This window comes from Dendrobates tinctorius, unplaced genomic scaffold, assembly GCF_039654945.1.
Source record: "Dendrobates tinctorius isolate UK_male_01 unplaced genomic scaffold, ASM3965494v1 ptg000189l, whole genome shotgun sequence".
In the NCBI taxonomy this organism is placed as follows: Eukaryota; Metazoa; Chordata; class Amphibia; order Anura; family Dendrobatidae; genus Dendrobates; species Dendrobates tinctorius.
Window position 1 is genome coordinate 11,352,544 of NW_027361856.1, and position 72,089 is coordinate 11,424,632.

General features: G+C 49.3%; 1 protein-coding gene across 1 annotated transcript; it reads left to right on the forward strand.

The window, feature by feature from the left end:
* The first annotated feature begins 42,881 nt into the window (after window positions 1–42,881).
* On the forward strand, window positions 42,882–53,376 carry PMVK (phosphomevalonate kinase). Its single transcript, XM_073552390.1, has 5 exons — window positions 42,882–43,039; window positions 51,857–51,920; window positions 52,488–52,640; window positions 52,781–52,910; window positions 53,012–53,376. The coding sequence occupies exons 1-5, from the start codon at window positions 42,945–42,947 to the stop codon at window positions 53,155–53,157; spliced, it is 588 nt and encodes a 195-aa protein (XP_073408491.1). The 5' UTR covers window positions 42,882–42,944; the 3' UTR covers window positions 53,158–53,376.
* The last annotated feature ends 18,713 nt before the right edge of the window (window positions 53,377–72,089 follow it).

Consider the following 72,089-nt stretch of genomic DNA (forward strand, 5'->3'; position numbering starts at 1 on the left):
CTTCTGTCCTAGTCCTGAGTTGCAGATCCGTAACAGAGGCCAGACGTACCACCCGTAGTTGGGAGCAAATGCAAGAGCACCAAGTTCTCACCCGCACCGAAGACCTGCAGCAGGAAATGGCACCCCCGACACCTGGGCCTACTGCATTGGAGCCAGACCACCCACCGGAGATGCGTCCGCACTCACCACAGGCCACGCTGGAAGCGTCACAGGATGAAGAACCCGCTCCTCACCCCGAGGAACCAAAAGACCCAGGAGCTGTTTCTGCCGGACAGCAGGAGGAGGAACCCCCATGCAACACAGGAGTTAATCCTGACATCGACATGGCGGAGCCCACCCGGCAGGAGGAGGCCACGGAGCCGGAAGAGACCCCAGCCTCCCGCATGCAGCAGTACCTGGAGGAGCTGAGGGCTGGACTGAGCAGAGCCGCGAACCACAGGAGGTGAGTGCAACTCAGCCTCAGCCGGTAGTGGACCACATAGCCCCAACACTGTCTCACTGCGGGGACACGAAGCCCAAGGTCCGCGTCACCGAGCACTCGCGCTCCCACCAGGCGTCCACCAAAACCAATGAGCGCTCTCGCTCCAGCCAGGCATCCCCTGAAACCACCGGGCCCCCACCGCCTTCGTACCTGTCCATTTGGATAATGGACATAATTGCCAGAAAGAAGGCCAAGGAGCTGGAGATAAGGGCACTCCTTCACCAAAAGGGAGAAGCTATGATGCTTGTCCGATGTACCTACGGCCAGCTGGTCTATACAAACGTGGAGCGGGGCTACGACTTCATCGAGGAGGAAGGCACTCACAGTAAAGTTTACATAAATGCTGCCTCTGTTAAGCACAGAAGGGCCCTGCAGGTGGGAGACTGGGTGTCCTTTTACAAAGAATACTGCCCCCGTGGCTACTATGCCGTAGCGCTAATTTTGTGCCCGGAGGAAGATGAGCCCTCTGGAAGTGGAGTGGATCCTTGTGCAGAAGCAGCTGGAGGCACTTCTGCCCCTGATGCGGTTCCTTGTCTCGGCGACTCTGCAACTGCAGAGTCCTCCTCGGTCCCTGGTAAGACTCGGGCTGTAAGCGACAGTACCACGTCAGATGTGTACCGATGAACTCCCTTGGCCGTTTCCCTTTTAAGTGCCTGTTGCACCAATTGGGACTGTTCCGCGTCCCCTCAGGGTAAGGGAACCCTGCAACGCTCCCACGTTGAGCTGTATATGGTCTAGGGATCTGTTGAAGAAACTTTTTTTTGTTTTTCCCGGTGCCAGTTGCACCCCTGGAATAGAACTGCCAGTAAGCAAATGACTTGTGCGAGTCCTTGACAACATGGACTTACGAAGTGCTCCCCTCATAGGAAGGGGGAGAGCACTCATTTGCTACTACGGTTTTATATACATACAGTATATGTGGACATTGTATGTTTTTTTTTATTGCAAGTTGCTACCCCATATTAAAAAGTAGAAATGGCACTTTGTTGCTTTTCTTGTGAGACGAATTTTTGTGAAGTGAAATAGGAGTTTTATGTATGTGTATTTAAGAACAAAAAAAGGGAGACGTAAATTTAATGTGATATATAAATATACCAACCGGAGTCCAAAACATTAAGACTCAAATAAATTTATTGCATAATTACAAATGAGTATACAGAACCAGACATAGTAACATACCATAATTACAACAAAATACATATAAAAAAATACATATAACAAGGACAAAATGACCACTATAAATAAATAATCATACAAAAATGATAAGGATAATAATAATAAAGTGCATAATATATGGGCTGAAAAATCAGCTACTCATAAAGTGCATAAAAAATGCATAAAAAATATTTAATATATAAATCCAAATCATATATACCCGTAATGTGTGGCTCAATGTGTCCAGGCTCCCTCCAACGTACGTTTCGCCCACCGTGGCTTTTTCAAGGACACTGGTTCTGTATACTCATTTGTAATTATGCAATAAATTTATTTGAGTCTTAATGTTTTGGACTCCGGTTGGTGTATTCATTTTTTGAGTAGTTTATTTTTTTGAGTAGGTTATTGTATTGATAATGAATATCCATTTATGATTTATTATTTTGTGAATTTTCTTTCACTTAGTTGTTGGCTTATGTGATATATAAATATGTTTTAGGGACTGCGGAACGCACTAAATAATAAATAATAAGTGCGTTCGCCGCCCGGGGAGCACCGTGCAGAAGATGTTACACTGCTGCTATGTAATGGCAGACGCACTATATGGTGGTATAACGCCGCGGGTTGAACGTCACCCGGAGTGTGCTGGACGATCTCTGTTCCTTCATAGAGTCGCCGAGGTATTAAACACAAAGGCTGAGCCTGTTGACGTCACAGGACTCAGAGGAATGCACGCACAGTACATGGTCACAGGACTTGGCCCAAGACACAGAGTCCACGTCCGTCTAGACCTACAGTACCATGCGTACAGCTTCGCAACTGTGTACGCCAAGAGGAGCTGCAGACTGCAGCGCGGCGACAGACACTGCCGCTATACGACAATGCCCGGTAGCCGGCGCACTGTCGGACGCTAGCACTGTGGAGGATATGTATTGTGGCCCCTAGCTTGCCACTGACTGGCGCTGACTCTAACACTAGTTCCCTATACACACTCGTAATATCAAAGGGAGGGGAATCTTAATGAGTCATTTGCAAGTCCATGCATCCATCATCATTCACAAAGGTAGCAACTAGAGTCTATACTAGGGCATGGCCGAGCGGCCATGCGAACCTTTTATAGCCGGGACCTTCCGGAAGCTTCCAGATCCCTGAGATGGACCAATCAGATCTGAAGAAGGACCTGTGCATGTGACTCCCGATCTCCAATGGGAGATCATCTCGTGAGCATGCTCAGTGGAGCGACGGAAGGACTAAGCCTCTGGAGCGGTTTGCTGCTGAGCAGCCTGCATTGCTATTGCTGACCCAAAGGTGGCAGCAACAGCCAGACCCACAGAGCAGGTCTGGGCAGAGCGTCGGGAACGATGGGGATGCTGAGCAAGCTCCTCTGTGGTCGATGGAGAATGGGAGACCGCAGAATGTGAGGCTCTGGATTCCTGTTGTGCCGCTGCAGGAACCCGACGCCCAACATTACCCCCCCTCCTAGGGCCCCCTCCCCCCCGAGCCTTCCAATCCACCAAATAAAGTTTTTTGCCACGTACCACCCTGCGCCCCACAATGGCATTGACCTCAGACTCATCCGAAGACAAGTCTGATGTCCCGGCAGATGACTCGGAAAACCGAGACATGTGAACAGGTTTGAGAAGGGACACGGGGAAGGCGTCAGAGATGGCCAAGTGTGGTGGAAGAGCCAGACGATAGACCACCGAGCTGATCCGCTCGAGGATTTTGAAGGGACCAATGTATCGCGGTGCGAACTTGGTGGACTCGACCCGCAGCCTGATATTTCGGGCAGAGAGACAAACTAAGTTGCCAGGGGCAAAAGTTGGAGCGGGGCGCCAATGTGTGTTGGCGGGAACCTTCATTCTCTTCTTAGAGGCTAGAATGGCATGCGGGGTGCGATCCAAACTGTCGCGAACCTCCATTGCCCGGTCTGCCACCGGCAAGGGATACAGTAACCCAGCCGGCCTCTGCTTATAGGACCTGTTCCGAGCACAAGAGGTGCATGCCTGAATGTATTCTTTAGTGTCCCGAGCCTTGTGCGGCCACCAATAAGACCTTGACAGGAGTTCTGTGGTCCGCTTGTAGCCAAAGTGACCACCCACCCTGGACGCGTGTGCCCACGTGAGAACCTTGGGCCGCAGGAGAGGAGGGACAAAGGTCTTGACCGACGGCACTGACTCGAGGGCGACTGGATCCATGGTCCTCAGATTCCCAGTGGGGGACGCGGAAAGATCCGCGGGCACCTCTGCAGAGGCTACTTGGATGCTGCCCCCCATGCACCTTCCCACACAGCCCTTGATCCATCCCAGTATTCTCCCCGAGGACCACACTATATGAGGGGAATGGCAACGGAACCAGGGAACCCCGAAGAGCACCTGGTCGATGCCCTCTGGCATAATGAGCAAGGACAGCGTCTCATGGTGAGATGGTGAAATTGAGAGCCTAAGGGGTGCTGTCTGGTGGGTAATCTGGGATGATAAGGTCAAACCGTTGACCAGCCTGATGGGCACGGGGTGAGGAAGTGGCACCAATGGGATAGTCTGCTGTTGGGAGAAGGCCAAGGACATAAAGTTCCCTTCTGCCCCGGAGTCCACCGTGACCTCTACCTGTCATAATCCAGGTTGGATGATGACAGATTTTGCACAAGTAACCTTTTTTTTCCTTTAAGCTATTTTCTTAAAGTTAGTTTTGACCCCGGTGTCCATTAGTGTCATTACACTGTGGTTGTTTTAGTTCTAGTTTTGCCCCCGGTGGCCGTTAGGGTCATTGCACTCTGGTTACTTTAGTTTAGTTGCCCCCGGTGGCCGCTAGTGTTATTGCATGTGATTATGAAGCAGGTGTGATTCCCTGGCTCCTACTTATAAAGGAGTTGCAGGTGGTCTCATTCACATTTGGCGATATTGCTCATTTCCAACCAAGTCTGGTGAAGGAAGGAACGACAGAGAGGAGTTCCTTGCAGCTCAGGGGAGCTCTGGTGTAATTGCTTCAGGCGGAAGCTGAATTCAGGTGTCGAGCTTCAGGGGTGAAGCTGAACTTTGATGTCGTACTCTGTTGCTGGGAGCAATAGTAACAGAGCTAAGCTAAGTGGTGTTTTTCCCTGTTTGTGACTTTCCTTGTGTGTGTATTAGTGCAGTGGTGGGATTAGTTTCTGCACCATCCAGTTCACTAGAAAGGGATAGGTGCAGGGCGAGCTAGGGATTTGAGGTATCCAGCTCGTCGCCAGGTGCGGAACCTGCCTAGGAATCGTCAGGAGTGTAGGGACACTGACTCGGGAGTGCAGGAGGTCTCCACGTCCCCGTTCCCTATTGCAGGGCCCTCTGTTATGAGCTCATTTTCTGGTCCTCCAGTTGAGAGTTCTCCTTCCGTTCTCCCTCTGGTGGTGACAGGAGGTAGTGAGGTTGGTTTAAGTGGTAGTGATCTGACACCTGATGAGAAGGATAACAATTGGATCTCTGGAGTATCAGACTGGATATAAGACAGCCGACGCCCTATCCTGCTGCTGGTGATTCAGTCTGCTTCTCAGGTCTTGGACTTCAGCTCTCTTCCAGTCTTCTTAAGTTAAGTTTGTTTTTTGCTAATGTTCACACTTGTGCTTGTTGGTCAATTCAGTTTCTTGTGTGGTCAGCTTGCCCCTGCTGGGGCTATGCTGAACTTCCACTCCTATTTATCTGTATTTGCCAATTTGCCTTTTTGTCCCTTATTAGATTGGCCTCTTTTGCTCTGTTTCAGAATATTTCAGAGTGCTGATATAGTGGGAGAAGTCTAGTGACTTCAGGGTTAATTTTGCTATCAGACGTGTTTGACATTATTTTTGATAGGTTTTTTGGCAGATTGCAGACAGTGGCTTTCCTTTCCTGACCTTTCTAGTTAGTTGGGCCCCATCGTTTGCTCAGCCTATTTTCCTTCCTGTGTATGTGTTTTCATCTTGCTTCACCGTCAATACATGTGTGGGGGCTGTCTTTTCCTTTGGGGTCTGCTCTGGGGCAGTTAGTTTTCCCTTTTCTTTCTTTAGGTTTATGTAGTCCTCCGGCGGTGACGAGGCGTCTAGGAACAACGTAGGAACGCTCCACTGCTACTATTAGTTGTGTGGTTAAGATCAGGGATCTGCAATCTGCATAGTGACCAACCTCTCTGGTTTTCTGGGACTTAGCTTTTTGTTGTTCCTCCTCGGTGACCCATTCATAACAGCCCTCCATTGTAACGGTGTGACGTCCGTCCGCGAATCTGGGCTGCAATAAGGACAGCATCCCGAGAAACCCCGAGACCCTTAACCCCTATACAGGGATCTGGAATTGTAGCAAGGCCCAGGGGGTGGCTGCCTAGAGGAGAAGTGGGCCAGAGCAGGACGGTCGCCAAGGGAAAAAGGCAGGGAATAAAAAACGTAGACAGAAATCAGGAGAGCAGCGGAGGTACCGAATCGGCAGGCAGTGGCAGAGTAAACAGTCCAGGCCAAGGTCACAAAAAACGGGAGAGTGGCAACGGTACAAAAACGGCAGGCAGTAGCAGAGTCGAATATCCAGGCCAAGGTCACAAACCAGGAGAGTAGCAGAGGTACAAAATCGGCAGGCAGTAGAAGGGTCAGAAATCCAGGCTGAGGTCAGAGTCAAACATTAGCAAATCACACCGTAGCACACAGGGGAACCAAGAATATATCCGGCAGCTTGCAAGACCAGTCCCAAGGTATTTGAGGGATCAGGTCATCCCTCACAGGTTCCCGGACTGATGATGTCATCAGGACCGCCCCCAGGACCAGGCCAGATGGTGATGCACCAATCCCTTCATGACTGACAGAGGAGCGGAGCCTGCGTCCACCAGTAGGAACAGCAGGCCCCGAGTCAGACGGCGACGTGACAGTCCGGGGCCTCCTGGTGGCCGAGGTCGGGACAGCAGGCCCCGAGTCTGACGGCGATGTGACGGTCCGGCGCCTCCTAGTGGCCGAGACCGGGACAGCAGGCCCCGAGTCTGACGGCGACGTGACAGTACCCCCCCTCTAAGAGGGGCCTCCAGACCCTCAAAACCCGGTTTGTCAGGGTGAAGTAGATGAAATCTCCTAATTAATGCTTTGGCATGGATGTTCCCCGCGGGGACCCAGGACCTCTCCTCCGGGCCGTAGCCCTTCCAGTGTACAAGATACTGTACGGACCCTCTCACAAGGCGGAAGTCAAGGACACCCTGGATTTCATACTCTAAGGTACCCCTGACCGAAACAGGAGGAGGGGACTGGACAGGATGAATTGGGTGGCGATACAGCTTGAGGAGAGATTTATGGAACATGTTGGGCAATTTGAATGACTGAGGGAGTTTTAAACGGAAGGCTACCGGGTTAATCACCTCTATAATTTCATATGGACCAATAAATCTGGGACCCAGTTTGGCAGACGGCACTTTAAGCTTGATGTTTTTGGTGGAGAGCCAGACCTTGTCTCCAACTCCCAGGTGCGGCCCCTTAGATCGCCGTCTGTTCGCAGCTGAAGCCTGTCTAACCTGGGCCCCTTTCAAGTTCGAGTTTACCTCAGACCAAATCGATGTAAATTTTTCTCTACCCCAGGGAGCTCCGACATCCTGGCCGAGAATGAACCAAAGCGCGGATGCAGTCCATGGTTGCAGAAAAAGGGGGTAGTCTTTTTTTTTTTTTTTTAGAACTGGATATTTATTGATTTTCCGAAAAAGGGGGTAGTCTTAATGGAGTCCTGGTACCGATTATTTAGGGCAAACTCAGCTAATGGCAGATGTTCCACCCAATCGGACTGATGTCCTGACACAACAGCGAAGGTATTGCTCCAGAGCCTGGTTGATACGCTCAGTTTGACCATTGGTTTCGGGGTGGTAGGCCGAGGAGAAGGACAACTCAATACCAATGCGTTTGCAGAATGCCCTCCAGAACTTTGAAATGAACTGGGTACCCCTTTCGGACACAATATTGACTGGAGCACCGTGCAGACATACAACATGCACAATGAACAGTTTACTCAAAGTTTCGGAGTTAGGTAACCCCAACAGGGGGACAAAATGACACTGTTTGCTGAACCTGTCCACCACCACCCAGATACACGTTTCCCATCTGAGGATGGCAGGTCCATAATGAAGTCCATGGAGATGTGGGTCCATGGACTCTCAGAGGTGGGCAAGGACTGGAGCCAGCCGGCAGGGCGATTATGGGGGGACTTGGCGCTGGCACAGATTTCACACGCTAAAACATTGTCTTTACAGTCCATAACCACCGTCGGCCACCAAAAATTCCTAGCTACCAGTCTGGTGGTATTATTAAGACCAGGATGGCTTGCCAGAACAGAGTCATGCGATTCTTTAAGAATTTGTAGGTGGAACGAATAATTTTTTGGGGGGCGTAGTGTCAGGAGCTTGTTCTGGGGACCTACGGATCTCCTCCAGAAGGTCCAAAGACACTGCCGACACAATGATCCCATTGGCCAATATCGGGACTGGTTCACAGTCCTTGACTGGTGAGGGGCAAAAACTGTGAGAGAGGGCATCGGCCCTCACATTTTTAGTACCAGGGCGGAAGGTAATTATGAAATCAAACCTAGAGAAGAACAAGGCCCACCTTGCTTGTCTAGGATTTAGTCTTTTAGCTGACTCCAGGTAGGTCAGGTTCTTGTGATCAGTATTTACAGTGATCTTATGTTTGGCGCCCTCGAGGAAGTGGCGCCATTCCTCGAAGGCCCATTTAATTGCCAATAGTCCCCGATTACCTATATCATAGTTTTTCTCAGTGGAAGAGATTTTGCGGGAAAAAAAAAGCACATGGACGAAGCTGAGTGAGGGATGCAGTGCCTTGCGATAGCACTGCTCCCACTCCGACTTCAGAGGCATCTACTTCTACAATAAATGGGCGGTCCAGATCAGGCTGAACCAAAACCGGGTTGGCCACAAAGCACTCCTTTAGCGTAGAAAATGCCTGAATTGCCTCAGAATTCCAATTGGCCACGTCTGCCCCTTTCCGGGTCAAATCCGTGAGTGGTTTGGCAATTTCTGTGGGGTGAAATGGCTGAGGAACCCTAATAGGAGCAAGCAACAGTGCTAAGACAAATGAGGAGAGTCACGGGAACCATGAGGAAGGTGATACCATGCACCTGACCAGTGCCACAGAGGAAGGTAACTGCCCCATAGATAGCACTGCTTCTGAAGTAATGGGGTGGATGGGGAGGTAGTACCTGATGGATCTGTGGAAATCCAAGGGGAGACAGCCTACTTAGCTGCTGTTACCCACAGTCAGAGTGCCCAGAATGTAGGTAACGCCCTGCCTTCTGGACTCTCTTCAGTCAGAGGAATGACTGACCCAGAGACGGACCCCGAACAGGTCCCACAGGGTTCCCATGAGGAAGGGACCCTGATGTCACTTCTGGCTGCCTCCAGCCAGGAGTTCCAGGCTGTTCTTCATTCAGATGTGAGCCTGGAGACCTTGAGACACCTCGCCAAGACGCACATCTCGATGACTGATAAGGAAAGGATGTTCTGGGAACGAGGGAGGTTTTACCGGGAGACAGTACCCGGTAAATCCCAAAAGGAGTGGTCGAGAGAAAGGCAGTTGGTCGTCCTGTACCAATTTAGGGGTGAGTTGTTGTGGATTGCCCATGAGATCCCACTCGCAGGACACTTGGGGATCAGCAAAACTAAGGCCCGGCTGTCTCAACACTTCTATTGGCCCAAGTTGGGGACAGATGTAACCAATTACTGCCACTCCTGTAGCACCTGTCAAAGACTGGGGAAGTCAGGAACTTTTGCCAAGGCTCCCCTGATCTTTGTCAATGATAAAAGAGCCTTGCCAGAGGATTGCTGTGGAGATTGTCGGACCACTGGCCGTACCCAGCAGCTCTGGAAAGCAGTACATCCTTACTGTGGTAGACTATGCTACCTGGTACCTAGAGGCAGTGACTCTGTCCTCAACTAGGGCGGATAAGGTGGCGGATGCCCTGATGGCCATTTTTTCACGGGTAGGATTTCCCAGGGAGATGCTTATCGACCAGGGAACTGAATTTATGTCTCGTCTAATGGAGGCTATAAGAAAATGCAGGTGAAGCCTCTGGTATCGATTGCATACCACCCCCAAACCAATGGTTTGTGTGAGCGCTTCAACTTTACCCTCAAACAGATGCTAGGAATGCTGGTTAAGACCCAGGGATGCGACTGGGAGCGGTACCTCCCACACCTGCTATTCGCTTACCGAGAGGTTCCGCAGGTCTCGACGGGGTTTTCCCCCTTCGAGCACCTGTAGAGGAGGCAAGTCCAGGGACATCTCGGGTTGGTAATGGAATCCTGGGAAGAAGAGCCGAACCCTTCAGAAGTGTCCATCGCGGAGTATGTCATGCGCTTCCGTGACAAGATGCAGACCTGGTATGACCAGAACGCCCGGGAGCGGACCTACCAGGTGGGTCAGAAGGTGTGGCTGCTGATCCCCGTACCAAAGAATAAGCTTCAGGCGGCCTGGGAAGGCCCGTACACCAACAGCTCAACCCAGTCACCAATGTGACCTTGCTCGGGGTAGGCACAAGGCCTTCCACGTTAATATGATGAAGGCTCATCAAGAACGTGGAGCCTGCGTCCTACCAGTCTGTAACCTGCTCGAGGACAGGGAGGAAGACCCCCTCTTGGACATGCTGGCCTGTTGTGAGTTCATTTTCTGGTCCACCAGTTGTGAGCTCTCCTGCCAGGCTCCCTCTGGTGGTGACAGGAGGTAGTGAGGCTGATTTAATCAGTAGAGATCTGCCACCTGATAATGAGGATGACGATTGGACCTCAGGAATCTCAGACTGGATTTAAGACAGCCGACTCCCTATTCTGGTGCTGGTGATTCCTTCTGGCTTGTCAGGTCTTGGTTTTCAGCTCTGTTCCAGTCATCTAAAGCTAAGTTTTTCTGTTAATGTTCACACTTGATTTTGTTGGTCTATTCAGTTTTTTGTGTGGTCAGCCAGCCCCGACTGGGGCTGTGCTGAATTTCCACTCTTTTTTACCTGTATTTGCCAATTTGCTTTTTGTCCCTTATTAGATTGGCCTCTTTTTGCTCTGTCTCAGAATATTTCAGAGTGCTGATATAGTGGGAGAAGTCTGGTGACTTCAGGGTTAATTTTGCTATCAGAAGTGTTGGACATTATCTTTGTAGGGTTTTTTGCAGATTGCAGACAGTGTGTTTCCTTTCCTATCCTTTCTAGTTAGTTTGGGCCCCATCGTTTGCTCAGCCTATTTTCCTGCCTGTGTTTGTGCTTTCATCTTGTTTCACCATCAATACATGTGTGGGGGCTGTCTTTCCTTTGGGGTCTGCTCTGGGGCAGTTAGTTTTCCCCTTTTCTTGCTTCAGGCTTATGTAGTTCTCCGGCTGTGACGAAGAGTCTAGGATCATCGTAGGTGCGCTCCACGGCTGCTGCTAGTTGTGTGGTTAGGATCAGGGATCTGCAATCTGCATAGTTACCAACCTCTCTGGTTTTCTGTGACATAGCTTGTTTTGTTTTTTTCTCCTCGGTGACCCATCATAACAGAATCATCAGCCATACCGCAGATTCTAGGGTACTCAAAAGCAGGAGAAAGTTGTTAAAAAAAAAAAAAAGTGTCAGAGTTTTTATTTTATATATTTTTTCCTCTTTTTCTCTGGGGCCGTAGGAGGATTTTTTTTTTCCTAATGGAGATTAAGCAATTGTCTGATTGTGTGGAGTAACTTGCTGCTGAAGTACAGGGAATTTCCACCTACCTCATTCAGTCACATGCTGCTGAACCTAAGATCCCTACTCCTGATGTGTTTTCTGGGGATCGGTCTAAATTTCTGAATTTTAAGAATAATTGTAAATTATTTCTTGCCTTGAAACCTAACTCATCGGGGAGCTCTGTGCAGCAGGTTAAAATTGTCAACTCCTTGCTGCGCGGCGATCCCCAGGATTGGGCTTTTTCTCTGACACCTGAAAATCCTATTCTGACTAATGTGGATGCATTTTTTCAAGGCTTGGGGTTGTTGTATGATGAACCTAATGCTGTTGATCAAGCTGAGAGAACCCTGTTGGCATTAAACGAGGGTCAGGGTTCTGCAGAGTTATACTGTCAAAAATTCCGAAAGTGGGTGGTCCTTACTACATGGAATGATAGTGCATTGGCAGCACTCTTTCGGAAGGGTTTATCAGAGACCGTAAAAGATGTTATGGTGGAATTTCCTGTTCCCTCTGGTCTGGATGATTCTATGTCATTAGCCATTCAAGTTGATCGGCGTTTACGTGAACGGTGAACGTAAAACTACACGGAAGGCGCTGCCACCTTTTGAACAAACATCTGAACTTATGCAATGTGATGGGGTTTTGTCTAGGGCGCAACATCAGGAGTTTAGAAGGCGTAATAAGCTGTGTGTTTTCTGTGGAGACGTCTCTCATACGATTTCTGTCTGCCCTAAACGAGAGAGACGTTTTGCACACACATTTGCTGTTGGCAGTGTACAACCTAAGTTTTTTTGGCAATTACACTGATCTGCTCCTTATCCACATTTTCCATGAAGGCTTTTGTGGATTCAGGAGCAGCCTTGTATCTGATGGATTTGGACTTTGCTAAACGTTGTGGTTTTTCCATGACGCCTCTGCGGACGCCTATTCCTTTGAGGGGTATTGATGCTACTCCTTTGGCGGAGAATAAACCTCAGTTTTGGACCCAGGTGACAATGCGAGTTGCCCCAGACCACCAAGAAAATTGTAAATTTTTGGTGCTGCATAATTTGCATGATACTATTGTTCTGGGTTTTCCTTGGTTGCAAACTCATAATCCAGTTTTGGATTGGAAATCTGGGTCTGTGGTGAGTTGGGGTTGTCAGTGTGTTCTTAGGGACGCTCCTGTTTTCGCCACCTCTCCTCAGTCTTATGATATTCCTGATTATCTAGCCGATTTTTCTGATGTATTTAGTGAGAGCAAGTCTGCTTCTTTGCCTCCTCATAGGAGTTATGACTGTGCAATTGAGTTGATGCCTGGGTGTAAATTTCCCAAGGGTCGGCTTTTCAAATTATCAGTACCCGAACATGATGCTATGCGATCCTATATTAAGGAGTCGTTGGAGAAGGGTCATATTAGACCATCCTCGTCACCTTTAGGTGCTGGGTTTTTTTTGTGGCCAAGAAAGATGGTTCATTAACACCGTGTATTGATTATCGTTCCCTTAACAAGATGACGGTTAAATATCAGTACCCGTTACCTCTGATGTCTGATTTATTCTCCAGAGTTAAGAGTGCCTGCTGGTTTACTAAGCTTGACCTCAGGGGGGCGTATAATCTTATTCGCATCAAGCACGGGGATGAATGGAAGATGGCGTTTAATACTCCGGAGGGACATTTTGAGTACCTGGTGATGCCTTTTGGGCTCACTAATGCCCCTTCTGTCTTCCAGTCCTTTATGAATGATATTTTCCGTGACTTTGTGGATAAGTTTTTGATCATCTATTTGGATGATATTTTGATCTTTTCTAGTGATTGGGATTCTCATGTGGAATACGTCCGGACTGTGTTACGGATTTTGAGGGAGAATTCCCTGTTTGTTAAGGGATCGAAATGCCTCTTTGGTGTACAGATGATTTCATTTTTGGGATTTACCTTGTCTCCATCGACTATTGAAATGGACCCGGCCAAGGTACAGGCCATTTATGATTGGGTTCAGCCTACTTCTTTGAAGGCCCTCCAGAAGTTTTTGGGTTTTGCTAATTTCTATGGTAAATTTATAGGTAATTTTTCTGGTATTGTCAAACCACTGACTGATCTGACCAAGAAGGGCGCTGATGTGCTGAATTGGTCTCCTGAGGCTGTCTCAGCATTTCAGGAGCTTAAGCAGAGATTTACTTCAGCTCCAGTTTTACGGCAACCTGATGTCTCACTTCCATTTCAGGTGGAGGTAGATGCTTCTGAGATTGGTGCAGGAGCTGTTTTGTCCCAAAAAGACCATGTGACTTCTAAGATGAATCCCTGTGCCTTCTTTTCTCAAAAGTTCTCCCCATCTGAACGCAACTATGACGTGGGTAATCGGGAATTGTTAGCCATGAAATGGGCATTTGAGGAGTGGAGACATTGGTTGGAGGGAGCTAGACATCAAGTTGTGGTCCTCACCGATCACAAGAATTTGATTTATCTGGAGTCGGCCAAACGCTTGAATCCTAGACAGGCTAGATGGGCCTTGTTTTTCATGCGTTTTAATTTTGTGGTCTCTTTTCTTCCGGACACTAAGAATGCTAAGGCAGACGCCCTTTCTAGGAGTTTCTTTGCCGATTCTCTTAGTGTGACCGAGCCTACTACCATCCTAGGTGAGGGGGTAGTTCTTTCTGCCATTTCGCCCAATTTGAGACGCACCCTGGAGGAATTTCAGGAGGATAAACCTGAGCGTTGCCCTATGGGAAAATTGTGTGTTCCTGACCAGTGGAGAAAGAGAGTGATGTCTGAAATTCATTGCTCCACATTGGCTGGTCATCCAGGTATTTTTGGTACCAGAGATTTGGTGAGTCGTTCTTTTTGGTAGCCTGCCTTATCTCGTGACGTCAGGAATTTTGTACAGTCCTGTGGGACTTGTTCTCGGTCTAAACCCTGTTCTCGTTCTAGTGGGTTGCTGATGCCCCTGCCGGTGCCCAAGAGGCCATGGACCCATATCTCAATGGATTTTATTTCTGATCTTCCTGTCTCTCAGAGGATGACTGTTATCTGGGTGATTTGAAATAGATTTTCGAAGATGGTCCATTTTGTACCACTCCCAAAGTTGCCATCTTCCGCTGAGTTGGTACCCTTGTTTTTGCAACAGGTGGTTCGGTTACATGGGATTCCTGAGAACATTGTGTCCAACAGAGGAGTCCTGTTTGTTTCCAGATTCTGGAAAGCCTTTTGTTCCAATCTGGGAATTCAGTTATCCTTCTCCTCCGCGTTTCATCCCCAGACCAATGGACAGACTGAGAGAACAAACCAGACCTTGGAGTTTTATTTAAGATGTTTTATATCTGCTGATCAGGATGATTGGGTCTCATTTTTGCCCTTGGCTGAATTCGCACTGAACAATAGAGCTAGTTCTACCACTTTGATGTCACCCTTTTTCTGTAATTTTGGGTTTCATCCTCGATTCGCTTCAGGGCAAGTGAAATCTTCGTCCTGCCCAGGTGTGGACACTGTGGTTGAGAGAATGCAGCAGATATGGGACCAAGTGGTGGATAAGTTGTCACTCTCTCAGGAAAAGGCCCAGCGATTTTCCAACCGGCATAGGACCATTGGTCCCCGGTTTAAAGTGGATGATATGGTTTGGTTGTCGTCTAAGAATATTCCTATGAAGGTTGCATCTCCAAAATTTAAGCCAAGATTTATTGGACCTTATAAGATTTTGGAGATTCTTAATCCTGTTTCTTTTCAATTGGCTCTTCCAGTTACGTTCAAGATCCATAACGTATTTCACAAATCTCTGTTGAAGAGGTTTGTTGAGCCAGTGGTGCCTATGGCAGCACTTCCTGACCCTGTGTTGGTTGAAGGCAATGTGGAATATGAGGTAGAGAAAATATTGGATTCTCGTTTGGTTAGACGGAGACTCCAGTATTTGGTCAAATGGAAGGGTTATGGCCAGGAGGATAATTCTTGGGTCTCTGCCTCTGATATTCATGCCAATAGATTGGTTCGTGCTTTTCACCGGGCCCATCCTGATCGGCCTGGTGGCGTGGATGAGGGTTCGGTGACCCCTCCTCAAGGGGGGGTACTGTTGTGAGTTCATTTTCTGGTCCACCAGTTGTGAGTTCTTCTGCCAGGCTCCCTCTGGTGGTGACAGGAGGTAGTGAGGCTGATTTAATCAGTAAAGATCTGCCACCTGATAATGAGGATGACGATTGGACCTCAGGAATCTCAGTCTGGATTTAAGACAGCCGACTCCCTATTCTGGTGCTGGTGATTCCTTCTGGCTTGTCAGGTCTTGATTTTCAGCTCTGTTCCAGTCATCTGAAGCTAAGTTTTTCTGCTAATGTTCACACTTGATTTTGTTGGTCTATTCAGTTTTTTGTGTGGTCAGCCAGCCCCGGCTGGGGCTGTGCTGAATTTCCACTCTTATTTACCTGTATTTGCCAATTTGCTTTTGTCCCTTATTAGATTGGCCTCTTTTTGCTCTGTCACAGAGTGCTGATATAGTGGGAGAAGTCTAGTGACTTCAGGGTTAATTTTGCTATCAGAAGTGATGGACATTGTTTTTGTAGGGTTTTTTGCAGATTGCAGACAGTGTCTTTCCTTTCCTATCCTTTCTAGTTAGTTTGGGCCCCATCATTTGCTCAGCCTATTTTCCTGCCTGTGTTTGTGCTTTCATCTTGTTTCACCATCAATACATGTGTGGGGGCTGTCTTTCCTTTGGGGTCTGCTCTGGGGCAGTTAGTTTTCCCCTTTTCTTGCTTCAGGCTTATGTAGTTCTCCGGCTGTGACGAAGCGTCTAGGATCAGCGTAGGAACGCTCCACGGCTGCTGTTAGTTGTGTGGTTAGGATCAGGGATCTGCAATCTGCATAGTTACCAACCTCTCTGGTTTTCTGTGACTTAGCTTGATTTGTTTTTTTCTCCTCTGTGACCCATTCTTAACACTGGCCCAAGCTAAGGCCGGCGGGTCCATAGAGGATGTGGAGGTAAGTGCCTTGCCATCCGCACACCAGCGGTTGCAGTTGCGAGCCACACTGGAATCCTTCCGGACTGTGTTTACTAACAGACCTGGAAGGACTGACGTAGTGGTCCATGAAGTGGACACCGGGAATCATGCCACACTACGGTGCACATCCTATTGGATCTCGGACGAGATGCAGCATGTCATGCGCCAGGAGATTGATGAGATGTTACGGCTGGGGGTGATTGAGCGGTCCAAGAGCGCTTGGGCCTCACCTGTAGTCTTGGTGTCAAAGAAGGATCGGACCACCCGGTTCTGTGTGGACAACAAGGGGCTCAACGCCATAACAGCCTCCAATGCGCACCTGATGCCGTGCATCGAGGAGCTGCTTGAGCGGTTAGCTGGAGCGCGCTATCTATCCATTATGGATCTGAGTCGGGGGTATTGGCAGATTCCCCTGAGCCCCGAGGTGCAGGAGAAGTCCACCTTTATCACCTTGGGACTGTAAGAGTCCACAGTCATGCCAGTTGGCATGAAGAAGGCCCCTGCCACATTCCAGTGGATGGTCAGCCACCTGCTCCAGGGACTGGAGAGGTGAGCGGTGGCGTACCTGGATGACATTGCCATCTTCAGTTCCACCTGGGAGGATCACCTTCAACATCTCCAGGAGGTGCTCGGGCGGATCCACCAAGCAGGCCTGACCATCAAGCCGAGAAAGTGCCAGATGGGCATGAGCGAGGTCCACTACCTGGGGCACCAGGTAGGCGGGAGTTCTATGAGGCCAGAGCCTGGGAAAGTGGATGCTATCACGTCCTGGCCCACCACCAGGATCAAGAAGCTGGTGATGTCCTTCCTGGACACTGCAGGGTACTATACAGTCATGGCCAAAAGTTTTGAGAATGACACAAATATTAATTTTTACAAAGTCTACTGCTTCATTTTATCTAATGGCAATTTGCATATACTCCAGAATGTTATAAAGAGTGATCAGCTTAACAGCAATTATTTGCAAAGTCAATATTTGCCTAGAAAATTAACTTTATTCCCCAAAACACATTTCAACATCATTGCAGCCCTGCCTTAAAAGGACCAGCTAACATCGTTTCAGTGATTGCTCCATTAACACAGGTGTGGGTGTTGATGAGGACAGGGCTGGAGATCAATCTGTCATGATTAAGTAAGAATGACACCACTGGACACTTTAAAAGGAAGCTGGTGCTTGGCATCATTGTTTCTCTTCTATTAACCATGGTTATCTCTAAAGAAACACGTGCAGTCATCATTGCACTGCACAAAAATGGCCTAACAGGGAAGAGTATCGCAGCTAGAAAGATTGCACCTCAGTCAACAATCTATCGCATCATCAAGAACTTCAAGGAGAGAGGTTCCCTTGTTGCCAAAAGGCTCCAGGGCGCCCAAGAAAGACCAGCAAGCGCCAGTACCGTCTCTTAAAAGGGTTTCAGCTGCAGGATCGGGCTACCAGCAGTGCAGAGCTTGCTCAGGAATGGCAGCAGGCAGGTGTGAGTGCATCTGCACACACTGTGAGGCGGAGACTCTTGGAGCAAGGCCTGGTCTCAAGGAGGGCAGCAAAGAAGCCACTTCTCTCCAGAAAAAACATCATGGACAGACTGATATTCTGCAAGAGGTACAGGGAGTGGACTGCTGAGGACTGGGGTAAAGTCATTTTCTCTGATGAATCCCCTTTTCGATTGTTTGGGACATCTGGAAAACGGCTTATTTGGAGAAGACCAGGTGAGCGCTACCACCAGTCTTGTCTCATGCCAACTGTCAAGCATCCTGAAACCATTCATGTGTGGGGTGGCTTCTCAGCCAAGGGAATGGGCTCTCTCTCAGTCTTGCCTAAAAACACAGCCAAGAATAAAGAATGGTACCAGAAGGTCCTCCAAGAGCAACTTCTCCCAACCGTCCAAGAGCAGTTTGGCGATCAACAATGCCTTTTTCAACATGATGGAGCACCTTTCCATAAAGCAAAGGTGATAACTAAATGGCTCAGGGAACAAAACATAGAGATTTTGGGACCATGGCCTGGAAACTCCCCAGATCTTAATCCCATTGAGAACTTGTGGTCAATCATCAAGAGACGGGTGGACAAACAAAAACCTTCAAATTCAGACAAAATAAAAGCATTGATTTTGCAAGAATGGACTGCTATCAGTCAGGATTTGATCCAGAAGTTGATTGAGAGCATGCCAGGGAGAATTGCTGAGGTCCTGAAGAAGAAGGGTCAACACTGCAAATATTGACTTGCTGCATTAACTCATTCTAACTGTCAATATAACCTTTTGTTACTCATAATATGATTGCAATTATATTTCTGTATGTGATAAAAACATCTGACAAACACACATAAAAACCAGAGGGCAGCAGATCATGTGAAAATATAATATTTGTGTCATTCTCAAAACTTTTGGCCATGACTGTAGGTGCTTTGTACAAAACTACTGTTTAGTAGCCTTGCAAAGTCCTTGATGGACTTCACCAAGAAAAAGCTACACCATACAGTCGATCGGACAAACGACTGTGAGGTAGTCTTTAGGGCTGTGAAAACAGCCCTGAGCAGCTCTCCTGTGCTTAGGGCAGTCAACAGCAGTCGGCCATTCTTAGTACAGACCGACACCAGTGAGCTTGGCCTCGGTGCCGTGCTCAACCAGGTCGACTAGGGGAACCAATAGCACCCCGTGTTGTACCTGAGCCAGAAGCTCCTGCCAAAGAAAGTGACCTATTTCACCATAGGCAAGGAGTGCCTTGCCATGGTTTGGGCCCTGCAACATTTGCAGCCCTACCTGTACAGGCCACCTTTACCGTGGTTACTGACCACAACCCCCTGAGGTGGCTGCACGCCGTGTCTGGTCTCTAAAATTATATCAAGTGTTTTCCAAGATCAAAAATGAAAATCTGTAGGTATAAACTCAATAAACTAATTTGAACACAAACCTCTATCTGAGAATAATTAGAACACGATAGGAAAAGAGCATATTTAACCATATAGCAATTTATTAATAAAATTAAAACAGAAACAGAGTAAAACTACCAAAAGCAGGATAATTAAGGGTTAAATCTACACAAGCAAGTCCAAGTGGATTGCAGCAATCAAGGTCACAGACAACAGTACAAATTTTAATGCACAGCAAAAACACGTGTCAAATCAATATCAAGGTTAGATAGAATATAAGGTGCAAAGTCAGTGACTGGAGAAACAAAAAGAATAAAGCACCTATATGTCAAATCCTCTATAATAAAGGGTAAACATTTTAGAAATTTATAATGGAAATTGACCATATGTAGCAAATCAATGCAAACCTAAGTATAGATATAAGTAATATAAACATCCACCTAAAAGAATAAAAGGAGGATTGCATAGAAGCTAAGGTGTTGGTTGAAAGGTGCCTGCTGTGCTGGAGAACAAAAGTGCCAGCTGTGCGCACATAATAAAGGATTATAATAATTAGAGGAGGAGGAGCACCGAGAGATGGCTGCTCTGGCATGAGGCTCCTGAGTTTTTTAGTTTTTTTCCCCGTTTAATTGTTAATTCTCCCTTTGGTTCACTCACCATTGCGTAGCTACAGGATTCGGCAGAGCTGGGAGTAGTCTGGAGACTGCGATCAGCTGGGACCGGTGTCTTTCTGTCCTCGTGGAGCTCCGTGCCTGGATCCAGCTGGGAGAGAGTGAAGCTGCTGGCTGCCTGCCAACTTTCCTACAACTTGTACCCATTTCCAGAAAGCAGATGATCCCAGGATAGGAAACCTGGTGGAGTGTGCGGTGCTGGAGTTGTTCTGGAGATCTTGTGGTCCATGTGGAGCTGTAGGGCTACAGGATTCGGCAGAGCTGGGAGTAGTGTGGAGACTGCGACCAGCTGGGACCGGTGTCTTTCTGTCCTCGTGGAGCTCCATGCCTGGTTTCAGCTGGGAGAGAGTGAAGCTGCTGGCTGCCTGCCAACTTTCCTACAACTTGTACCCATTTCCAGCAAGCAGATGATCCCGGGATAGGAAAACTGGTGGAGTGTGCGGTACTGGAGATGTTCTGGAGATCTTGTGGTGCAGGTGGAGCTGAAGGGGTGAGCTGGGCAGGTTTGGACTGACTGTTGGCGTGTCCCCTGATGTCCCTGTCTTGTTGCACCCATGCCCTCCCCCCCAGCAGTGCTGGGAGCACCCTTTATGGAAAGTTGTACATTTAACTCTGCTAAGATGTGACTGTTCAGTCTTTATAGCTACAAGCTGAGTGTAATCATGGCCACTACACTCTGTAAACCTACTCTTATGATTTCAAGGGACGATTTATTATTCTGGAATCATCCGCAATTTCTCATGGACTCCCCTTCTTGGAGCATGATTGCTAATTCAACAATTGAGTACATAAAATCCATTACTTCTGTGAAACCTGTGGAGGTGTACTGCAAGAGAGGCAGGAGAGGAGGCGTCCTGGCACGCCTTCGGAGGAGAGGGTTCAGAACAGCTCTTCCTTCACTCCACTTGGCTAATGTCCGTTCCTTATCTAACAAAATGGAGGATCTGAGCTTACTTTGTAACATGAGATCTGATATGGCCAATTCAGCTGCTCTTTGTTTTACTGAGACCTGGTTGAATGAGACTATCCCTGATTGCAGTGTGGATCTACCTGGTTTTGTTATCTACAGAGCTGACCATGATTGTGTAGCTTCAAGTAAACAAAGGGGGGGAGGGGTATGTCTCTACATCAACACTAGTTGGTGCTGTGATGTTAACATACTGGGAAAAGGTTGCTCTCAAGATCTAGAGTACCTTGCACTCAATTGTAGACCATTTTACTCTCCAAGAGAGTTTTCATCTATGGTTCTGGTTGCAGTATATATTCCCCCTCAAGCATCTGTTAAAGCTGCTATTGGTGAATTAGCTTGCAAAATATCAGAATGGGAGAAAGGATCTCCAGAAGCATTTGTGATCGTAATGGGGGACTTTAACAAAGGAAAACTCAACCTGGATCTCCCCAAATTTACTCAACATATAAACTGCTTCACGAGAGAGAACAATACGCTTGATCACTGCTATACAGTCATAAAAGGGGCCTACAGGGCAGTGAGGAGAGCAGCAGTGGGCTTTTCAGATCATTGTCTAATTCATTTAATTCCAGCCTACAGGCAAAGGTTGAAAACATCCAAACCTACAGTTTATACAAAGAAGACATGGTCTGAGGAGGCAAAATTGCAACTACAAGCATGCTTTGAATGCACGGACTGGGAGGTATTCCAGGAAACATGCTCGGGTCTGGATGAATGGGTTGATGCAGTGTCCTCATATATCCGTTTTTGTGAAGACACGTTTATTCCATCCAAATCTGTCCACTTTCGGGGAAACAACAAGCCGTGGTTTACAAATAAAGTCAGGTTGATCCGTAAGAGAAAAGAGGAGGCTTATAAAGCAGGCGATATTACTGAATTCAAGAAACTTAGGAACTCGCTATCTAAAAAGATCAAATTAGCCAAACACGAGTATGCAAAGATTCTGGAGGAAAGGTTCTCATCAAAAGATACTAGATCTGCATGGAGAGGATTAAGAGAGGTCACCAATTATAAAAGCCACCCCACTATAGTGAACCCCAGCAGAAGTCTGGCAGCAGAGTTAAATGAATTCTACTGCATATTTGAGGCAAGCTCTACACACAGTGGCTATTCATCGCTAAGCTCCTCAGTCTGTTCATATAAAGATCATTCATTGTGCAACACCCAAGTAGTGATCTCCGAGGCAGAGGTGATACGCATCCTGAAGGGACTTAAGGTCAAAAAGGCACCTGGCCCTGATGGTGTATCTCCAATGTGTTAGAAAGTATGTGCTACCCAGCTTGCCCCTATACTGACAAATATATACAATGTGTCACTGAAAGAGTGCGTTGTACCTCAGTGTTGGAAAAGTTCCACAATTATCCCTGTCCCCAAGAAAGTGGGATCCTCCGAGTTGAACGACTATAGACCAGTAGCACTTACATCTGTAGCAATGAAAGTCTTCGAAAGAATTATGATGTCCCACCTGATAAAATTCACGCAGAAGCTATGGGACCAGCTTCAGTTTGCCTATAAGGAGAATCATTCGGCAAACGACACTGTCAATCTGGCACTGCAGTACATTTTGGATCATACAGATGAACTGCACTCATATGTCCGGATTCTTTTCATGGACTTTAGCTCAGCGTTCAATACCATTGATCCGAATTTACTTCATAAGAAAATGGTAGCTCTTGGAGTCCCTCTCAACTTATGCTTGTGGATTTATAACTTCCTGACAGCCAGGATACAGAGTGTAAAAGTTGGACCATTCACTTCAGACACCTTGGTCACAAACATCGGGGCACCTCAGGGGTGTGTTTTGTCCCCGTTACTGTTTTCTCTCTATACGAATGATTGCATCTCTTCAGCAGACTCAGTAAAAATCTTGAAATTTGCCGATGATATGACACTGATTGGTCTCATCAGGGGAAATGCTGAAGACTTGTATCGGAGTGAGGGGAAAAGAATATGTGACTGGTGTAAAGCCAATAATCTTGTACTCAACACTAAAAAAACTGCTGAGATGGTTGTGGATTTTAGGAAAGATCAACATAAGATATTTCCAATCTACATCCATGACGCAGTGGTTCTTAGGGTCACAGAGACCAAATTCCTTGGTGTTATCATCTCTCATGATCTTAAATGGGGGAAAAATGTGGATGCTGTTATAAGAAAAGCACAACAGAGGATGTTCTTCCTGCGTCAGCTGAAAAGATATGGTTTGTCTAAGAATCTGCTGATCTTATTCTTTAATGCTGTCATCAGATCTGTGATTTGTTCCTCTCTGATAGTCTGGTATGGGGGAGCCACTGTGCATGACAAACTCCGCTTACAAAGGACTTTCAGAACAGCAGAGAGAATTATAGGTTCCCCCCGCCTAAAATCCAGGATCTTTATGATAAGAGTATTCGATCCCACTCATTGAAAATTTCATCCGATCCCTCTCACCCGGGACACTCCTCATTCCAACTACTCCCTTCAGGACGTCGCTTCAGAGTCCCCAAATGCAGCACCAACCGCCATATGAACAGCTTCTATCCACTCTCTGTTCAACAATTAAATCGTCATGTGTAGACTATATACTGTATCTGTCTTGTTAGATGTTACTTGTTGTATCTGTTGTTATATATTATGTTGCCTCTTTGCCACAAAGAATTCCTTGTATATATGTAATATGTACTTGGCGATAATAAATTTGATTGTTTGATTGATTGATAAAGTGCCAAATACAGCCAATACTTAACATAACAAAGAGTGTATGAACCCTGACCTGCTGCCCCTACGCACGTTTCGCCAGGTCTTCATCAGGAGATGGTGGTCTCTCTGCCTGTGTGAAATACTAAGTCTGCTTCCCCCCTCCTTCCCCCTCAGCTGCTGATCACTTTTACAGCTTCTGACCAGCTAAATGTGGTTTTTCCTCCAGCCACATGGTCTTTTGTTAGGGCTTGCGGAACGCACCAAATAATAAAGAGATGGTAAGAGGTGCGTTTGCAGCCCGGCGTCCAACGTGCAGAGATGACAACTGTTGCTCGGTAATGGCGGACAATAACTGGCGGTATAACTAGTACACATGGGTTAACTTCACCCGGTTAATAGGAAGCGGACTCTGTTGCTTCACAGGACCGCAATACTGCTGAGTGAGCGCTAGTGTTGTGGTTACAGGACCCTGCCCCAAGGACACGGGGTAAGAGTCCCTCTAGACCCACTAGCGTTTGGCGCCGCTACTGCGGTGCCTGGACATACACAAATTAAAGATAAAGCACACTAGGTGCATACAGCGCCGCACTGGCGGACGCCACTAACCAGCCTAACCTTATGGCTGAAAAGCGCAATATTTGCCCACGGCGCCGCTCTGGCAGTTGCTAACACTCTATGCTGTACGATAGTGCCCTGGATAGATTGGTACCATCAGACGCTAGTATGTGCTGATGACTGGGAGCACGGTGGCGAATGCAATGCCACTGGTGGGTGCAGACTCTAACCGCTATTCCCTAAACCCAAGCACAACCAGAGGGAGGGGATCATAATGAGTCAGTGGCAGTATCAAGCATTTGTCATCATACACACCATAAGCCACAAGAGTCTATACAAGCGCATGGCCGAGCAGCCATGCAAACCTTTTATAGCAGCATCCTTCCGGGACCTTCCTGATGGTCCAGTCCGAGCTGGAGAAAGACCTGAGCATGTGACTTCCGATTTCCAATGAGAGATCGTCCCTCGGGCATGCTCAGTGAACCGAAAGGAGGACTTAGTCCCTGGAGTAGCTCACTGCTGACCAGCATGCGTTGCTATAGCTGGACCAGAGGTGGCAGCAGCAGCAACCAAACCCACAGTGCTAGTCTGAGCAGAGTGCCGGGACCGACGAGTCTGCTGAGCAGCCTCCTCTGTGGCCGGAGAGGAATGGGAGACCGCCGAAGGCAAGGCTCGGGATTCCTGCTGTGCAGCGACAAGAACCCAACGCCTAACACTTTGTCTGTTCAAACTCAAATTTAAAGTGCACCTGTCACCTGTTTTGGCCACAAAAATGCGGCCACTGCCTTTCAGGGCTTATTTACAGCATTCTACAATGCTGTAGATATCTTTCAGGTCGGACCGGAGGCTTAAGAAAAATAAGTTTTATTAGACTCACCTGGGGGGGCGGTCCGATCCAATGGGTGTCGCAGATCCGGGTCCGGCGCCTCCCATCTTCTTGCAATGCCATCCTCCTGCTTGCTTCCTCCCTCCCGGCATCGCACTTCTGCGCAGGCGTACTCCTCTGCCCTGTTGAGGGCAGAGCAAAGTATCGCAGTGCACAAGCGCTGAGCCTCTCTGACCAATCCCCTCAACAGGACAGAGAAGTACGCCTGCGCAGAATTGCGATGCTGGGAGCGAGGAAGCAAGCAAGAGGGCGGCGTCACAAGAAGATGGGAGGTGCCGGACCTGCGACACCCATCAGACCGTTACCCCCCCCCCGGTGAGTATTATAAAGCTTATTTTTCTTATCTTTCAGGTCAGACCAGAGGTCAGCAAGAGAAAGGCATAAATCTTAGATGCTCCATGAAGAAGTTGTCATTTGCCCGGAGAACCAGCTAACATGGGGTTGCGCTGATGTACCATTATCCTTGGGACCATCTCCTCCCCTTTATCAACACATCATATCTGTGACAGAAAGTTTCTTATCTTAATCCCTTTTATTTGTAACTGTATGTAATGTATTTTCTCCTTTTGTAATATCTTTTGTATTTTTGTAAACACTGCCTATCTTTTCTGGAGTAAACTTATAAATTTACTAGTTCGTTCTTTTGTCTCTATGATCGAACCGACATGTCCTCCACACTAAATTACGCTACCGGGTGGGTTCCTGACCCGATATAGTTTTATACCAAACAGGTACTGGTGGCAGTAAAGTGTCCCTGGTGGTATTGGGAAACCCTGGCAGAGACGGATCTGAGGTTTATGTGTGTATTTCCTGCCTGAGACTGTGTCATGGGAAGCCTAGGTATCTTTAGGCTGAAACCCCGGGGCCCCTGCGGTGTCCCTCAGAGTAGGGGAAACCCTGTCTGTCCCTCAACCCAGGGTTTACACTGAAGGTGTGCCTGCCTGGGCCTCCACCCTGTCCTTGTCTCCTGTCCAGCCCTAAGCTGAACCCACCACCCTCCACCCAGTGAGGAGACCAAACACCAGACCCCACAAATAAGTATGGACAGGGATAAAGGAAACGCACCACACCGCGTACACACAGGAGAATACAATAATGTGCAAGGGCAACCAAAAAATACAACACAGGGAGGCAAAATGGCAACAACGGAATATACTGCACCAGAAACCGTATGCTCCTTAGACCACTATTCCAGACCGGTATCGCTAGCACAAGGCAAGAGCTATAGTCGGCGACGCCCATAGTCACGCAGGACAATTTAAAAACAGAGGGCGTGGCTAAGCCCTCAGCCAGAATGACAACCTGGTTAACCCACACCAAGCCGGATCAGAAGACCAACCAGCGCCGCTGAGAACCAAGTGGTAGGATGGGGTATTACCACTGTCTGCCGGACACCCTGGTGCGAACAGTGTCCGACATGACAGACTGGTGATATAATACCACCCTCACTGCAGAGTGCCCGATAGCCAGTCCAGTACGCAACCAGGCAGCCTTTCCAGCGACTACTTAACCTAGGTGCAGTTCCTTGACTGACCTGAGGGAACCGAACCGGAACTGGAAAGTGGTAACACAAGTTGTGGGGATTTATCACCAGACCATATATACAATATATAAATTTCTGACAACTGGGGGGGCAAACTTCCCCACCTCCAAATTCCTGACATATTGGGGTCAGCAGTGGGCTAGACAAATAAATCCCTGACATGGGCGCATGGCCCGATGCGTTCCTTCTGTTACATTTCCTCCAGTCCTGAATCCTGGGCGCATGGCTCGATGCGTTTCATCGGTTACATTTTGGCTAGCTCCTGATCCCGGGTGCACGACCCGATGCATTCCGTCGGTTACATTTCCGCCTGTTCTAGATCCCAGGTGCACGGCCCAATACGTTCCATCGGTTACATTTCTGCTAGATCCGGATCCCGGGTGCATGGCCTGATGCGTTCCATTGGTTACATTTCCACCAGTTCTGGATCCCGGGCACACTGTCCGATACCTTCCATTTGTTACATTTCTGCCAGTTCTGGATGTCAGGCGCACAACCTAATACCGTCCCCTGGTTACATTTCCGTGCTCCTGAGAGATGCGCCCCATATTTCTGTGGCTCCTACAGGCACGTCCCCGCTCCTGCGACTCATACAGGCACGTCCCCGCTCCTGTGGTTCGTACAGGCACGTCCCCGCTCCTACGGCTCGTACAGGAATGTCACCGCTTGTACAGGCACGTCCCCGCTCCTACGGCTCATACAGGAATGTCACTGCTCCTACAGGCACATCCCCGCACATGCGGCTCATACAGGCACATCACCACTCCTGCGGCTCGTACAGGCACATCACCGCTCCTGCGGCTTGTACAGGCGCGTCACCGATCCTGCGGCTCATACAAGCACGTCACCGCTCCTACAGGCACGTCCCTGCTCCTGTGGCTCGTACAGGCACGTCACCGGTCCTTCGGCTCGTACAGACACGTCACCGCTCCTGCACCTCATACAGGCATGTCACCGCTCATGCGGCACGTCCAGGCACGTCACCGCTCCTTCGGCTTATACAGGCACGTCGCTGCTCCTGCACATGACATATTGGGGTCAGCAGTGGGATAGACAAATCCCTGACATGGGCGCATGGCTCGATGCGTTCCATCAGTTACATTTCCGCTAGTTCCTGATCCCGGGTGCACGACCCGATGCATTCCGTCTGTTACATTTTCGCCTGTTCTAGATCCCGAGTTCACGGCCCTATATGTTCTATCGGTTACATTTCTGCTAGATCCGGATCCTGGGTGCATGGCCTGATGCGTTCCATCAGTTACATTTCCGCTAGTTCCTGATCCCGGGTGCACGACCCGATGCATTCCGTCGGTTACTTTTCCACCAGTTCTGGATCCAGGGCACATGGTCCGATACCTTCCATTTGTTACATTTCGCTAGTTCCGGATGTCAGGCGCAAAACCCAATACCGTCCACTGGTTACATTTCCGCGGTCCTGAGATGCGCTCCATGTTTCTGTGGCTCGTACAGGCACGTCCCCGCTCCTGCGGCTCGTACAGGCACATCCCCGCTCTTGCGGCTCATACAGGCACGTCACCACTCCTGCAGCTCATACAAGCACGTCCTCGCTCCTGCGGCTCGTACAGGCACATCACCACTCCTGCAGGCATGTCCCGGCTCCTATGCCTCGTTCAGGCATGTCACCGCCCATTTGGCTTGTCCAGGCACGTCATCGCTCCTGCGGCTCATAGAGGCACGTCGCCGCTCCTGCACCTCGTACAGACAAGTCACCACTCCTGTGGCTCATACAAGCACGTCGCTGCTCCTGCACCTCGTACAGGCAAGTCACCGCTCCTGTGGCTTATACAGGCATGTCGCCGCTCCTGCACCTCTTACAGACAAGTCACCACTCCTACGGCTCGTACAGGCACCCCACCGTTCCTGCGGCTCATACAACCACATCACCGCTCCTACAGGCACGTCCCCGCTCTTGTGGCTTGTACAGGCACATTCCCGCACCTGCGGCTCGTACAGGCATGTCACTGATCCTGCGGCTCATACAAGCACGTCACCACTCCTACAGGCACGTCCCCGCTCCTGCGGCTCATAAAGGCACATCCCCACTCCTGCGGCTCCTACAGGCACGTCACCGCTCCTGCGGCTTGTACAGGCACGCCCCTGCTCTTGTGGCTCAACCCCGCTCCTGTGGCTCATACAGGCATGTCCCGGCTCCTGCTGCTCGCACAGGCATGTCACCACTCCTGTGGCTCATACAGGCTCGTCGCCGCTCCTGCACCTCGTACAGGCAAGTCACCGCTCCTGCACCTCGTACAGGCAAGTCACCGCTCCTGCAACTCGTACAGGCAAGTCACCGCTCCTGCACCTCGTACAGGTAAGTCACGGCTCCTGCACCTCGTACAGGCAAGTCACCGCTCCTGCATCTCGTACAGGCAAGTCACTGCTCCTGCACCTCGTACAGGCAAGTCACCGCTCCTGCACCTCGTACAGGCACGCCACCGTTCCTGCGGCTCATACAAGCACGTCACCGCTCCTGCGGTTCGTACAGGCATGCCACAGTTCCTGCGACTCATACAAGCACGTCCTCGCTCCTGCGGCTCGAACAGGCACGTCACCGATCCTGCGGCTCATACAAGTACGTCACCACTACTACAGGCATGTCACGGCTCCTGCACCTCATACAGGCATGTCAACACTCATGCAGCTCATACAGGCATGTCCCCGCTCTTGCGGCTCGATCCCGCTACTGCAGCTCATACAGGCACGTCCCGGCTCCTGCACCTAGTTCAGGCATGTCACCGCTCATTTGGCTCATACAGGCACGTCGCTGCTCATGCACCTCGTACAGACAAGTCACCACTCCTGCGGCTCATACAGGTACGTCGCTGCTCCTGCACCTTGTACAGGAAATTCACCGCTCCTGTGGCTCATACAGGCATGTCGCCGCTCCTGCACCTCATACAGACAAGTCACAACTCCTGCGGCTCCTACAGGCACACCACCGTTTTTGCGGCTCATACAACCACATCACCGCTCCTACAGGCACGTCCCCGCTCTTGAGGCTTGTACAGGCAAGACCCCGCACCTGCGGCTCGTACAGGCATGTCACTAATCCTGCGGCTTATACAGGCACGTCACCACTCCTGCGGCTCATACAAGCACGTCACCGGTCCTACAGGCACGTCATGCCTCTGGCGGCTCGTACAGGCACGTCACCGATCCTGTGGCTCATACAAGCACGTCCTCGCTCATGCGGCTAGTACAGGCACGTCTCCGCTCCTGCGGCTCGTACAGGCATGTCACCACTCATGCAACTCGGCCAGGCATGTCACCGCTCCTGCGGCTCATACAGGCATGTCGCCGCTCCTGCACCTCCTAGAGGCAAGTCACTGCTCCTGCGGCTCATACAGGCACTTCGCCGCTCCTGCACCTCGTACAGGCAAGTCACCACTCCTGCGACTCATACAGGCACACCACCGTTCCTGCGGCTCATACAAGCATGTCACCGCTCCTATAGGCACGTCCCCGCACCTCGTACAAGTACATCACCGCTCCTGCAGCTCATACAGGCACGTCACCGATCCTGCGGCTCATACAAGCACATCCCCGGTTGTGAGTTCATTTTCCCCTCCGTCACTGAGGCACTCCGTCACAACTCCCTATTCTAGTGAAGGAAGGTAGTGAGCCTGATTATCAGGCACCTGGGACTAATGAAGACGATTGGCTGAGTGGAGTCACTGACTGGATTTAAGGCAGCCTACGCCCTTTCTGCCCTGCGGGTGATTTCTCTGTGGACTCTTGGACACCAGTCTGATTCCTGCTCTCCTAAAGCTAAGTTTTCTGTTTTGCCTTTTGCATCTAAGATTTGTTTTTGTTTTTCTTGCTTTTTGGATTCTGCCACTCCCTGCTGGAGTGTGCAGTGTTCCTTGAGCTCTGTCTTCTGAAAGTACCTGAGTGCTGATTTAGTTTTTGAAGCTTAGTTGCTTCAGGGCCATTTTTATATCAGCTTGTTGGCTTTTGTCTCTGATAGGGTTTTGGCAGATTGCAGATAGCAGCCTTCCTATTCGTTCCTATCTAGGTAGTTTTTGGGCCCCGTCTTTGCTCAGCCTGTCTTTCTGTCTGTGTAAGTGTTTTCATCTTGCTTCACCGTCATTATATGTGGGAGGCTGCCTATTGCTTTGGGGTCTGCTCTGGGGCAGTTAGATTTCCCCTTTCCTTCTTTAGGCCTATGTATCTCTCCGGCTGTGATCGAGGGGTCTAGGTCATCGTAGGAACCCCCCACGGCTACTGCTAGTTGTGTTGATAGGTTCAGGTGTCTGCAATCTGATAGTTGCCAACTTCTCTGGTTTTCAGGACTTAGCTAGCATTTCTGTATTTGCCTCCTACGGTTACTCAATCATAACAGAATCACCCGCCAAACCGCAGATCCTGGGGTACTCAATAGCAGGAAAGAATTGTGTTTAAAAAAAAAATAAAAAAAAAAGTGTGTGTATATTCTTTCCTCTATATCTCTGAGGCCGTAGGGGGAATTTTTTTTTTCTCTCAATGGAGATAAAGCAAGTGTCTGATCGTGTGGAGCAGCTCGCTGCTGAAGTGCGAGGAATTTCCGCCTATCTTGCTCGTTCACATGCTGTTGAACCAAAGATCCCCACACCTGATGTATTTTTTGGGGATCGATCTAAATTTTTGAGTTTCAAAAATAATTGTAAATTATTTTTTGCTTTGAAGCCTAACTCGTCAGGGAGCCCCGCGCAGCAGGTTAAAATTGTCATCTCTTTGCTGCGCGGCGATCCCCAGGATTGGGCGTTTTCTTTTAAACCAGATGACCCTATTCTGACTAATGTGAACGCATTTTTTCAAGCTTTGGGGTTGCTGTACGACGAACCTAATGCTATTGATCAGGCTGAAAAGACCCTGTTAGCATTGAACCAGGGTCGAGAATCTGCAGAGTTGTACTGTCAAAAGTTCCGAAAGTGGGCGGTCCTTACTACCTGGAATGATAGTGCCTTGGCTGCTCTCTTTCGGAAGGGTTTGTCAGAAGCCGTAAAAGATACTATGGTGGGATTTCCTGTTCCCTCTGGTCTGGACGATTCTATGTCTTTAGCCATTCAGGTTGATCGGCGTTTACGTGAACGCAGGATTACACGAGAGGTGTTGCCACCGGTTGAACAGACGTCTGAACCTATGCAATGTGATAGAGTTTTGTCTAAGGCGCAACGTCAGGAATTCAGAAGGCGTAATAAGCTGTGTTTTTTCTGTGGAGATGCCTCACATGTTATTTCTGTTTGTCCTAAACGTGAGAAACGCTTTGCACACACGTTTTCTGTCGGTGGGGTTCAGCCTAAGTTTCTTTTGGCGATTACTCTAATCTGTTCCCTGTCCACATTTTCCGCCAAGGCTTTTGTGGATTCGGGAGCAGCGCTAAACCTAACGGACTTGGATTTTGCTAAACGTTGTGGATTTCCGTTGACACCTCTGCAGACGCCTATCCCTTTGAGGGGGATTGATGCTACCCCTCTGGCTAAAAATAAACCTCAGTTTTGGACCCAGTTGGTCATGCGGGTCGCCCCAGACCACCAAGAAAATTGCAGATTTTTGGTGTTGCATGGTCTGCATGATGCCGTTGTTCTGGGGTTTCCCTGGTTGCAGATTCATAATCCAGTTTTGGATTGGAAGTCTGTGTCTGTGGTGAGTTGGGGTTGCCGGTGTACCTTTAGTGAGGCTCCGGTTTTTTCCACCTCTCCTCAGTCGCATGAGGTTCCTGACTATTTGGCGGACTACTATGATGTATTTAGTGAGAATGAGTCTGCGTCCTTGCCTCCTCATAGGAGTTATGACTGTGCAATTGAACTAAACCCGGGGTGTAAATTTCTTAAGGGTCGGCTCTTCAATTTATCTGTACCCGAGCACGAGGCTATGCGGTCCTATATTAAGGAGGCGTTGGAGAAGGGTCATATTAGACCATCCTCTTCACCCTTAGGTGCCGGTTTTTTTTTGTGGTCAAGAAGGATGGTTCTTTAAGGCCTTGTATTGATTATCGTGCCCTCAATAAAATTACTATTAAATATCAGTATCCGTTACCCCTGATTTCGGATCTATTCTCTAGAGTCAGAGGTGCTTGCTGGTTTACCAAGCTTGACCTCAGGGGGGCGTATAATCTTATCCGCATTAAGCAGGGGGATGAATGGAAGACGGCGTTTAATACTCCGGAGGGACATTTTGAGTACCTGGTGATGCCTTTTGGGCTCACTAATGCCCCTTCTGTCTTCCAGTGCTTCATGAACGATATTTTCCGAGACTTTGTCGATAAATTTTTGATTATCTATCTGGATGATATTTTGATCTTCTCCAAGGATTGGGATTCTCATGTGGAACATATTCGGACTGTGTTCCGGATCTTGAGAGAGAATTCTCTGTATGTCAAAGGATCAAAATGCCTTTTTGGAGTACAGAGAATTTCTTTTTTGGGATTTATTTTGTCTCCGTCAACTATTGAAATGGACCCGGCCAAGGTACAGGCCATTTATGATTGGGTTCAGCCCACTTCTTTGAAGGCCCTCCAGAAGTTTTTGGGTTTTGCTAATTTTTATCGGAAATTTATAGCAAAATTTTCTAGTATTGCCAAACCATTGACTGACCTGACCAGGAAGGGTGCGGATGTGTTGAATTGGTCTCCGGAGGCGGTTGCTTCCTTTCAGGAGCTGAAGCGTAGATTTACCTCCGCCCCGGTTCTGCGGCAACCTGATGTCTCACTCCCGTTCCAGGTAGAGGTGGATGCTTCTGAGATTGGTGCAGGAGCGGTGTTGTCTCAAAAGGATCCGGTAACATCTAAAATGAATCCCTGTGCTTTCTTTTCCTGTAAGTTCTCTTCATCTGAACGTAACTATGATGTGGGGAATCGGGAACTGTTGGCCATGAAATGGGCATTTGAGGAGTGGAGACATTGGTTGGAGGGAGCCAAACATCAAGTTGTGGTCCTCACTGACCTCAAAAATTTGATTTACCTAGAGTCGGCTAAACGCTTGAACCCTAGACAGGCTAGGTGGGCCTTGTTTTTTACACGTTTTGATTTTGTGGTCTCTTTCCTTCCTGGAACTAAGAATGTCAAGGCAGACGCCCTCTCTAGGAGTTTCTTTGCTGATTCTCCTGTGGTGACCAAGCCTGCCACCATCTTAGGCGAAGGGGTAGTTCTTTCTGCCATCTCGCCCGATTTGAGACTTGCTCTGCAAGAGTTCCAGGAGGACAAACCTGAGCGTTGCCCCAGTGGAAAGTTGTATGTTCCTGACCAGTGGAAGAAGAGAGTGATGTCTGAAGTTCATTGCTCTGCATTGGCTGGTCATCCAGGTATTTTTGGTACTAGAGATCTGGTGAGTCGCTCTTTTTGGTGGCCCACCTTGTCTCATGATGTCAGGAATTTTGTGCAGTCCTGTGGGACTTGCTCCCGGTCTAAATCTTGTTCTCGCTCTAGTGGGTTGTTGATGCCTTTGCCGGTCCCCAGGAGGCCATGGACCCATATTTCAATGGATTTCATCTCTGATATGTCGGTCTCTCAAAGAATGACTGTTATTTGGGTGATTTGTGATAGGTTCTCTAAGATGGTTCATCTTGTACCACTCCCTAAGTTGCCATCTTCCTCTGAGTTGGTGCCTCTGTTTTTGCAACAGGTGGTTCGCTTGCACGGGATTCCTGAGAACATTGTATCTGACAGAGGAGTTCAATTTGTGTCTAAATTTTGGAGGACGTTCTGTTCCAAGTTGGGAATTCAGTTGTCCTTCTCTTCTGCTTTTCACCCTCAGACCAATGGGCAGACAGAGAGAACAAACCAGACCTTGGAGTCGTATTTGAGATGTTTTATTTCCGCTGATCAGGATGATTGGGTTTCATTTTTGCCCTTGGCCGAATTTGCTTTAAATAATAGAGCTAGTTCTGCCACTTTGATGTCACCTTTTTTTTGTAACTTTGGTTTTCACCCTCGATTTTCTTCAGGGCAGGTGGAGCCTTCTGCCTGCCCAGGTGTTGACACTGTGGTGGAGAGAATGCACCAGATCTGGGACCAAGTGGTGGATAAGTTATCTCTCTCCCAGGAAAAGGCCCAGCGGTTTTCCAATCGACATAGGACCATTGGTCCCCAGTTTAAGATTGGTGATATGGTGTGGTTATCATCAAAAAATATTGCTATGAAGGTGGCTTCTCCTAAGTTTAAGCCTAGATTTATTGGACCTTACAAGATTTTGGAGATTATTAATCCGGTCTCTTTTCGTTTGGCTCTTCCTGTCACATTTAAGATCCATAATGTGTTCCATAAGTCCTTGTTGAAGAGGTTTGTTGAGCCAGTTGTACCTGAGGTGGCACCTCCGGACCCTGTATTGGTTGAAGGTAACTTGGAATATGAGGTAGAGAAAATTCTGGATTCCCGTCTGGCTAGACGGAGACTCCAGTATTTGGTTAAGTGGAAGGGTTATGGTCAGGAGGATAATTCCTGGGTCTCTGCCTCTGATATTCATGCCAAAAGATTGGTGCGTGCCTTTCATCGGGCTCACCCTGATCGCCCTGGTAGCGTTGTTGAGGGTTCGGTGACCCCTCCTCAAGGGGGGGGTACTGTTGTGAGTTCATTTTCCCCTCCGTCACTGAGGCCTGGTGAACTCCCTATTCTAGTGAAGGAAGGTAGTGAGCCTGATTATCAGGCACCTGGGACTAATGAAGACGATTGGCTGAGTGGAGTCACTGACTGGATTTAAGGCAGCCTACGCCCTTTCTGCCCTGCGGGTGATTTCTCTGTGGACTCTTGGACACCAGTCTGATTCCTGCTCTCCTAAAGCTAAGTTTTCTGTTTTGCCTTTTTGCATCTAAGATTTGTTTTTGTTTTTCTTGCTTTTTGGATTCTGCCACTCCCTGCTGGAGTGTGCAGTGTTCCTTGAGCTCTGTCTTCTGAAAGTACCTGAGTGCTGATTTAGTTTTTGAAGCTTAGTTGCTTCAGGGCCATTTTTATATCAGCTTGTTGGCTTTTGTCTCTGATAGGGTTTTGGCAGATTGCAGACAGCAGCCTTCCTATCCGTTCCTATCTAGGTAGTTTTTGGGCCCCGTCTTTGCTCAGCCTGTCTTTCTGTCTGTGTAAGTGTTTTCATCTTGCTTCACCGTCATTATATGTGGGAGGCTGCCTATTGCTTTGGGGTCTGCTCTGGGGCAGTTAGATTTCCCCTTTCCTTCTTTAGGCCTATGTATCTCTCCGGCTGTGATCGAGGGGTCTAGGTCATCGTAGGAACCCCCCACGGCTACTGCTAGTTGTGTTGATAGGTTCAGGGGTCTGCAATCTGATAGTTGCCAACTTCTCTGGTTTTCAGGACTTAGCTAGCATTTCTGTTTTTGCCTCCTACGGTTACCCAATCATAACAATCCCCGCTCCTGTGGCTTGTACAGGCACGTCTCCGCTTTTGTGACTCGACCCCGCTCTTGTGGCTCATACAGGCACGTCCTGACTCCTGCTCCTCGCACAGTGCCACACCGGCGCCGCCTGTCAGGTCGGTACCAGCGCTGCCTGTCAGGTCGAGGCCGGCATCACCTGACTTGCCGGGTCTCGCTCTGCCTGCTCCTGCTCCCTGGGTCTCCCCCCGGCCCCCCGCTCCAGCCTGCGCGTGGCACCCCCGGTCTTCCGTCCTGCAGCTCTGCACAGGGCTTCCTCCTCTTCCTCTGCTTTAATCAGCAAAAAAAAATGAATTTTTGGAGACCTTGAGTCTTCTTTAGTGGCTTTGCTATTTAGTTTAGTGTAGGGACCCGTAAGCGTGGGGAACTTTGGCGCAGTTTACGGGCTCAAGTATTTTGGCCAAAATATCAGCTAATACCTCACTAATTGTGTACTTTTTGCACTATATTATTTTCAGGGTGTAGCCGAGCCCAAACAAGTTTGGTCTCGTATGAGGGGTGTTCACATTGGGATGCATTGAGGGTGTGCTGGCCATCCCGCCTAGTCGAAAAGTAGGGGCGTGACTAATAGGCTGTGAGCCAGACACTGTGTAGTTCCTTTGTGTGAACAGCTCCCTATGCGGGCCTTTATTGTGCAATTTTATACTAGGCAGTCACCCCCTCCAGGAATGGGTATGTGGAGAGTGGCTGTTAATCTGGTATTTTGCACCTGTGTTGCTAACATCTTGCTTTATGGGCTGGCTGCACCCTGCAGTGCATTTGTTCTTAGACCTGGGCAGGTAAGTGTTGCTGCCTTTTTTTCTCCAGTGGTATCCAGCCTACACGACTTCCTGAATACTTTCCGCTGGGTGTCTGGCCTCCACCACGGAGTCCCTTTTCAATCTCCGACAGGGAACTCTTACTGTGGGACAGTACGCTATCCGCTTCCGGACCTTGGCTTCAGAGCTCGGGTAGAAAAATGAGGCGTTGGTAGGAGCCTTTTGGAGGGGGCTTTCGCGGAAAATCAAGGACGAGCTTGCTGGTCGAGACACCCCCACCTCTTTAGAGGACCTTATATCCCTGGCTACTCTTATTGCGGTTCCAGGAACGCTCCCGCGAGACAGTCCGGGAGAGAGGCCCATCTAGGTTCAACCCTGACCCCAGTCCTCGTTCGTTCAAGCCTGCCAGTAGTTCTGCCCCGGAGCCCATGCAGGTGGATCGCGTTAAGCTATCAGAGCTGTGACGCAGGGAAAGGTTAGAGCAAGGTTTATGCTTCTATTGTGGGGGAACCAACCACTTCCTGAGTTCCTGTCCTGAGAGGCCGGGAAACTCCGCCTAGGCCAGGTAAGAGAGGCCTTCCTAGGTGACTCTGTTCCCTCTCTACCCATTACTATCTCAGCTTTAATTCTCCTAGGTCGGGAGCGTAGATCTGTGGAGGCGTATGTGGACTCGGGTGCGGCGGGCAAATTCGGATGGAATAGGTGGACAAGTTTCGAATTCCTGTCATCACCCTTGAAGAGCCGCATGTGATCACCTCGGTGGATGGAAAGCCGTTACCTGTTCCCGTCACCATGGTCACTCTCGAGCTGGAAATGCAGATCGGAGCTCTCCACCGGGAGAGAATTGCATTTTATGTTTTGCCTAATTTGTCTCACACTCTGCTCCTTGGCCTGCCTTGGCTCAGGTCGCATGGAGCAGTCCTTGCTTGGTGCTCCAGGGAAGTCCTTCGCTGGGGTCACTCTTGCCAAGAACGTTGTCTGCTGCCTGTTACCCGTACCAGTCTGCACCAAGTGCCCGCGGACCTTCCGGGGCTTCCCGTGACCTCCCATTCGTTTGCGGATGTCTTCAACAAGAAGGAAGCCAAGACCCTTCCTCCGCATCGGGCCTACGATTGCCCAATCGAGCTAGTTCCTGGAGCTACTCCTCCCAGGGGTAGAATATACCCATTGTCGCCTGCAGAAACCTCAGCCATGACGGAGTACATGTAGGAAAACTTGGCCTGGGGCTTTATCCGGAAGTCGTCTTCTCCAGCAGGGGCCGGGTTTTTCTTTGTTCGTAAGAAGGATGGATCCCTTCGACCTTGCATTGACTACCGAGGCTTAAATAACATCACGGTCAAGAATAGGTATCCTCTACCACTTATCCCTGAACTGTTTGACCGCCTGCGTAGTGCCCGGATCATTACCAAACTGGATCTACGGGGGACCTACAATTTGGTCCGAATATGTGCCGGAGATGAGTGGAAGACCGCCTTCAACACGCGGGATTGGCCATTATGAATATTTGGTCATGCCCTTTGGACTTTGTAACGCCCCAGCGGTCTTCCAAGAATTTGTTAACGTGTTCCGGGATCTTCTATACTCGTGCCTCGTGGTGTATTTAGATGACATCCTCATCTTTTCACCAGACCTGTCCTCTCACAGGAGTGTTCGCCTGGTCTTGCAATGCTTTCGGGAGAATCAACTTTATGCCAAGTTGGAGAAATGCCTGTTCGAGCAGACCTCCCTACCCTTCTTGGGGTATATCATCACGGACTCAGGGTTGCGAATGGACCCAGAGATATTGTCTTCGGTGCTCAAATGACCACGACCTGTCGGAGTGAAGGCCATTCAACGGTTCTTGGGCTTCACAAATTACTATAGGCAATTCGTCCCGCACTTCTCTGCTTTAACCAAGTCTATTGTTGCCCTTACCCGGAAGGGAGCAAGACCGAACATCTGGCCCTCGGAAGCTGAAGACGCATTTCTCGCCCTGAAGCGGGCCTTTGCCACGGCTCCGGTTTTGCTTCGGCCAGAGGTCGGCAAGCCCTTCGTCTTGGAGGTAGACGCATCTTCTACTGGGGCGATTCTTTCCCAAAAGACGTCCACTGGGCGCTTGACTCCGTGCGGGTTCTTCTCCAAGTAATTTTCACCCGCAGAGTGTAACTACACGATTGGGGATCGAGAGTTGCTGGCCATAAAGATGGCGCTGGAGGAGTGGGGTTATCTCCTGGAAGGTGCAGTCCATCCCTTCACCATATTCACTGACCACAAAAACCTGGCCTACCTCCAGTCGGCTCAAATACTTAACTACCGACAAGCCAGGTGGTCATTGTTTTTCTCTCGCTTCGACTTTGAGCTCCACTTCCGACCCGGTGACAAAAATACCAAAGCAGATGCCCTCTCCCGGTCCCTGCAGTCACCCGAAGTGGAGGAGGCTCCGTCACGTTATCGATCCTGCCCGAGTTATCACGGTAGCTCCTGTGAATCTTCATTCCGTGCCGCCTGGCAAGACCCTCGTCCCGCAAGACAAAAGAACAGAAGTACTATGCTGGGGCCACTCCTCCAAGATCGCTGGACATGTTGGCATCAAGAGGACCCTTTCGCTGGTTTCCAGTTATTACTGGTGGCCTTCTCTACGCCAAGATGTGTCAGACTTCGTGGCCTCCTGCTTAATTTGCGCCAGGAACAAGGTACCTAGAAGCTTGTCCTCCGGCCTCCTTCAGCCGTTGCCTGTTCCCGAAGCTCCTTGACAACACATCAACATGGAATTTGTTACCGACCTACCCCGCTCTTCTGGATGCACGATTGTTCTGGTGGTAGTCGATCGGTTTTCCAAAATGGCCCATTTTGTCCCGTTTCCCGGCTTACCCACGGCCTCCGAATTGGCTAAAATCTTCATTCATCAGATTTTCAGATTACACGGACTTCCTCAGCGAATCGTGTCCGACCGCGGGGTAGTTTACCTCCCGCTTCTGGAGAGCACTCTGAACTCTTGGGCATATCCCTGGATTTCTCTTCCGCTTATCATCCACAGACTAACAGGCAAGTCGAACGCATCAACCAAGTCTTGACCTCCTACTTGCGGAACTTCTCTAACGCCCATCATGACAATTGGGTCGATCTTCTTCCATGGGCAGAGTTCGCCCATAACAATCACTCCAATGAATCCACCACCAAGTCTCCGTTTATTGTGGTCTCCAGTCAGAATCCAGGTGTGCCTCTTCCAGTATCTTCATCCTCCGGCATACCTGCCGCCAATGCCCTCTCCCAAGAGTTTTCCCAGGTCTGGAGGAAGACCAAAGAGGCTCTTATACAAGCCGCGGTCCGGATGAAAAAACATGCCGACAGGAGGCGGAGGGATCTCCCACCATAACATCCAGGAGACAAAGTCTGGCTGTCGACCAAGCACATCCGCTTGAAAATCCCTTCGTATAAATTGGGCCCCCGGTACATCGGTCACTTCGAGATTCTTGGACGCATCAACAATACGGCCTATAGATTGAGGCTGCCTGCTTCACTCCGGGTCCATAACGTCTTCCATGTCTCACTCCTGAAACTGGTCATCCTCAATCAGTTCTGTCCAGCGCCTCCTGTTGTTCCTCAGCCAGTAGGGGCCGATGACGTCTTTGAAGTGAGAGATATTTTGGCCATGAAAAAGTTTAGGGAAATACCTTTTTCCTCATCGATTGGAAAGGGTTCGGTCCTGAGGAGAGATCTTGGGAACCGCGAGAGAATGTGGATGCTCCGCGCATCATGGACCGATTCTTGGCCAATCTTAGGAGACGTAAAGGGGGGTACTGTCACGCCGGCGCCGCCTGTCAGGTCGGTACCAGTGCCGCCTGTCAGGTCGGGGCTGGCATCACCTGTCTTGCAGGGTCCCGCTCTGTCTGCTACCTGGGTCTCCCCCTGGCTCCCCGCTCACGCCGGCGTGCGGCACCCCTGGTCTTCCGTCCTGCAGCTCTGCACAGGGCTTCCTACTCTTCCTCTGCTCCTGTCCCGGGCATGCGCCTTAGGCCACGGGCGCGCTCTCTTCCCCTCTCTTAACCCCTTCTGCACCTTCCCTGTGGAGCACTTTCCAATCAAGCTCCAGCACAGGGTATATCAGGCGGCTCCTCCCTCATGGAGGCGCCTGATTATCGTGTGCCTTCTGTACGGTACTCTGGCCCCGTCTGGTCACTCCTGTCTCCAGTTGTTCCTGACTCCGGTCGCTCCTGACCCCTGTCGCTCCAGACCCTCTGCCTTGTCTGTCTCACCCGCACCTGAGCCGACCCTCTTGGTATCAGTTGTCGCGGTATTCGACTCCTTTGGGCCTGCTCCTAACGGTCCCTGTATAGGGGTCGGCACCACCTAGCCAGCTCGCCCCAGGGATCCCCCGGTACAGTGACCCAGCGGGTACATTCTTGCTACTCATAACACACAGGCATGTCACCACTCATGCGGCTTGTCCAGGCACGTCGCCGCTCCTGCACCTCATACGGGCAAGTCATCGCTCCTGCGGCTCATACAGGCACGTCATCGCTCCTGCACCTTGTACAGGCAAGTCACCACTTCTGCGGCTCGTACAGGCACGCCACCGTTCCTGTGGCTCCTACAAGCATGTCACTGCTCCTGCGGCTCGTACAGGCATGCCACTGTTCCTGCGGCTCATACAGGCACGCTACCAATCCTGCGGCTCATACAAGCACGTCGCGGCTCATACAAGCACGTCACCGCTCCTACAGGCATGTCACCAATCCTGCGGCTCGTACAGGCACGTCACCGCTCCTACAGGCACGTCACTGATCCTGTGGCTCATACAAACACGTCACCGCTCCTGTGGCTCATACAAGCGCGTCCCCGCTCCTGCGGCTTGTACAGGCACATCCCCGCTCTTGTGACTCGACCCTGCTCTTGCGGCTCGTACAGGCAAGTCCCGGCTCCTGCACCTCGCACAGGCTTATCACCACTCATGTGGCTCGTCCAGGCACGTCACCGCTCCTGCGGCTCATACAGGCACGTCTCCGCTCCTGCACCTCGTACAGGCAAGTCACCACTCCTGCGGCTCGTACAGGCACGCCACCGTTCCTGCGGCTCATACAAGCACGTCACCGCTCCTGCAGTTCGTACAGGCACGTCACCAATCCTGCGGCTCATACAAGCACGTCATCGCTCCTACAGGCACGTCATTAATCCTGCGGCTCGTACAAGCACGTCACCACTCCTACAGGCACGTCATCAATCCTGCGGCTCGTACAGGCACGTCACCGCTCCTACAGGCACGGCATCAATCCTGCGGCTCGTACAGGCACGTCACCGCTCCTACAGGCACGTCACCAATTCTGCGGCTCGTACAGGCACGTCACCGCTCCTACAGGCACGTCACCAATTCTGCGGCTTGTACAGGCAAGTGATCGCTCCTACAGGCACATCAACAATCCTGCGGCTCGTACAGGCACGTCACCGCTCCTACAGGCACGTCACCAATTCTGCGGCTTGTACAGGCACGTGATCGCTCCTACAGGCACATCAACAATCCTGCGGCTCGTACAGGCACGTCACCGCTCCTACAGACACGTCACCAATTCTGCGGCTCCTACAGGCACGTGATCGCTCCTACAGGTACGTCACCAATTCTGCGGCTCCTACAGGCACGTCACGGCTCCTACAGGTACGTCACCAATTCTGCGGCTCCTACAGGCACTTCAACAATCCTACAGGCACGTCACCGATTCTGCGGCTCATACAGGCACGTCACCACTCCAACAGGCACGTCACCGATTCTGTGGCTCATACAGGCACGTCACCAATTCTGCGGCTCCCACAGGCACGTCACCAATTCTGCGGCTCCCACAGGCACGTCACCAATTCTGCGGCTCCCACAGGCACGTCACCAATTCTGCGGCTCCCACAGGCACGTCACCAATCCTGCGGCTCCCACAGGCACGTTCCCGCTCCTGCGCTTAACGCCCACTGCTCGTTCAATATACCGATCCTTAACGTGTGAACGTTGCCTTACATGGGACAGCCAGAACTGTGTGGTGCAGTGATTGAAGAACCTATTGTTAGAAAGCAGGAAAGATCCACTGGCACCACACATCTGTGGGAGGCTAATATGCCCCCAACACCTACTGTCACATGACTAGGACCCACAGGAGGTAACGTAACCGCCGAGAAACAAATGAGCCAGTCACCAGTGAGGGACGGAGCAGAAGTCAGGACAGGAGGGGGAGTCATACCTTGGTCAGTTCTGCGCTGTGATAGGCTGCTCCGTCCTTCCGATGTTCTTGATTGGGTGGTGTGACAGTGAGCTGAATCACTGGAGACTGGGCGGAGACGAGTCAGTGTGTGGGCGTAGATAAACAGTTTACGGGGCGTGTGTGGGCGGAGCTTGGCGTTATGGAGACGCATCAGTGGGGGCGGGGCCTAGATGTCGGCAGTGATGGCGGGTCCCCGGCTGCTGCTTCTTTTTAACGGAAAGAGGAAATCTGGGAAGGATTATATCACAGAGCGGCTCCGAGAGAGGTGACGCCGGGCGTAAAGAGACCGGGCAGAGAGAGGGAGAACTGGGAGAGGGGGAGACCGGGCATAGGGAGACGGGGCCCTGGGAGAGGGAGAGACCGGGCATAGGAAGACGGGACGCTGGGAGAGGGGGAGACCGGGCATAGGAAGACGGGACGCTGGGAGAGGGGGAGACCGGGCACTGGGAGAGGGGGAGACCGGGCACTGGGAGAGGGAGAGACCGGGCACTGGGAGAGGGAGAGACCGGGCACTGGGAGAGGGAGAGACCGGGCACTGGGAGAGGGAGAGACCGGGCACTGGGAGAGGGAGAGACCGGGCATAGGGAGACAGGATGCTGGGAGAGGGGGAGACCGGGCATAGGAAGACGGGACGCTGGGAGAGGGGGAGACCGGGCATAGGAAGACGGGACGCTGGGAGAGGGGGAGACCGGGCACTGGGAGAGGGGGAGACCGGGCACTGGGAGAGGGAGAGACCGGGCACTGGGAGAGGGAGAGACCGGGCACTGGGAGAGGGAGAGACCGGGCACTGGGAGAGGGAGAGACCGGGAGAGGGAGAGACCGGGCATAGGGAGACCGGGCACTGGGAGAGGGGGAGACCGGGCACTGGGAGAGGGGGAGACCGGGAGAGGGAGAGACCGGGCACTGGGAGAGGGGGAGACCGGGCACTGGGAGAGGGGGAGACCGGGCACTGGGAGAGGGGGAGACCGGGCACTGGGAGAGGGGGAGACCGGGCACTGGGAGAGGGGGAGACCGGGCATAGGGAGACGGGACGCTGGGAGAGGGAGAGACCGGGCATAGGAAGACGGGACGCTGGGAGAGGGGGAGACCGGGCACTGGGAGAGGGGGAGACCGGGCACTGGGAGAGGGGGAGACCGGGCACTGGGAGAGGGGGAGACCGGGCACTGGGAGATGGGGAGACCGGGCACTGTGAGATGGAGAGACCGGGCACTGTGAGATGGGGAGACCGGGCACTGTGAGATGGAGAGACCGGGCACTGTGAGATGGAGAGACCGGGCAGAGAGAGGGAGAACTGGGAGAGGGGGAGACCGGGCATAGGGAGACGGGACGCTGGGAGAGGGAGAGACCGGGCATAGGAAGACGGGACGCTGGGAGAGGGGGAGACCGGGCACTGGGAGAGGGGGAGACCGGGCACTGGGAGAGGGGGAGACCGGGCACTGGGAGAGGGGGAGACCGGGCACTGGGAGATGGGGAGACCGGGCACTGGGAGATGGGGAGACCGGGCACTGGGAGATGGGGAGACCGGGCACTGTGAGATGGAGAGACCGGGCACTGTGAGATGGAGAGACCGGGCAGAGAGAGGGAGAACTGGGAGAGGGGGAGACCGGGCATAGGGAGACGGGACGCTGGGAGAGGGAGAGACCGGGCATAGGAAGACGGGACGCTGGGAGAGGGGGAGACCGGGCACTGGGAGAGGGGGAGACCGGGCACTGGGAGAGGGAGAGACCGGGCACTGGGAGAGGGAGAGACCGGGCACTGGGAGAGGGAGAGACCGGGCACTGGGAGAGGGAGAGACCGGGCATAGGGAGACAGGATGCTGGGAGAGGGGGAGACCGGGCACTGGGAGAGGGGGAGACCGGGCACTGGGAGAGGGGGAGACCGGGCACTGGGAGAGGGGGAGACCGGGCACTGGGAGAGGGGGAGACCGGGCACTGGGAGAGGGAGAGACCGGGCACTGGGAGAGGGAGAGACCGGGCACTGGGAGAGGGGGAGACCGGGCACTGGGAGAGGGGGAGACCGGGCACTGGGAGAGGGGGAGACCGGGCACTGGGAGAGGGGGAGACCGGGCACTGGGAGAGGGGGAGACCGGGCACTGGGAGAGGGGGAGACCGGGCACTGGGAGAGGGGGAGACCGGGCACTGTGAGATGGAGAGACCGGGCACTGTGAGATGGAGAGACCGGGCACTGTGAGATGGAGAGACCGGGCACTGTGAGATGGAGAGACCGGGCACTGGGAGAGGGGGAGACCGGGCACTGGGAGAGGGAGAGACCGGGCACTGGGAGAGGGAGAGACCGGGCATAGGGAGACAGGATGCTGGGAGAGGGGGAGACCGGGCACTGGGAGAGGGGGAGACCGGGCACTGGGAGAGGGGGAGACCGGGCACTGGGAGAGGGGGAGACCGGGCACTGGGAGAGGGAGAGACCGGGCACTGGGAGAGGGGGAGACCGGGCACTGGGAGAGGGGGAGACCGGGCACTGGGAGAGGGGGAGACCGGGCACTGGGAGAGGGGGAGACCGGGCACTGGGAGAGGGGGAGACCGGGCACTGGGAGAGGGGGAGACCGGGCACTGGGAGAGGGGGAGACCGGGCACTGGGAGAGGGAGAGACCGGGCACTGGGAGAGGGAGAGACCGGGCACTGGGAGAGGGAGAGACCGGGCACTGGGAGAGGGAGAGACCGGGAGAGGGAGAGACCGGGCATAGGGAGACCGGGCACTGGGAGAGGGGGAGACCGGGCACTGGGAGAGGGGGAGACCGGGAGAGGGAGAGACCGGGCACTGGGAGAGGGGGAGACCGGGCACTGGGAGAGGGGGAGACCGGGCACTGGGAGAGGGGGAGACCGGGCACTGGGAGAGGGGGAGACCGGGCACTGGGAGAGGGGGAGACCGGGCACTGGGAGAGGGGGAGACCGGGCATAGGGAGACGGGACGCTGGGAGAGGGAGAGACCGGGCATAGGAAGACGGGACGCTGGGAGAGGGGGAGACCGGGCACTGGGAGAGGGGGAGACCGGGCACTGGGAGAGGGGGAGACCGGGCACTGGGAGAGGGGGAGACCGGGCACTGGGAGAGGGGGAGACCGGGCACTGGGAGAGGGAGAGACCGGGCACTGGGAGAGGGAGAGACCGGGCACTGGGAGAGGGGGAGACCGGGCACTGGGAGAGGGGGAGACCGGGCACTGGGAGAGGGGGAGACCGGGCACTGGGAGAGGGAGAGACCGGGCACTGGGAGAGGGAGAGACCGGGAGAGGGGGAGACCGGGCACTGGGAGAGGGGGAGACCGGGCACTGGGAGAGGGGGAGACCGGGCACTGGGAGAGGGGGAGACCGGGCACTGGGAGAGGGGGAGACCGGGCACTGGGAGATGGGGAGACCGGGCACTGTGAGATGGAGAGACCGGGCACTGTGAGATGGAGAGACCGGGCAGAGAGAGGGAGAACTGGGAGAGGGGGAGACCGGGCATAGGGAGACGGGACGCTGGGAGAGGGAGAGACCGGGCATAGGAAGACGGGACGCTGGGAGAGGGGGAGACCGGGCACTGGGAGAGGGGGAGACCGGGCACTGGGAGAGGGAGAGACCGGGCACTGGGAGAGGGAGAGACCGGGCACTGGGAGAGGGAGAGACCGGGCACTGGGAGAGGGAGAGACCGGGCATAGGGAGACAGGATGCTGGGAGAGGGGGAGACCGGGCACTGGGAGAGGGGGAGACCGGGCACTGGGAGAGGGGGAGACCGGGCACTGGGAGAGGGGGAGACCGGGCACTGGGAGAGGGGGAGACCGGGCACTGGGAGAGGGGGAGACCGGGCACTGGGAGAGGGGGAGACCGGGCACTGGGAGAGGGGGAGACCGGGCACTGGGAGAGGGGGAGACCGGGAGAGGGGGAGACTGGGAGAGGGGGAGACCGGGCACTGGGAGAGGGGGAGACCGGGCACTGGGAGAGGGGGAGACCGGGCACTGTGAGATGGAGAGACCGGGCACTGTGAGATGGAGAGACCGGGCACTGTGAGATGGAGAGACCGGGCACTGTGAGAGGGGGAGACCGGGCACTGGGAGAGGGGGAGACCGGGCACTGGGAGAGGGGGAGACCGGGCACTGGGAGAGGGAGAGACCGGGCACTGGGAGAGGGAGAGACCGGGCATAGGGAGACCGGGCACTGGGAGAGGGGGAGACCGGGCACTGGGAGAGGGGGAGACCGGGCACTGGGAGAGGGGGAGACCGGGCACTGGGAAAGGGGGAGACCGGGCACTGGGAGAGGGAGAGACCGGGCACTGGGAGAGGGAGAGACCGGGAGAGGGGGAGACCGGGCACTGGGAGAGGGGGAGACCGGGCACTGGGAGAGGGGGAGACCGGGCATAGGGAGACGGGACGCTGGGAGAGGGAGAGACCGGGCATAGGAAGACGGGACGCTGGGAGAGGGGGAGACCGGGCACTGGGAGAGGGAGAGACCGGGCACTGGGAGAGGGGGAGACCGGGCACTGGGAGAGGGGGAGACCGGGCACTGGGAGAGGGGGAGACCGGGCACTGGGAGAGGGGGAGACCGGGCACTGGGAGAGGGGGAGACCGGGCACTGGGAGAGGGGGAGACCGGGCACTGGGAGAGGGAGAGACCGGGCACTGGGAGAGGGGGAGACTGGGAGAGGGGGAGACCGGGCACTGGGAGAGGGGGAGACCGGGCACTGGGAGAGGGGGAGACCGGGCACTGGGAGAGGGAGAGACCGGGCACTGGGAGAGGGAGAGACCGGGAGAGGGGGAGACCGGGCACTGGGAGAGGGGGAGACCGGGCACTGGGAGAGGGGGAGACCGGGCACTGGGAGAGGGGGAGACCGGGCACTGGGAGAGGGGGAGACCGGGCACTGGGAGATGGGGAGACCGGGCACTGTGAGATGGAGAGACCGGGCACTGTGAGATGGAGAGACCGGGCACTGTGAGAGGGGGAGACCGGGCACTGGGAGAGGGAGAGACCGGGCACTGGGAGAGGGAGAGACCGGGCACTGGGAGAGGGAGAGACCGGGCACTGGGAGAGGGAGAGACCGGGAGAGGGAGAGACCGGGCATAGGGAGACCGGGCACTGGGAGAGGGGGAGACCGGGAGAGGGAGAGACCGGGCACTGGGAGAGGGGGAGACCGGGCACTGGGAGAGTGGGAGACCGGGCACTGGGAGAGTGGGAGACCGGGCACTGGGAGAGTGGGAGACCGGGCACTGGGAGAGTGGGAGACCGGGCACTGGGAGAGTGGGAGACCGGGCACTGGGAGAGTGGGAGACCGGGCACTGGGAGAGTGGGAGACCGGGCACTGGGAGAGTGGGAGACCGGGCACTGGGAGAGTGGGAGACCGGGCATAGGGAGACGGGACGCTGGGAGAGGGAGAGACCGGGCATAGGAAGACGGGACGCTGGGAGAGGGGGAGACCGGGCACTGGGAGAGGGGGAGACCGGGCACTGGGAGAGGGGGAGACCGGGCACTGGGAGAGGGGGAGACCGGGCACTGGGAGAGGGGGAGACCGGGCACTGGGAGAGGGGGAGACCGGGCACTGGGAGAGGGGGAGACCGGGCACTGGGAGAGGGGGAGACCGGGCACTGGGAGAGGGGGAGACCGGGCACTGGGAGAGGGGGAGACCGGGCACTGGGAGAGGGGGAGACCGGGCACTGGGAGAGGGAGAGACCGGGCACTGGGAGAGGGAGAGACCGGGAGAGGGGGAGACCGGGCACTGGGAGAGGGGGAGACCGGGCACTGGGAGAGGGGGAGACCGGGCACTGGGAGAGGGGGAGACCGGGCACTGGGAGAGGGGGAGACCGGGCACTGGGAGAGGGAGAGACCGGGCACTGGGAGAGGGAGAGACCGGGCATAGGGAGACCGGGCACTGGGAGAGGGGGAGACCGGGCACTGGGAGAGGGGGAGACCGGGAGAGGGAGAGACCGGGCACTGGGAGAGGGGGAGACCGGGCACTGGGAGAGGGAGAGACCGGGCACTGGGAGAGGGAGAGACCGGGCACTGGGAGAGGGGGAGACCGGGCACTGGGAGAGGGGGAGACCGGGCACTGGGAGAGGGGGAGACCGGGCACTGGGAGAGGGGGAGACCGGGAGAGGGGGAGACCGGGCACTGGGAGAGGGGGAGACCGGGTACTGGGAGAGGGGGAGACCGGGCACTGGGAGAGGGAGAGACCGGGCACTGGGAGAGGGAGAGACCGGGAGAGGGGGAGACCGGGCACTGGGAGAGGGGGAGACCGGGCACTGGGAGAGGGGGAGACCGGGCACTGGGAGAGGGGGAGACCGGGCACTGGGAGAGGGGGAGACCGGGCACTGGGAGAGGGGGAGACCGGGCACTGGGAGAGGGAGAGACCGGGCACTGGGAGAGGGAGAGACCGGGAGAGGGAGAGACCGGGCATAGGGAGACCGGGCACTGGGAGAGGGGGAGACCGGGCACTGGGAGAGGGAGAGACCGGGCATAGGGAGACGGGATGCTGGGAGAGGGGGAGACCGGGCACTGGGAGAGGGAGAGACCGGGCACTGGGAGACCGGGCACTGGGAGAGGGGGGGACCGGGCACTGGGAGAGGGGGGACCGGGCACTGGGAGACGGGGCCCGTGGAGACGGGGCACTGGGAGAGGGGGAGACCGGGCTGCAAGAGAGGTGACATCGAGCACAAGAGAGAGGGGGACACCATGTATAGGGAGAGAGATGTAGTAGTGGTGGAGGCGTCAGTGACAGTGTAGTGGTGGCAACGGAAGTAGCGGTGTTGTACTGCTGGTGAAGTGGTGATGACTGCGGCAGTGCACTGCTGGTGACAGTGTAGTGGTGGAGGTGACAGTGGTGTAGTGGTGGTGGCGTTGTACTGGGACACTTTACACTGTTCCAAATTATTATGCAAAAAATATTTCCTCATATTTTCTCTAAATTACCTATATGAATTGCAGTCATTGTTATTTTCCAGTCATCTAATATTCTAGTATAATTGCAATGTTTTTGAACAAACTGCCTATGAAAACAGTATATTTTTAAAAATAACGCACGCTCAAAATGCATGTTCCAAATTATTATGCACAGCAGAGTTTTCAACCTTTTAATTTTGAACAAAAAAATGGTGAATTGTGAAATTATAAGCATTATCAGCTTATTACAAAATGAAATCAGTTTTCAAGTCAAAACTTTATTCTAGGTGATGTTACATTTGCACATAGGACCCCTTGTTGGAAAGAAGCTTCTGAACTCTCTGGTCCATTGAATTTGTCAGTTTTTGGATGGTTTGTGCTTCAATTGTTTTGCATGTGGACAGAATACCCTCCCAGAGCTGTTGCTTAAGGCCCCCTGAGTCACAACTTTTGTGACGTAGCAGCGATCTCACCAGCGAGATTGCTGTGTGTGACAGCGATCAGCGAGCAGCCCCCCTGCCGGTATCACTGATCGCTGGAAGAAACCTCTGGACATTTCTTTGGTTGCTGGTCTCCCGCTGGCCAGCACGCATCGCTGTGTGTGACAGGCGGGAGACCAGCGATCAGGTGTAAAAAAAAAAAAAAAAAAATAATAATAATAAAAATAATAGTTATTCTCACCTTCCGACGTCCCGTTCAGCCATCCCGCCTCTCTCCACGCTCCGGTCCCAGTGATCCTTTGCACGAATGACCGCGAGACTTTGTTATCCCGCGAGACCGTGACAGTCTCGCGGTCATTCGTGCAAAGGATCACTGGGACCGGAGCGTGGAGAGAGGCGGGATGGCTGAACGGGACGTCGGAAGGTGAGAATAACTATATTTTTTATTTTGATTCTATTTTTTACAGCGATGCCGGGCGCTCGGCATCGCTGTGCTGATCGCTGGTGAAGCTGTCTGTGTGACAGCTCACCAGCGATCACATAGCGACTTACTAGCGATCCTGACACCTTGATATCGGTGTCGGGATCGCTGGTAAGTCACTTAGTGTGACGGGGCCTTTAGATGTGAACTGCCTCCCGCCATCATAGACACAACTTTTGATGATGCTCCAGAGGTTCTCAATGGGGTTGAGGTCAGGGGAAGATGGTGGCCACACCATAAGTTTGTCCTCCTTTATGCCCATAGCAGCCAGAGATGCAGATGTGTTATTTGCAGCATGAGACGGTGCATTATCATGCATGAAAATGATCTTGCTGCGGAAAGCACGGTTCTTCCTCTTGAACCATGGCAGGAAGTGCTGTTTTAGAAACTCCACATAGATTATGGAGTTCATCTTTACCCCTTCAGGGATCCTAAAGGGGCCGACAATCTCTCTCCCCATGATTCCAGCCCAAAACATTACTCCACCTCCTCCTTGTTGGCGCCTTAGCCGTGTTTTCATGGGGTGTCCATCAACCAGCCATCCTCCACTCCATCCATCTGGACCATCGAGCGTTGCACGGCACTCATCGGTGAACAAAACATTTTGGAAGTCAGTCTTCATGTATCGTTTGGCCCACTGGAGCCATTTCTGCTTGTGTGCAGTGGATAGAGGTGATCGACAGGATGGCTTACGCACAGCTGCAAACCTCTGAAGGACCCTGCATCTTGTTGTTCGGGGGACGTTGGAGGCACCAGCAGCTTCAAAAACTTGTCTGCTGCTATGACAAGGCATTTTTGCAGCTGCTCTTTTAACCTGACACAATTGCCTGTTGGAAAGAGTCCTCAATTTTTCCTTATCAGCACGCACACGTGTGTGCGGCTACATACTTCTTGATTGTGCGATGATCATGATGAAGTGTCTTGGCAATGTTGATTGTAGTCATGCCTTGACCTAAATACTCCACAATTTGTTGCTTCTCAGCAGCCGACACATCCTTTTTCTTTCCCATTTTGGCAAAAAATGTAGGCTGCTTAATAAAGTGGAACAGTCTTCTTAAGTAGTCTTGCCTTTATTTGGACACACCTGCCAAACTAACTTGCACAGGTATCTGCAATTGCTTTCAGTGATATAAAGAGCCCTGACACACATCACCATCAATGAGTTTAAATGACAAACAAAAAAATTCTAACCTTATCACTTCTAAACTTGTTGCATAATAATTTGGAACACAGTTTACAGTGTGTCTTATCCTACTATTAGCCATACCTGTGGGGTGACTTGTGACCCTTTCTTTCTGGTTTCAGTTTGGGTGGGGACGTCTGTGCCATCCTGCGCCTGTCCGGACCCCTAAAGCAGCAGTTTGCCTTGGTAAGTCTTGTCCTGTCGATTCTCCATCATCATGTGTCCCCTGCATTTACCCTATCAATATGCTGAGGGTCAGGCTGAAGGCCGTTCGTGTATGTGAGGGGGGGGGGGGGGGGTGAAGGAGAGAGTGAAATCCAATTAATGAAATCAACTATTAACCTTTTATATAGTCCGTTCAGATAAGATGTGACACAATGGTGTCGGTATCCTGGAACAACACCCTGGAAAGTATCTTTGGAATGTGAAGTGAAGACACCATGATATAGAGTGAAGTTGGCATGGACCAATCACAGACTGACACCATTACTATTCAGAAGTTGTGCAACACCCACTTCCTGTCTGTTACAAGATTCTTTGTTCTAAGAATAAATTTCAGTTGTGTGCCAACTTTTGCTGAGGAGAGGAACAAGTATCTGACTCTGTGTATCAGATTCTTTCCTCTAAGCATGCACTCGGCTCTTATTTAGGTCAGGAAAAGACAATCATAAAAGGTCTCACTTTAAGAGATCATCAGTAATCACCCCGCACCATACTGCCACCGCTGTAACCACAGTCTGCCTCATTTCACAGGAGCGGGTGCTGGACTTCGAGCGTCTGCTGGACGCCAGCGAATATAAGGAGAGGTACCGGGCAGACATGATCCACTGGGGGGAGGAGAAGAGGAACGCAGACCCCGGATTCTTCTGCCGGCTGATTGTGGAGGGGGTGACGCAGCCAGTGTGGGTAAGAGATGGTCAGTGAGTTCTCCATCCCCATATCACATACAGCTGCTGCTTCGTGGTGATGTGGCCACAAGGTGGCATCTTTGTTAGAGAAGTGGCCCGAATGACACAGAATATTCTGTTGTGTGATTTCCCCCCCAGATCGTCAGCGACACGCGACGACGGACAGATGTAGACTGGTTCTTGACTGAGTACGGTGCTGCAGTGCAGACAGTCCGTGTGGTGGCCTCTCCGGAGGCACGAAAATCTCGGGGATGGGTGTACACTGTGGGTGAGTCGTCCCCCCCCAATGAGCAGTGTATTCCCCTGTAAGTCTTGATCCCATACCATGTACCTGTACCATGATCACTAAACTGAGCTCTTTTTTTCCAGGAGTCGATGATGCGGAGTCGGAATGCGGGTTGGACAGTGGGGTGACATATGATTGGATCATCACTAATGACGGGGATCAGGCGTCACTGGATGAACAGCTTCATGGACTGCAGGCCTTTATCCTCAGCAGACTGATCCCAGTGTGAGAGGTGTGGGACATACGGGAGACGTGGACCAACCAGCTGCAGAATCAGTGATGAGGCAGCGCGTGCATAAGGACGGAGAGTCTGCATGGCCTCCTGAGAGGAGGCGATGGTGGTCCAAGACCAGTAATACAGGCGAGATGGAGAGGGTTGGCGTCTGCTCCGAGTTCACGAAATTATCAAGCCTCATCTCTACCACTCGGGATTAAAGACTGGAACCAATTTGGCGTCCTGTGCTTTATAAGCTACCATCAAGCATGGTCCATTAGCTGGGGGAAAGGGGGTACTTGGGCACCATTGTCACGAAGATAGGAAAGGGGGTACGTGAACACCAATAACGGGGGGAAAGCTGGTGTGTGGATACGATCAGTGGGGGACAGTGAGTTCCCCTATAACAATAAGTGCCCACTTAACATTTAATAATGTTCCGAGTCTCCCACTGCACAGCTCCCCTCTACATAGTATGATGCTCTTGTCATGAACCGGGGGTGTTTAGTTGCCCCCAGTTCGTCAGGAATTTATTATATCCCACCTTCCAGTTCCTGTTTTGTATCTTGCAGCTCTCTGGCGCTCGCCTTACCCTCCGGTCAGTTGGGGAACTACATCTAGGATAAGTAGTCGCCAGAAGGGCTGCCTTGCTGTGTACAGGCTATTGCCTGTCCCAGGCAGGAAATACACATGTAACACCTCCGTTCCATCACTGCCAGAATCTCCCAAATACCCCAGAACACACTTTGCTGCCACCAGCTCCTAGTTCTGATATCAATATCGGGTAAGGAGCCAACCCACTAATAGCGTAGTTTTAGCACGGAGGATGTTGTGAATTTGCTTTCTGGCCTACCTCTGGTTACTAGTGAAGGTAGTGGAGCTGGTTATATTGACAGAGGGGTCTAGAGTTCTCTTTCCGGGCTCCCTCTGGTGGTTACTGGAGGTAATGGAGCTGATCTAATTAACAGATGCCTGCCACCTGATAATGAGGAGTATGACTGGAGATCTGGAGTTTCTGACTGGATTTAAGACAGCTGACTCCCTCTATCCCTGCTGGTGATTTTTTTTCCTGCCTCCTGAGGTCTTAGTTTCCAGCTCAGTCCCTGCATGCTCAGCTAAGTGTTCTTTTGCTATTGTTCACATTTGATCTGGTTTTGTCTATTTCAGTTTTGTGTGTTCAGCCAGCCCCGGCTGGGGCTGTGCTGAATTTCTATCCTTATGTTACTGCTTGTGCCAGTTTGTTTTTGTCCCTTATTAGATTGGACTCTTTTTGCTCTGCTTTCAGAATATACCAGATTGCTGAGATAGTGGGCGAAGTCTAGTGACTTCAGTATTTTTCTATTAGACGTGTTGGGCATTTTTTGCAGGGTTTTTTGCGTGATTGCAGACAGTCTTTCCTGTTGTGAGTTCATTTTCTGGTCCACCAGTTGTGAGTTCTTCTGCCAGGCTCCCTCTGGTGGTAACAGGAGGTAGTGAGGCTGATTTAATCAGTAGAGATCTGCCACCTGATAATGAGGATGACGATTGGACCTCAGGAATCTCAGACTGGATTTAAGACAGCCGACTCCCTATTCTGGTGCTTGTGATTCCTTCTGGCTTGTCAGGTCTTGGTTTTCAGCTCTGTTCCAGTCATCTAAAGCTAAGTTTTTCTGCTAATGTTCACACTTGATTTTGTTGGTCTATTCAGTTTTTTGTGTGGTCAGCCAGCCCCGGCTGGGGCTGTGCTGAATTTCCACTCTTATTTACCTGTATTTGCCAATTTGCTTTTTGTCCCTTATTAGATTGGCCTCTTTTTGCTCTGTCTCAGAATATTTCAGAGTGCTGCTATAGTGGGAGAAGTCTAGTGACTTCAGAGTTAATTTTGCTGTCAGAAGTGTTGGACATTATTTTTGTAGGGTTTTTTTGCAGATTGCAGAGAGTGTCTTTCCTTTCCTATCCTTTCTAGTTAGTTTGGGCCCCATCGTTTGCTCAGCCTATTTTCCTGCCTGTGTTTGTGCTTTCATCTTGTTTCACCATCAATACATGTGTGGGGGCTGTCTTTCCTTTGGGGTCTGCTCTGGGGCAGTTAATTTTTTCCCTTTTCTTGCTTCAGGCTTATATAGTTCTCTGGCTGTGACAAAGCATCTAGGATCATCGTAGGTACGCTCCACGGCTGCTGCTATTTGTGTGGTTAGGATCAGGAATCTGCATAGTTACCAACCTCTCTGGTTTTCTGTGACTTAGCTTGTTTTGTTTTTTTTCTCCTCGGTGACCCATTCATAACACTTTCCTGTCCTGTCTAGTTAGTGTGGGCCCCATCGTTTGCTCAGTCTATTTTCCTACCTCCGTTTGTGTTTTCATCTTGTCTGACTGACAATATATTTTTGGGGCCTATCTATTCCTTTGGGGTTTGCTCTGGGGCAGTTTAGATTTCCCCTTTCTTGCTTTAGGCTTAGTTCTCCGGCTGTGTCGAGGCATCTAGGATCATCATAGGTACGCTCCACGGCTACTGCTAGTTGTGTGGATAGGATCAGGGGTCTGCAATCCGCTTAGTTACCAACCTCTCTGGTTTTCTGTTGCTTAGCTTTGTCTTGCTTTCCTCCTCGGTGACCCAATCATAACAGGAGGATGTGTGGGGTACGTTTAGAGCAAGGAAAACAAAGCTAGTAAAGATTTATAGATTTTACTCCAAAAAGAATAGTGTTTACAAAAGTATAAAAGATGTTACAAAGAGAGAAAGATGCAGTATATACAACAATTATAAAATAAAAATAGAGTACGGTATGAACTTAGTGATCAGTCAATGGCACGCCATGTGAAGATGGGGGAGGGCTTTCCAAAGGCACAGATTCTGTCCCTAGCATGGATGGTGTATGCTGTCTCCCCCCAGGTCTGAACAACCTGCCAAATGGCTGTCCCTGCTTTATAGTTAGCCCATAAACTTAGGGACTTCCCCCGGGCTGACCTCACCGGGTGGCTGGATACTCCCCCATTTGGAAAGTTATGATAAACCTTCTATTGGCCATAACTCTGGGGGGGGGAGCTCGTAGAGGGACGACGGAAGTATTATATGTCTGGTTACAACATCATCTTCCATTTGAGACTAAACATCATATCTCTAGGTATAGCGGGGAAGCAGATACCCGTTTCTCATTTCCTAGTGAGTGAGGAGATTGCAAAACGCGATGGTAAATAGCTCTAATGATGTAGATCTCACAAATATAGGTGTTTTGTATATATGAACGGTGCTATTATATTTGATCTTTAAATGAACACGGGACTACACAAAGCCATGTGCTTTCTCAAACTGCTCTGTAGTCTCAAGTTACACAGCTGCATGCAGAGAGGGATGGGGCTGCAGCTTGTGAGGGGTGGATTGTTGTTGGAGCATGTCATTCACAAAACCAAGGAGATGTTGCAGAGCTCTGTATGTGTGATTGAACACTAGGGCCATGTGCACACGATGCAGATATCCAGCGGATTTTACCACGCAGCAACGTTGCATATCCGCATTGTAATGTACAGTAGAATGTTAGTCAATTGAAAAAAAAAAAAAAAATGCTGTGCAGACGCTGCAGATTTTTCCGCGGTTCAAAATATGCAGCATGTCACTTCTTTTGTGCGGTTTGCCACCTGCTCCAAATCCACAGGGGAAAACCGGAAGAAATCCGCAGGAAAAATGCAGGTAATTTGACCTGCGGATTTCTTCAATTCTGCGCGGAAAAATTCGCAGGGCTAAAAAGTACGTCTGCACTTAGCCTAAAGGTACTGTCACACTTAGCGATATCGCTATAACTTGTGACGTTATAGCGATATTGCTAGCGATATCGCTACGTCTGATACTTACCTACAACCTGCTCCCCCGCTGGTTATCGCTGATCGCGCGAGAACGTCCTGGACTGTTTCTTGTCGTCAGCTTCCTGCGGCGCTTCCTGTGGAGAGACGAGCGTGGCGCCGGGCGGGAGGACGTCAGGATCGCCTAGCGTGACAGGCAAGTAGCGACCCCCGACCCCTGCGATGTCGCTGGTGAGATCTGCCTGTGTGGCAGCTCACTAGCGACCACTTAGCGATGTACCAGCAATCCTGACCGCGTCATATCGCTGGTCGGGATCGCTGGTGCATCGCTAAGTGTGACAGTACCTTAAGACTTGCATATATTTTCTGACAGCTCTTATACATATTATTAATGCCCCTCACTGTATATTGACCCCTTAGTAGTCCCCAAACTGATGGCTCCAACACTGTATGATGGTTCACATGCTATACAAAGACCCTGCATTAACTTCCACACTGTATGATGGCCCACTTACTTTAATTCACACACTGTATGATGGCCCTCTAAATTGCCTCTCTATAGTATAATGTTCCCTATAGGCCTCCATATAGTATAATGCACTCCCCATAGGCCTATATATACAATGGGGAAAAAAGTATTTAGGCAGACACCAATTGTGCAAGTTCTCCCACTTTAAAAGATGAGAGGTCTGTAAGTGACATCATAGGTAGACCACAACTATGAGAGTCAAAATGAGAAAACAAATCCAGAACACCTTGTCTGATTTGGCAAGATTTATTTTGCAAATTATGGTGGAAAATAAGTATTTAGTCACCCAACAACATGCAAGATTTCTGGCTCTGACAGACCTGTAACTTTTTCATTAAGAGGCTCCTCTGTCCTGTCCGTCACACCAAGTTGCTTGCCTATTGCAGATTCAGTCTTCCCAGCCTGGTGCAGGGCTACAATTTTTTGTTTCTGGTGTCCTTCGACATCTCTTTGGTCTTCACCATAGTGGAGTTTGGACTGTGACTGTTTGAGGTTGTGGACAGGTGTCTTTTATACTGATGACAAGTTCAAACAGGTGCCATTACTACAGGACAAGATGGTTGCATTGACAATCCAACACAATGGGCAGCACTTTGAACACATTTTATAAGTGGTCATAAACTTGTAAATAACTCATGAAAGAATAAAGTTACATTAAAACCAAGCACACCATTGTTTTTCTTGCAAAATTCTCAAGTTTAATGTGTCACATGACTCTCTTCCCATTGAAAAAAATAAACTTGGATCCAAAATGGCCAACTTCAAAATGGCCACCATGGTCACCACCCATCTTGAAAAGTTCCTCCGGCCCATATACTAATGTGCCGCAAACAGGAAGTTGATATCACCAGCCGTTTCCATTTTAGGCTACTTTCACACTAGCGTCGTATGACGTATGTCGCAATGCGCCGTTTTGGAGAAAAAACGCATCCTGCAAAGTTGCCCGCATGATGCGTTTTTTCTCCATAGACTTGCTTTTGCGACGTATGGCAACACGTCGCATCCATCGTGCGACGGATGCGTCGTGTTTTGGCGGCCGCGACGCGCACACAAACGTTACATGTAATGTTTTTTTGTGCATCGTGTCCGCCATTTTCGCCCGCGCATGCGCGGATGAAACTCCGCCCCCTCCTCCCTGGACATTACAATGGGGCAGCGGATGCGTTGAAAAACTGCATCCGCTGCCCCAGTTGTGCAAATCTTTCACAACGTGCGTCGGTACGTTGGCCCGACGCATTGCGGCGGGCCCGTACCGACGCAAGTGTGAAAGTAGCCTTATCTAGGTGTATCCATATAAATGGCCCACCCTGTAGTATAATCCACCTCCCATAGGCTTCTATATATAGGATAATGCACTCCCCATAGGCCTCTATTTATAGTATAATGCATTCCCCATAGGCCTCTATATATAGCATAATGCACTTCCCATAAGGCTAGGTTCACATTGCGTTAGGGCAATCTGTTTAACGGATTTGTTAAATGGATGCACTAAAAATGCGCCCAAAATTGTCTTTGTGGTGTATTTTTGCCATCACATTAACGCATGTGGCTGCATTAGGTTGAATCGTGTCTGCCTGCATTTGCAGCAGAGTTCTATGGCAGAATGAACGCTTCCTTTCACAGTGCGTTCGCCGTATCGGACCCGAAATCGTGGTAGTCCGCGATGGAAGGTGCGTCACAAACTAACTGACCATTGCAAACGCATGCCGATTTTTGACATGCGTTAGGATCCGTTACACTAATGGAAGTCTATGGGAGCGTTAACATGTCCGTTACATTGTGTTAGTGCTGCTTACAAACACATCCGTTAAACGGATTGCCCTAACGCAATGTGAACCTAGCCTTAGGGTTCTTTTACACTTGCTGTGTTTTTGCGGGCCGTTTTTGCAGCCCCAATAGATTTCTATGGGGCCTCAAAAACGGCCCGCAAAAATTCATCGGAGCGCCGTATGACTGTGAGAGCCGTATATACGGCCGTGAAAAAATATCGGGCTTGCTCGATATTTTTCACGGCTTACAGACACGGCTGCAATATATTTCAATGGTACCGCGAAAACAACGGTAGCCCCCTATGTTCACCTCCAACCCCCAGTAGCTACATTAACCCCTTTACTCCCAAGGGTGGTTTGCATGTTAATGCCCGGGCCAATTTTTACAATTCTGACCACTGTCCCTTTATGAGGTCATAACTCTGGAACGCTTCCATGGATCTCGGTGATTCTGACATTGTTTTCTTGTGACATATTGTACTTCATGTTAGTGGTAAAATTTCATTGCTATAACTTGCGTTTATTTGTGAAAAAAATGAAAATTTGGCGAAAATTTCGCAATTTTCCACCTTTGAATTTTTATGCTCTTAAATCACAGAGATTCGGCACACAAAAAACTTAATAAATAACATTTCCCACATGTTTACTTTACATCAGCACAATTTGGGAACCAAAATTTTTTTTTTTGTTAGGAAGTTATAAGGGTTAAAAGTTGACCAGCGATTTCTCATTTTTACAACACCATTTTATTTTTAGGGACCACATCACATTTGAAGCCACTTTGAGGGGTTTATATGATAGAAAATACCCAAAAGTGACACCATTCTAAAAACTGCACCCCTCAAGGTGCTCAAAAACAGATTCAAGAAGTTTATTAACCCTTCAGGTGCTTCACAGGAATTTTCTGAATGATTAAAAAAAATGAACATTTAACTTTTTCACAAAAAAAATTACTTCAGGTTCAATTTTTTTATTTTACCAAGGGTAACAGGAGAAATTAGACTGGAAAAGTTATTGTTCAATTTGTCCTGAGTACGCTGATACCTGATAAGTGGGGGGGGAACCACTGTTTGGGCGCATGGCAGAGCTCAGAAGGGAAGGAGCGCCGTTTGACTTTTTCACTGCAAAATTGGCTGGATTTCAGATCGGATGCCATGTCACGTTTGGAGAGCCCCTGATGTACCTAAACAGTGGAAACCCCCCCACAAGTGACCCCATTTTGGAAACTAGACCCCCTCAAGGAACTTATGTAGATAAGGGCTTCACAGAAGTTTATAATGTACAGCCGTACAATTAAAAAATCATTTTTTCCACAAAAAACTTTTCACCCCCAATTTTTATTTTTCCAAGGGTAACAGGACCCCAAAAGTTATTGTGCAATTTGTCCTGAGTACGCTGATACCCCATATGTGGGGGTAAACCACTATTTGGGCACATGGCAGAGCTCGGAAGGGAAGCAGCGCCATTTGACTTTTTTGGCTGGAATTGAAATCGGACGCCATGTCGCGTTTGGAAAGCCCCTGATGTACCAAAACAGTGGAAACCCCCCAATTCTAACTCCAACCCTAACCTCAACACACCCCTAACCCTAATCTCAGCCCTAAGCCTAATGGAAAAATGGAAATAAATACATTTTTTTAATTTCATTATTTTTCCCTAACTAAGGCTGGTTTCACATTTGCGTTTTTTAGCGCTGGAAAAAAACGCATACCTGCGCATGCGTTTTTTCCCCTATATTTAACATGGGTGCGCATACCTGCGCGCTGGTTAGCGCATGTATGCGATTTTCATGCGCTGCGTTTTTTTGGGGTGTGCGTTGGTATTTTCCAGACGCAGCATGTTGCATTTTTTGGCCCTGCAAAAAAGCGCATGCGCACATATGCGCATGTTTTGCGCTAAAAATGGCCATTATAGCCTATGGATGCGCATATGTGCGCACTGGCATGCTCATGTATGCGTTTTTTTGCATATGCGTTTTTTTTTTTTAACCATGGAATTTAGGGGTTTGGGTTAGAGTTAGGGTTAGTTAAGGGGGTTTAGGGTTAGGGTTGGGGTTTGGGTCAGGGTTAGGGTTAAGTATGGTTTGGTTAAGGGTCAGGGTTAGGGTCAGGATTAGGGTTAAGTATGGTTTTGTTAAGGGTCAGGGTCAGGGTTAGGGTCAAGGTTAGGGTCAGGATTAGGGTTAAGTATGGTTTTGTTAAGGGTCAGGGTTAGGGTCAGGATTAGGGTTAAGTATGGTTTTGTTAAGGGTCAGGGTTAGGGTCAGGATTAGGGTTAAGTATGGTTTGGTTAAGGGTTAGGGTCAGGGTTAGGGTTAAGTATGGTTTTGTTAAGGGTTAGGGTCAGGGTCAGGGTTAGGGTTAGTTAGGGTTTAGGGTTTGGGTTAGGGTTAAGTATGATTTGGTTAAGGGTTAGGGTCAGGGTTAGGGTTAGTAAAGTCATGGTTTGGGTAGTGTGAGGGGCCACCTAAAAATGTTGGAAAAAAACGCAAACGCGGTAAAAACGCACTACAAACGCATAAAAACGCTGCGTTTTTTTCATGCATGCTCATAAAAATGCTTGAAAAAAACGCAGCAGTTGTATGCTTATGTATGCGTTTTTTTAATGCTTTTTTTGCGGGAAAAACGCGCTGCAAAAAAAAGCAAGTGTGAAACTAGCCTAAGGCTAGTTTCACACTTGCTTTTTTCCCGTTTTTCCCGCAAAAAAAGCATTAAAAAAACGCATACAAATGCATACAAACGCTGCGTTTTTTTCAAGCATTTTTATGCGCATGCAGGAAAAAAACGCAGCGTTTTTGCGCGTTTGTATGCGTTTTTTGTGCGTTTGCGTTTTTTTACAGATTTTGGAAAAACCCCACAAAAATGAAAAAACAACCATTCAACAACACACAAGACCAATGGGACTTCATTGTGGGTGTGGTATGTTAATATATAGACCCTGTCTACAGTATTCTTCACATTTGCTTGATTCTTCTCGTGACCATGGATCTGCGCTGGAAGAGTTTTCACTTCAACTTGGATTTGGACATCGCGATGGCTCAGGCGTATGCAGTTGCTTGCCATGAACAAAGGAAGAGAGAGAGGCAGCGAAGACGGCGGCGTATGTGGATACATCCGATTGTTGAACTCCGGGAGAGCCGTGGGGCATACCACACCCTCTACTGCGAGCTACAGGCAAACCCGGAGAAATTTACAGATTATATCAGGATGTCCCACGAAAGTTTCATGGATTTGCTTGCTCGTGTCCAACAATCCATCCGGAGACAGGACACACAGCTCCGTCGTGCGATTCCTCCTGAGGAACGGCTACTGGTGACATTATGGTATGTTTTAAAAACCAAGGGGTGCGGTCTGATGGGTTTTTTTTAAATTTAGTATTCAAAACCTTGGGTAATTATTTTTCGTGAATGTACTAATATTTTATTTTATAGTTTTTTAAAATAATATACATAAATATTAATTTTACTTCTTTGTCTGTTCACAGATTCCTGGCGACTGGAGAAACCCTATCTTCACTACACTTCCAGTACCGTATTGGAATCTCTACCTTGTCTGGAATTGTTGCTGACACCTGCCGGGCTCTCTGGAATGTTCTTTGCCCAGAATTTATGCCCCTGCCCACCACTGAAAAGTGGATGGAAATTGCTGACAAATTCTGGACAGTATGCAATTTTCCCAACTGTTTGGGAGCTGTTGATGGTAAACACATACGGATCATCAAACCCCAAAGAACGGGATCTGAGTACTATAATTACAAAAAGTACTTTTCAATAGTACTCATTGCGATTGCGGATGCCGGATGTATGTTTGTAGCAGTGGACAATGGAGCATTTGGCCGTGGTAATGACTCACAGGCTTTTAAAAACTCAGACATGGGCCGGAGGTTGTATGGCAACCAATTTAATTTCCCTATGCCACGGCCTCTTCCTCACACCGAAGCTCCGCCACTGCCCTTTGTAATGGTTGGCGATGAGGCTTTTCAAATGTGCGGAAACTTACTGAAACCCTACTCCAGCCGGGACTTGGACCACACCAAAAAAATATTTAATTACAGGCTGACCAGGGCCAGAAGAACTGTCGAGTGTGCTTTTGGGATTCTTGTTTCCAGATGGCGAATTCTGGGCACGGCCATTAATCTTAAACTTGAAACAGTCGATGAGGTGGTGAAGGCCTGTGTGGTTCTACATAACTTTGTGATGGCTAAAGAGCACCCGACCTTTGAACTGGACGATGATGCTCCTAATCCATTGCCTGAATTCACTCAGCACACTCTCAGGTCATCCGTTGAAGTTGGCCAAATGAGGGACCAATTTGCGGCCTACTTTATTTCTGATGTAGGACGGGTGCACTGGCAAGATGAAATGGTGTAATGTTTTTGTTTGTTTATGGTAATAAAAAACCTTATTTGATACCATTACTGAGTGCACTATATTTTTTAAACTCCAATTAAATAAAAAACTTCCCATGTATAACTGAATTTTTTGATGTTCACACACCTGGGCAGGTAAATACACATATGAGTTAAAATGCAGCATTGCTAGTCTGCGTGAAATATATTGGAACGAGCAAAGCTGCAGGCCATGAATCAGGAAACCATTTTTTTTCAAGAGAAAATTGTGCAACTAGTTGAAAACAAAGTATGTGATTTTCTCAAAACACAACCCTCAAAACCCAACCCCAATGAAAGTCCATGGGGAATACAAGTCAGCATTGAGTGGATGAATGCAATCTGCTCCATTCCAACTTACAAGTTATTACACTAGGCCTTGGAATGACTATACTAGGCCGTGGTATTTCAAATATGAGTATAGTAGGCCTTGGGCCTACTAGTATAGTCATATGTGAAATACCACGGCCTAGTATAGTCATAACAAGGCCTACTCGATTTTTGCCAACTAGGATCTTGTTTCACGAAAAACAACCAGATTCTAGTTGGTGAAACTAGAGTTATTACACTAGGCCTTGTAATGACTATACTAGGCCGTGTTATTTCAAATATGAGTATAGTAGGCCTTGGGGCTAGTAGTATAGTAATATGTGAAATACCACGGCCTAGTATAGTCATACCAAGGCCTACTGTAATAACTCGATTTTTAACAACTAGCATCTTGTTTCACAAAAAACAAACTGGTGAAACTAGAAAGAAACTTATTTTTAAGACAAGTTTCAACAGTTTGTTTTTCATGAAACCAGATCCAAGTTGGTAAAACTCGAGTTATTACACTAGGCCTTGTAATGACTATACTAGGCCGTGGTATTTCAAATATGAGTATAGTAGGCCTTGGGGCTAGTAGTATAGTAATATGTGAAATACCACGGCCTAGTATAGTCATACCAAGGCCTACTGTAATAACTCGATTTTTAACAACTAGCATCTTGTTTCACAAAAAACAAACTGGTGCAACTAGAAAGAAACTTATTTTTAAGACAAGTTTCAACAGTTTGTTTTTCATGAAACCAGATCCAAGTTGGTAAAACTCGAGTTATTACACTAGGCCTTGGTATGACTATACTAGTCCGTGTTATTTCACATATGACTATACTAGGCCTTGGGTTGGTTTTTAACATGTATTTACCCATCAGTGTGTGTGAGCGGCGCAAACAACATTAATGAAACTTAGTAATGGTGGACCACAAATGTAAATTTATTTTTTATCACAAAAATAAACCAAAAAATTATTTTTTCCGTCGTTTGGGGGCAGATGGTTTCAATTTGGGGGTGTGCAGGGAATATGCAACACTTGCAGTTGAAGACGGTGTTTGAGGGGAAGGGGCAACAAAACTTGTGGGGGAAGGTAGTCCAGTTAAGGGAATTAAACTAGGAACACTTGGAGGAGAGGAAATCTGTTCAGGTACATTAGTTGTAATGGCATGTCGCCGTAGGCTTGTGTGCCTGGACCGACTTTGGCCCAATGCCCGCCTTGATAGATTTCGCCTTGAACTAGGGGCAAATATTGAATGTAGGTCCCCCGTCTGCTGGTATGGCTGCTGCTGCTGCTGAGGTGGCGGCTGCTGCTGCTGAGGTGGCGGCTGCTGCTGCTGAGGTGGCGGCTGCTGCTGCTGAGGTGGCGGCTGCTGCTGCTGAGGTGGCGGCTGCTGCTGAGGTGGCTGCTGCTGCTGAGGTGGTGGCTGCTGCTGCTGAGGTGGTGGCTGCTGAGGTGGCTGCTGCTGAGGTGGCTGCTGCTGAGGTGGCTGCTGCTGCTGCTCTTCGTTGTCAGTGCTCGTCCTTGCAGGAGGACTGGTGGCGGCAGTGATGGTCCAGGTTTGCAGAGTGGTGGTGGCAGGGCTACTACATGTTGTTGTAGCGGCAGGACTGTTCCATGTTTGCCTAGTGGTGGCTGAGCTCCACGCATGCATGGGAGTGGCGGTGGTGCTCCAGACAGGAGCAGCGCTTGCCATGGTGGTGTCGGTGAAGTGACCAGCTGCACTCAGACTTGTGGTGGTGTAACGGTGGGTGTCCTGGCTTTGAATAGAGGTGTCCGTGCAGTGGTATGCAGCACAAGTCGGTAGTGAGGTGAAGCGAGTCAATGGTGGCACAGGTGGAAAGGACACCACTGACTGCTGACCGTACCGATTATGCTGCATAGCCTGCAAGAAAGCATTGTTGCAGGCCTGCAGCACATTCAGCTGTTGATCAGGACTAAGGTGTTCCGCCATGCCCTTTTCAATCTTACTAAAAAAATGGTGTGCTGGTCTGTTGAGGTCGGCCTCCAGACGGTCAAGGCGCTGTTCTACAGAATTGAAGCGGTGTTCAAAGTGGTTAAAACCACGTTCCATGAGTGCAAAACCGCTTTCAACTCTGTCGGACAGTGACTTGAGGCTGGAATTAAATGTCTCGCTCAAATGCATAAACTCGGGCAAGACATTCCTGTCCAAGGCCCTCTGCCGCTGGCGGGTAGTGCCCGCATAACCAGTGGCAGAGACCTGGGACAGGGGAACACCTGATGGCCCAGCTTCCTGGTCACCAGCTGTGTGTGTGGTTGACTGTTAAATATTAATAATCCGTTAATTTCTTATAAGACTCAGTTCTGTACATTGCTTTAGCTTACACGACATAGGCTATTTTTAAGCTTGGCTCATGGTAGAAAGACAGCTCCATATGTGTAGAGACCACGTGCTTTAGGAGACGTATATAATTCATGGCTAACTGTAGAGGTCGCTCTTCTTCCCTCACCATCATGAGAGACAGACACGAAGATGTCTTCTGTGCTGGGCCATGACATGACATAACAGCTGGTATGTTACTTTACTACGAAGAAGCCGAACTGAGAGACAGACGCCATTTGCCATGTGAGATCCCGGAGAGAAAGAAGAATACATGCTGCTTTGCTATGAACAATGGACAATATCTCTTTCACTTATTTTTATTCACCTGTTTTTCTGTAATAACCTTTCTTTGATGGAAGAAACCAAATAAACTACTATATTTTTATCTGGTAACTAGTCCTGAGTATTTTACAGGATATGCATTATTTTACATTGGAGAGCCAGCCAGATCTGCATTTTTGTACTTTTTTGCGAATTTCCCTCCACTTGCCCAAAAGGGGGATTGGACTTTGCTAACGTCAAATCATATGTGCAAGTTATCGGGAATTCCACTACTTACAAGAATCATACAGAACCTAGAAGTAAGAATTACCAGATAGATTGAGAAGTACTACAAGTGCCAAAAGTACCAGACGTGTGAAGACAACAGGAACCCAGCGTTGTCCATCAAAGGAACAAGCTGAGACATTTCAAGGTAAGATAAAATGGATGTCATTAATTGTCTTGCTAAGCAGAGTAAATTGAAATTTAAGTCTGTAGACAATTCTAATTCAGAAGTTTTATGGTTAAGTTTATATGCCGAGTGTGAACTCGAGAATCAAAGGTTAGATTCTAAGTTTTTCAATAGAGAAAGAGAGAGATTAAAAAATATTCTACAGATGGTAGATATATTTCATAGATCTGTGTCAGAGAAATCCAAAAATGATTGTTGTGATGTTCTCGAGATTGGCTGTAAAGTTAGGGAGATTGACTGTAATCAAGTGTCTGTAGCAGCCATTGAAGGTGACCTTGCAGACGTGGAACAAGATGGAGAAGTAGGAGGAGACTTCAGAACTGACGTAGAGGACGTACAAGGGAAAGACGTACCACTAAAAATAGACGACTCACAGGCCCAAATCCGAAGTAACGTAAGGAAGAATTTGATAAAAATATACGAAATAATTCCTGCATATGAAAACAAAATAGATGTTTGTAGAAACTCTGAGGTTTTTGAAAGTTGTGTTGATAAATTTGATTTATCTAACGAGGAGAAGAATCAGTTGTTCAAAATGTGGATCCCTGTAACCTTTTCCAGGAGGTTATCTTTAAAGTTATCTGGTGAAACACATGAGAATTTAACTGATGAGGACAGATTAAAAATTCTCATTTTTTGTTCATCAAATGAAAATCATCCAGATATTGATATTCTTCAAAAATTAAGGATTGGTCGGAAGGAATGTATTTTTACGTTTATGTCCATATATGAACGCTTGTATAGAACGGTCATGGAGAATGTCAAAACACCGTCCCTCATAAGGAGTTTTGTAAGCAAATTTTGGTTTTTAAATCCTGCATCTCGTGTTATTGCGTCACAAAAAGATTCTTTGTTTGAATGTGCGCAATCCCTTGATTTTGCCAGAAAACACGAGAATCGTGAAAGGAAAGTAAATTGTGCTAATTTTGTGAAGACAGTCAGAGTAAAATCTTATCAGAAGCCTGTATTAGCAAAACCTTCTAAAATGAGTTTTCCCCAAAATCAAATATATGAAGAACAAAGGAGATCACATGTTTGTTATAAGCCATATGGAATGATGCAAAGGAACACCGAAAAGACACAAATTGAATTAAGAAAAATGATGAGTTTTGATCTTCTTCCTGTAACAAAGATGGCCGAATTTGACAGACAGAAACAGGTGGTGAGTGACATCATGGCCTGTAAACTGAATACTCTGCTCCAAGAATCTATCAGCTTTAAAATGGCAAGAACCTTTCAGGATATTTTTTGCAGAGAAATAAGTATGGGTTTAGGAATTGGCTAGAAAAAGTAATTATATATATATATATTTTGTGTAACAGTGTTATACAATTAGTGAGTTATATGTAATTATTTTATAGAGTATAATCCTGTAGTTTTATGGTTTGTGGATATATACATAGTCATACAGTATATATAGAGTGTTTGTAGAAGTAGAAATAGTAGAACTGTATTTTTTAATGAAAATTAAAATCTACATCAGTAATAATATTTAGAATATGAATATGATATTAACCTTCTCTTTTATGTTTCCTTAGAATTTTCATTTCAAAGCAGGACTTAATCGGGAAAAATTCTCTTCCAAGGATTTATGCCTTTATTTACACAGGAAGTTGCAATAATTGCATGATTTTATATATCTAACCCTTAAAAGGAAATAACTAATTGCATTTTTTAATATGTTCTGTGGGTGTGCTTTTCTGCATGGTTCGAATGACAACCACAGCAGGGAAATTTGTACCTTGTTCTAATAATAAGTAGACCAGACCAGTATACTATGTCCCTGTTCCTTAGGGAAAGAATTTTTAAAGGGGTCTCAGCTTTTGCAAAGCAATGGAATTTTTTTTCCAGGCCTAAATGTCAAGTATAGCTATACATATACATATATTTATGTCACGTGTATTTGGGGAATATTCAAAGAAATATTAAGAGACTAAATTGAAATAGTTTACAATGCATTGATGATTAGGATAATTTGGGTTAAAACACGTGTATTCATCACACCTTCGTATGTGAGGTATTTGGTTTAAATTTAATATGTGACACAGTCTGAGTGACAGTGACTGAGTGTATGAGCAGCTGCTGAGCGAGTAATGTGATATGTTTGTGAGGCCTCAGGATCCTGAATGCATGAGAGAAAGAAAAAAAAAAACCCCAAAAGCTTTTATCTTTAGGAAATTATTAGAATATTAAGATACATAATGAAATATTATCTATACAACATATATTTCTATATTTCTATAGTAATTATTATTTCTTGATTTAGTTAATTGTGGATAAGTGCAATCGCACATCAAAATGGTTTATGAAGAAAATCTACATTTAAATTAATTTTTCCAAATGATAATTTTATGATATTCAAATTAATTTTGATGGTTACACATCTTCAGACAAATAATGGTATAAGCAAGTATAAATTCACATAATTTATACATTAATTATTTTTAATTTTGGTTTTGATAAATGAATTATTTCATAGAACAATATTTTTTGGTATTAAGGGGGAAAATATGTTTTTGATCCTGACTACATCATCACATTTGATTAATACCTCTTCTTCACACATTTTAATAGGAAAAAATATTAATAAGGTACAATGGTATAAGTATTGGGTATAATAACAAGTATTATAAAGAGTCATTTCTTTACACTAAGAGGAATTACATGCAAAGTTGCATGATTTGAATATTTTGGGTAACACAAGTTTATGACAATTATGAAATAATCCAGATCATGGAAATATTAAGGGTGTATGTTACTGAAGACATAACTACTCTGCATCAACATAAAGGCCTTGTTTTTATTTTTATTCTTATTTTTCATTATTTTTAATTCTTTCACCAATATTTAGTAAAGTAATATCTACTGAGAATATTGCTTCATTAAATATAGCAATGATATGGTTCTATTACTAAGGAAAATGTTTCACTTCTGAGTTATATGCAACAATTCTTTTATTCATTCATTCGCTCACTCATATATTCTTATTTTGGTTCATGGCTATACATTCCTACATATTATTAGTATAATAAATATATTCCTTATTAATAAAGATGATAACACTGGTTACATAAAACACAGTGACACCTATGGGTTGAAAAAGGTAATTACACCTATGACATAAAAAAATGTTCTATCACATGAAAAATACGGATAATAATGTATTATCACTTATTATTGGTTTATTTCAAATATTGAAATCCATATACAGTACAAATTCTGATAATAATTATATGGATATTACTGATTGCTATGGTACGCTGTGATATTATAGGATAGGAAAATTACCAGATTTGGTATAGAATAGAGAATGAAGACTTCAAGCAAGATACTGAAATTACGTTAATAAAGACTTTTCATATTAAAATTGATTCTTATCAGTTGCAAGAAGAAGAATGTCGCTATCCAGAAGTCCCAGAAGGTAACAAAGCTATGACTTCTGAGAAATGAACTGTGTTAATTACAAGTGCAGTATCCACCACTGACAGTCACAAGTGCAGTATCCACCACTGACAGTCACAAGTGCAGTATCCACCACCGACAGTCACAATTAAAGTGTCTAACCTGACAACCAGAGGACGATGATCCTATGATGCTGAGATGAACTGTGTTATCACGTTCTTATCAAGTTCCAGAGGTTTTCAATCACCTGAAAAGCTTCGATGAAAGCTGGTGAACAATGAAGGTAATTAACCCTGACATATGTCCTGTGCATTAGGACAAGGACTGGTTATGGTGCTATGTTTAGCAAGGAAGAGTCATTTTAACCCTTGCTTTGCTGACCAAAGACGTCACACCTGTTCAAAGACCAGTGCCGATGGAGGATTCCAGAATATCCAAGGCGAGCCAATGTAAGCCCAGGTTTTTAAAGGTGACACTGCACAGATATTAAAGCTGCATAGACTTTGTTTTCGTATTAACATTTGAATTTATGGACTTTGATTTGATACACAACACAATTTTTACAACATCTATATGCTATAAGAAAAACTGTGTTTTTAAAAGAACCAAGAAGAAGACAGAAGACATCAAAATGAAGACCAGATGACATCAGATGATGATGACTGGACCTGAGATGCTTCAATTTAGACTTAGGGAAGTATAATTATACATATTTTATATGAATATTGTTCACGGCTTATCATAACATGAATTCACATCAATTATGTCATTGAGTACTTATAACGGTAATCTGATATTATTGATATTAAATTATTTTGTCAAAGAAGAAGAAAAGAAGAAAAAAAAAAGATCTCATTATAGTTTGAGGGTTCCAATTAATGTCTGTCTCCCTCAAAAGGGGGAATTGTTAAATATTAATAATCCGTTAATTTCTTATAAGACTCAGTTCTGTACATTGCTTTAGCTTACACGACATAGGCTATTTTTAAGCTTGGCTCATGGTAGAAAGACAGCTCCATATGTGTAGAGACCACGTGCTTTAGGAGACGTATATAATTCATGGCTAACTGTAGAGGTCGCTCTTCCCTCACCATCATGAGAGACAGACACGAAGATGTCTTCTGTGCTGGGCCATGACATGACATAACAGCTGGTATGTTACTTTACTACGAAGAAGCCGAACTGAGAGACAGACGCCATTTGCCATGTGAGATCCCGGAGAGAAAGAAGAATACATGCTGCTTTGCTATGAACAATGGACAATATCTCTTTCACTTATTTTTATTCACCTGTTTTTCTGTAATAACCTTTCTTTGATGGAAGAAACCAAATAAACTACTATATTTTTATCTGGTAACTAGTCCTGAGTATTTTACAGGATATGCATTATTTTACATTGACCTGCTTCCTGGCTGTCGGATGGCTGGGACGGGTCAGAGGACGTCCGAGGAAGGACCGCTCCAGGGCCAGGTTGCAGGGTGCTGCTCCAGGTGCTGTGGAAGAAAGGAAAATCATTACTACCATGCCTTTACAAGAAGCATCAGCTGTGGATTAGAAAAACACAGATTAATAAAAATAAAAACCCTAAATTTATAATACTTACGATCTCGTGGCAAGGACCGGTCTTAGGAACTGCAACGCGTGATAGTGACGGTATCTAGTTCTGGTCCTTGACGCAGATCCACTGCGAACCT

What these genes read in the sequence shown, in the direction of transcription:
- PMVK (XM_073552390.1), top strand. Translation starts at nt 42,945, where the DNA reads ATGTCGGCAGTGATGGCGGGTCCCCGGCTGCTGCTTCTTTTTAACGGA. An exon ending in ACAGAGCGGCTCCGAGAGAG is followed by an intron (nt 43,040 to 51,856) that starts GTGACGCCGGGC and finishes TTCTGGTTTCAG; the next exon opens with TTTGGGTGGGGACGTCTGTG. An exon ending in GGGTGACGCAGCCAGTGTGG is followed by an intron (nt 52,641 to 52,780) that starts GTAAGAGATGGT and finishes TTTCCCCCCCAG; the next exon opens with ATCGTCAGCGACACGCGACG.